The 72089-nt window shown below is 37.0% G+C and overlaps 2 protein-coding genes across 4 annotated transcripts; one reads left to right on the top strand and one right to left on the bottom strand.

The window, feature by feature from the left end:
• Window positions 1-5211: 5211 nt before the first annotated feature.
• LOC129254493 (triple functional domain protein-like) lies at window positions 5212-32745 on the top strand. 2 transcript variants are annotated; one of them, XM_054892957.2, is made up of 16 exons: window positions 5212-5371; window positions 7945-8083; window positions 10083-10208; window positions 11013-11222; window positions 17146-18054; window positions 20158-20346; window positions 21168-21341; window positions 22017-22103; window positions 22451-22594; window positions 23164-23241; window positions 24805-24840; window positions 25305-25439; window positions 26472-26652; window positions 27273-27377; window positions 27879-28426; window positions 28831-32745. In XM_054892957.2, exons 1-16 carry the CDS (start codon window positions 5307-5309, stop codon window positions 28834-28836), a joined length of 3132 nt encoding a protein of 1043 aa, XP_054748932.2. In that variant the 5' UTR covers window positions 5212-5306; the 3' UTR covers window positions 28837-32745. The 2 variants fall into 2 exon arrangements, with proteins under 2 accessions (XP_054748932.2, XP_063970453.1); XM_064114383.1 differs by lacking the exons at window positions 5212-5371; window positions 7945-8083; window positions 10083-10208; window positions 11013-11222 and adding an exon at window positions 14692-14796.
• Window positions 32746-35045: 2300 nt separating this feature from the next.
• LOC129254492 (zinc finger homeobox protein 3-like) lies at window positions 35046-49974 on the bottom strand. 2 transcript variants are annotated; one of them, XM_054892956.2, is made up of 2 exons: window positions 40264-49974; window positions 35046-39172 (listed from the first exon to the last, which is right to left on the bottom strand). In XM_054892956.2, the coding sequence occupies exons 1-2, from the start codon at window positions 49903-49905 to the stop codon at window positions 39155-39157; spliced, it is 9660 nt and encodes a 3219-aa protein (XP_054748931.2). In that variant the 5' UTR covers window positions 49906-49974; the 3' UTR covers window positions 35046-39154. The 2 variants fall into 2 exon arrangements, with proteins under 2 accessions (XP_054748931.2, XP_054748930.2); XM_054892955.2 differs by having other exon boundaries at window positions 35046-39200.
• Window positions 49975-72089: the final 22115 nt, after the last annotated feature.

The raw sequence follows: 72089 nt of genomic DNA on the forward strand, positions 1-72089 counted from the left end.
GGAAAGCTTTTTCCAGAAGTATCCTCGATCAAGAATCATCCTTTAATAAATCTTAGTGGAACGGGGTCATGATATATTTGTAAAGCATTTAAAGTTGTCATTTCCGATGTGTTAAAAAAGCACAATATTAATATGATTGTTTTCCAGTAAACGTTGCATGGAACTGACTAAGTGGCTTGGACTATGTACATAGACTAGTCCGAATCCAATCCTCGGATTCTTTCTATAGATACATCTCTTCTCTTATATTTGCTATGTCATTCTACTCTCTAATCCTTTCCTTAAATAATATACTGGTCTTTCTAAGCTACCCTTTTCAGCCATGTTTTGTCATGTGACCTTGCTGTTTCTCTATATCAAGAGGGATTACTAAAGATCTTTTAAAAAGTAACCAAGAGGAATGGGCTTAGGAGGGTTGAAATTTCAAAATAGGAGTAGTATAGTCCCCGGGAACACTTCGTTTCAAATAGAGAACTAAGAATTCATAGTAACATATAGGGCCTCTCCATAGTGCACATTTATCTTTTTAAAGTCACTTATTTCTTATGATTTTTTTTCACCTTTTCCCCCTTTTTTCAATTTTTCCCTTGTTTATGAACATTCTCCCAATGCCCATGTTTAGATTTTCGAAAAAAGCAAGTCTTGGTAGGGAGGAGAAAAGTTAATTGGTGGCATTGATGTTTTAGCCCAGTCTTCATGTACGAGATTTCCGAATCCACTTATTCCATGAAGTAGTATTTTCTGCAGTAGTATTCATCCATTTAATTGAGTTAGGCACTGATGTATTTTTGGTTAGTTAATGAATACCATGCTTGGTTTCGTGCATAGTGTCTTGCGATAATAGTACGAACAGGGTCCCGTAACACAAAGATTAGCGATTAATCGTACGCTTGATTTTTACGATTGATTGTACATTGTAGTCAATGCAATCAATCGTAGAAAAATGTTATACGATCATTGCTAAGCTTTGTGTTACGGGCCACAGGTCTACAAATCCTAAGCTTTCCTTCTGATATCTGGGTTTCGTTCTTCAAAAGGTGGTTTCAGACCGCCTCGAAGTTCGCCAGTTCCAGGTATTCTCTGATCGGGAAATTTACCCCGATCAGAAAATACCAGGTATTTTGGCGGTGTGAAAGCAAACTACGCGTAATATCCCCGAAAGAAAATACCCGATAAATAGTAGGAACTTGGCGAAATTACGAGAACTTTCGCAGGGATTTTTCCAAGGTCGTGGGTATTTTGGCGGTCTGAAAGCAAATTACGGGAACTTTTAGCCCAGCGTGTCGTTGGGTGCGGCGCAGTGCATGGGTTGCTGCTGGGCTAGTGATTTTGAATTTCGCGCCTTGCTGCTTATCAGACCATACTGCGCATGCTCGTAACTTCAGGAACTTATCCCGAAGGGTATGTTTTAGGGCGGTGTGAATGCAGGAATAATTAATGGGTATTTTTCAGCCTAAAAAAGTTCTCGTAATTTAACGGGGATTCTTGTGATCGAGGCGGTTTGAAACCACCTAAAGTCATTCTTCGAAGGTAGACTTGGCAAGGGGCACAAGCAACTGTTGTATGTCACCTGCCCAGGAAGGGGCAGTTGTTTTAGACAAATCTTGTCATTTATAGGGTCACAAGGAATCAGGATCTTGACTTAGCTCTTTGTTGCCTGTCAACTGTCATTGTCGGCTGCTACACATTTTGGAGTCTAGACCTGATTTCTTTGATATCATGTCCAGGTTTTAGTATTGGCACAGATTCACAGATGCAAGTCTTTTATTCTTGATCATAAATCTTCGAGGAAAAACCTACCTGGAGACAGGGTTAAATGAACGATTATTTTTCAAACTTTGAATTTAAGAGGAGATTGCATGTCAAAATCCTTTTTTGAAATATTGCAAACGATTTGTGGCCTGGTATTGCATTGGGATAAGCTCTTTTTGTGCATGCACATTTATAGGTCTATCTACATCTCTCTCTGCAGAATCATTTTCCTTATCAGAAATATTGATCTTCTCAAAGATTTGCAATCATTAGGCGTAAAGTTTTGATGAGATAAACCCTGCAGTGTGAACATGGTGGGTGTTACATTCCCATGGAGTACTTTGGTCGTATGAGGACAGCGTCTCGTCTCTCTCGCTCTTATGTAGAAAATGTCCTTTGTCATATTGACGTCATTTACGAGACATTAATAAATTGACTTGTTTCCTTGAATGGAGGAAGGTAAGATATTCTCCAATTAAATCAATCCGTTAGAAACCGACTGATTATACTATAACTTGCATTTTCTGTCACCCCTGCCCCCTTTAACTCTGTTTTTTTTTTTTTTTTTTCATATTGACTTTTTGTTGTATTTGATATTTTTGCCTGAAGTGATCTAAATTTTCACTACCAGTTTGTTTAGTAAGATTCATCAACTGGCATGTTCATCGTCTTCAATATCATCGGTCTTGGGATATTCCATAGGTTTGTCCTGGGTGTGGTACTTGATAAAACAATCAAGCTGTTGTATATGTGGATATTTATATAGGATCTGTGAATTTTTAAAAGAAAATTGATGTATACTGATGGAATTTCATAGTTAATATCAAGATTTTGAAACATTTTTAAGATCGGACTACTCTTTTCTTTGAAAGAATACCCTGGGCAAGTTGAAATTCAATCCACAGTGAGTGGTGACTAATTTCAGCTGCATGGCAACTTGTTCCAAGCTTTCATGAAGCATTCTGGATGTCAGGATTGGTTCAAATCACATGACTGGTTATCACACGCCTAATTGAAGATTACTTTGGAATTGAATCAGAATAACTCGTCATTATCAAGTGATATTGAGAAAGGATATAGGTATCTATTTGTGTATATCCCAGACAGTTAATCCAACCTCATCAGGTGTGTAGTTTGATCCACACTGACCAGGTATTAATAGGCAGGACATTGACAGTGGAAATATCTGTTGCACTTTTTCCACACATGACGAGCAGCATGTGACGGACAAACAATATTCACTACTTCAATTATCAATACATCATCATCATCACTTTTGGAGACGTTATATTAATTTGATGATAAAAGTATTTATTTGGCTTATTCTAATGTTTATCACATCAGAAAGATGTCTCTGAACACTTTAAAGATATATATTATTATCCCATTCATTAGCTTGTTGATGTCTACATTATGCTGTATGCACAACCTCCACTCCCTGTGGAGTATTCAAGCTATGAGTAGACAATGCTCTCTAATCGCTAAGCCAATGACATTGATGTTTGCATTCTAATGGGTACCAATATAACATTTCTCAAGCATTTATTGTCATCTTGGACTATTTTGACTTACCGGTATTTAACATACATGATGCATTTTGTAATGTATTAAAATAAATTATTGAACTTTGGATTTGCTTTTCTTTTCTTTGTGGTAAAACATCTATTCAAGCATATTTGTCCATTTGTAACTGGGGCTGATATCCGATTATGATTTAACCTTTTGAACTGAACTTGGCCATTTTCTGTCTTTATACATGTAGACTTTTATGTTCCTTACTGAAGTTGCTGCTGAGTGCTGATTTCAGTATTCATACTATTTCAGATAGATATGTACCCCGCACATGTTATGATTTCAAAGTACAATGGCTTACTTCGCTACATTCAGCTGTTATATTTGTATGCTGATTACACTCAATTAGAAATAATTCTATTCATGTTTTTATTGCTGCCTTTGTCATTTTGAAAACCAATTAGGAATAAGAACAGGGCTGCCATGCATATGTGGCCTTTGGGCATATTTGGTGCCACGACATGTAACCAAACATGTTTTGGTACAGACAGCATCGAACTATATCTTTTTAATCTTTTTTATTTCATGCTCAATTTGTTTTTGACAATAAGACTTATTTCTGTATTCTGATGGTATCATGAATTAGATTGTAAACAATCTTTGATCAGTAGAGGGCTAAGTAAGAATAAAGCTGAGAAAATTCCCCGACCACAATGATTTCACGCCCCGTTTATCGGTAACTTGTTATTACTACATATAAAACTTCATTCTCACGATATGTGTTGGGTATGTAGTCGATTCCAGATTAGTTTTAATCTGTTAAAACATGGGAACATTTTAGTTCTTGTGATGATGAAAAGTATTTTTTTTTCATTCTTCATTACTCATGACGGATGTGCAGGATTTTGAAGGAATGGTTTTCATCAAATCTCATTTGTTTGATATCCATTCAGAAACAGTATAAACAGACTGTGATTTTGATCAGGAAAACATAGCTTTACTCATTAGATTCAAAATCAATCTTTAAGAGATGTTACCTCAGAAAATTATGAGTTTTAATTGAGGATTGTAGAATAGAATGAGTGAATCATTCAAAGCTAATAGGAACATTTTGGGAATCATATGCTTAATTATTTTACAGTCTGGTATCTAATTGTGGTTGAAGTAAAAATAGGAAAACCAAACTTAGTTCCTGTGATACAATTATATTCTTTGTCACGCACACAGTTCTGATTTAACTTCTGCTTTTGTGTGACATTCAGCTGAACAAAAGCCTTTATGATGATTTGTTTTTTTTTCCAATTCATCGTGTGTTAAAAAGTTTGTTTGTTCTTTGGATTGGACAATATTTCATTTTAGTGTTTGACCTTGACGACAAGAAATCATAAATAAGACTTGTTCGTAATCACCAGGGAGAGAGAGAAAGGCCATTGGGCCTCTTCGTGACCAGCGAGCCGAAAGTAAAACAGAAAGAAATTTTTTGACCGAAATCTGTTTGCCTTGGGGGAGTAACGTGTACTCTCTACAGTATGGAGCGAAAAACATATTTTTCAAGTTTCATGAAGATAATCGTTGATTCTGTTCGTTGATGAATCGCTATCTTTGTTGGACGGTTTTTGTCCCCCTTTTTATTTGTAATAATACCCTCATCTGTGGTTTAGTACCGAGTTTAATGTTTTGCAATGATGCGTGACTTGTATGGTATTAGACTATTGTTTGTTTCCAAGGTGCCTCTCCTCACACATTATACCCAACCTGCTTACCCGTGTTTGCCAACTTTTTTTAGAAGAGGTAGTGAAAAGAGGTAGATTAGTATTTGCCGAGCTGGGGGATCCTTTCATTTTGTTGGTGCCTGCCTTTTAGATGTCACTCCGACCTTACTTTGAATAAAAGCCAAGTCGTGAGAAGAGTGTTTGCTGATATCGTCATAGGAATGTATATTACCACATTGATGTGCATGACTTTGAGGCAGTACGGGAGCTGTCTGTGAATCACGTTTGTTCAGTTTTATATCTCTCTCTCGCTCTCTGAGTGGCATTTTAATGGATCTATGTACAAATTTCCGCCAGTCTTTACTGGATTTATTTGCTAGTCCTCATGAGTATCGGTAAGTATGTTTAGAGTAAACCGTTTAGAAGAAATTGTTTTGATATGTTTAGTGACATGAAATTTATTTATCTTGCACATTGTGATCAGGAAAGAATTCAGTATTCACACTTCCTGTTTGGTTTATGAATGCTTTCTTTATGAATGACACACAATTTTTAGGAGGAAATATGATTTGATGTAAATATATCCTAATGTCATCTATTTGTCTGTAGAGGTCCATGATTGCCAAAGTGTGAAAGTGCAGTGAACTTATTCCATTAATGCTCTCATTGTAGTTATCCCTATTTGTGCCAGTTATGCAGTTCGATCTTGGCAGTCATAAATCCCTCGAGTTCTACTTGAAACCTACTTGCATAATTTGCTCATTGTCTGCTATTCAAAGTTATCTATTTATAATTCAAAGGCGAAGATTGAAGAAGTAACTTTCCAGTATGGCACTTAACTGCAGTAATGATTGCAGATCTATACAAAAACAGTTGTTATTTGTAAGATTGTATTGCAAATGCTGTACTTTCACCCTTGTAAAGTTGTTTTCAAAGAACTTACACCGGCTTAAATACGACCTGTCGCCTTTTGTTATCACATTACTGATTGGCCTCTTGAACTGTAATCAATAATTTGACTGTGTTTCTTTAAAGGGATTACAAGACAAGCCTAGTTATTAGTTCTTTCAAGATATCCTGTTGCATTTTGACTTTTCCTGGGAGCTATATTCCACCAATAATCATCTCATCTGGTGAGAGATATAGACCATCAATAAACCAAGATAGATATAGAAACATCAAGCCTTCTATTCACTTGACTTTGATGGACAGTGCTAATTTATCATGACATATTCGGGGTCTGTCTTTCTGCAGGTGTGCAGCCAGAAGACCAAAAATATGGAAACTTTGTTGACATTGTCATATTCCTCTAGTTTACTTACTGGACCCATGATTGTGTGTTCATAGGTAGAGGAAGCTTGTGGGTGCTCTGTGACCAGAAGAATGTGTGGAAAGGGCAGATTTATCTGTGATATACATTCTTGGGTGTAAAAAATGGCCCCCCCCAAAAAAAAAAAAAATGAATGAATAAATATGTAAAGAAAGAAAGAAAGAATAAAATAATTAAATAGATAAATGAATAGATAAAAATAATTAAAAATAAATAAAAATAAATTAAAAAATAAATGAAAAAATAAAAAAATTGAGATAAGAGGATTTAAAAAAGCATAGAGTGTAGGTTGTCTTTTGATCTCCATGTTAGTTTGAATCGTCAAGCGATTCCTTGATTAATCATAAATTTGAAAAAGGCATGTATGTTTAAAAAGAAATTGAGCAAAACTCTAGTATGAAGGGCATGCTTAATTTGCTTATTCATTTCCCCCATGTTTTAGTCTGGATTTTCTATTAATCTGCAATTCCTTTATTGAATGGAAATTTGACACATGATTAAGGGTAAAATTTACTCGAAGGAAAAGAATAGTGTGTTATTTTCAGGAATGAAACAGGAGTGGTTTTAAAAATCTTGTCATTTGTGTGAAATGTAAAGTTAATCACCCCCCCCCCCCAACCAAGAAAACTTTCTGCATCTAGACATTTCTAGCTTTGATTTGAGAGCTTTGTGTCATATTTGGTTATGAAATACCTTTCTGTATTATATATTTTAATTTTCACAGCAATTATATCCTATTGAATTATATTGTACAATTGAACTAACCATTCCCCCAGCTCATGTAGGCTACATAACAGATTCCTGCAACTATTTGTTTCCTGTTTTTTTACAGGATGAAGTCGACATTTGTTGTTCAGCCAGTCTGTTTAGTGTTAATTAGTATTATTGACAGACAGACTGCAACATGTATGTTGTTTGATTAAAGACATCCATGGGTTAAAAAAGGCTCTGTTTGGAGCCTAGTCAAGTAGATTGAAAATAAGAGCAAAGAAGAAAAGGAAATTATTTAGAAGAGAAGGTGCTATTTCTTCACTTCATCTTAAGACCCCATCTCTGAATTTAAAAGTTTACATTGTTTCTTTTCCATTTCTGGTTATATTTCAGAATGAATTTTATGTTTTGTATGTGGTCGATAAAAAAAAAAAAAGAAATGAAAATTATATCTCCATGTACATGCTGGTCTTATATGTAGGCCTATAAGCTCCTTTTGTGTTAATTGATCAATTGTAATTGAAGAGGGTGTGTATTTCTGTCCTAAAATTTGGTTGAGATGATGCGAAGATATCTTAGATGAGTAAAATGTTTACTTTAGATGTTATAGACTGTTGGAGCTCGGAGATAATATCAATGTGTCATTGAAAACATATTAATCCCAAACTATGAGCCCAAGTGTATATATCTCCCTACATGATAGGAGCAAGGAGCTTCCTTCAATTATCGAAGTAAAGGGCTCATTGCTAATATGTAGTTGAATCCATACAGGTAGGCTACTTGGTCTGGAATCATTTCGAAGCGTCTGTATGTGCTATATGACTGAAGAAGAACTTGCTGCTGATCATCAAAAGTAATAAATGAAGATTGGAACATTCATGTTGATCAATGATCTTTATTTTCTTTTGATGTTTGTATTTTGTGCAGAGATGCCATTACCTGTGTAACAACACTCTTTGAACAAGTGCGCCAGACATGCAGTCGACTCGATGAAATGACTGAAAGGAGACTAGCACACCTTCAGATGTCGCTGCATCAACAGATCCTTGAAGAGGAGTCTAGAAAGGTATGATATCTTTGTATATCTTGTTTCATGCTGTAGTCTGAAAGTTTGATTGACTTTATACTGGGGTCATTTAGCGCAAGCCATTTCTAGAGCATTCTAGTTCTAGTCATTTTATACTGTATTGTGAAAGTCCCATTGATCTCTTTTAGTGCTTGCTTATAATGGGTTAAAAGAACACTTTTATTGTCTTGAAGTCAGAAACTGTTGGACATTACAAGAATGAATCGGTTTCATTTCATTTGTATAGATCTTATAGTTCAAGTCTGAAGTCAGTTTGTTAATTGTTCTGTCATCATCTGGCAAGGAAAACCTTGTTGAAATTGATGGTTATAGAACTGTCAAAATACAAGGACCAACATCTTTATAGGCCTATACATAATTCACTTTCCACTGCTTTGACATTGTAAGACCCCTATTTATTAGGGACATTTTATCAATGTGTCAATTTCAGAGCTGTTGAAGTCAGACACTTATCGCTTTGAAATAGCCAGACTTTTCTCCTTTTACAACAAAGAGTTTTCTCATTAGGAGGGCCTCTATTCATGATACATTCACCGAGTTCAGTCGAATGTGGGCTAGACCTGTTGTTATGGAAAACAAGGACAAAAAACAGTATACTCTGCCAATTTTCTATGGTTTTACCCTCTTTTTTTGGAGAATGTGTAATGAATGGGTTGATAAGCAGGATATTGGTTGGAATTACTGTAATGAGGAGATGGAGAAAGAGAAAGGGGGTAGAGAGAGGCAGAGAAAGAGGGAGAGAAAAGGAGAGGGGGAGGGGTAAGTAGAGAGGAAAAAGGGGAGAGACCTAGGGGGGGGGCAGTCAAATATATTGCTGTACACATGCGTGACCAAAAAAAACATGTTTGAATGGGGGTGTTTTTTTAGTTTTGGACGCGGGCAGCGCATGCACTCGTTAAGGGTATAAAAAACACAGATTTTCACAAAAAGGGTGGTTTTGAAAGACTGGTCAATGGTCAATCGCAGGTTCAAAAATGTATTTAGGGTATGTTTTTTTTCCAAAGTTTTTTTTGGGGGTCATATTCTGGTGACGACTTGTTTAGGGGCCAAAAAATGTGTAAATGAAGCCTGCGAAAATCTTGTTTAGGGGTTATTTTGCACATGGAGAAAAACTCGTTTAGGGGGTGTTTGGAAATAATTTGGTCACGCATGTGTACAGCAACACATTGACTGCCCCCCCTCCCCCCGGGGGGAGACAGGGGGAAGATGAGAGAGAATAGGGAACAGGAGGATAAGGGAGAGAGGGATAGAAGCCAGACGAGATGTGATTGCATCACAACTGTTAGATGTTGAAAAGTATATATTTCATGGATTACATAATGATGATGCATTTCCTCCTGTTGTGCCAAGTTCTACCCTAATTGACGCACATTTGCATACCCTAATAACCCGCTGACATAAATGTTTAATCTCTTGCTGATATAAAGTTACTAGAAATACTGTTATATCAGAATGTTTCAGGGTTCTCAAGATTTATAATTTCCAAAATGTATTCAAAATATAGACTATATAATTATTTAACCTCAGTTGCTAATTTCTTTCTCATGCTATTATTAATTTTAGGTCAAACTCTTACAGAATGCTTTTCCCCCCAACTCATCCATGCAGTAGAGATTATCTGAATTACATAAATAAAATGAGAAGGAAAATATTTACTGTGGGTTTTAATTAGTTGCAGTTTGATTAATTTCATGACATTATTATTTTTAAATGTATTTCAAAAAGGTGAAACAAAGCATTCTATAGAAGTGAAAATTCTTCAGTCTGAACCTAAACTTGGGTGAACAAAATAACATCACACATTCCTATTATTGAGCTTTATAGATTTTACGCCCATCCATTAACACTGCATTCTCCTTGATATTTTCGGAACTATCATGTATGAATGTATTTCTGTTTTGTATTGATATCTAATTTGAATGAATATATCTTTGAATTGAATTGAGATTATGATTATTTACTCCCCTTTCCTTTGAAGGTGAGTGAATGGGTTAAGAATGATGGAAGCAGGAAACTCAAACAGCTTGATGACATGTCGCCAGACTCGCTGAGTTCGGTCATCAGCATCCAAAAAGACTTTGAAAAGTTCTACTTTAATGCTGTGGTAAGTCTATCTCATTGATTTAGAGTATCTTTATAGCAAATGCCTCTCAAAGCGACTTTGCCGAAATACTCCCCAGGGAGTGGAGAATGGGGGTATATTGTATGTAGTGAAGACCGATTGAATTGAAAATTCACAAACGTTTGACGGATTTGAAACATAACGTTGAAATTGTTCTACAACATTGTTGTAAACCCAATGAATGCTGTAATCAGTTCCTATTGGGCTTATGTTTTGAATGAAATCATTGAACATGCGACATATTTCTGGGATAAGTAATGATATATATGATTGTATGAGAGAGGAAGTCTCTTAATAATAGCGGTTATGAAATCAAAGCAGTGTCATGGATCATAATGAATGCTTCTTGTCAAATATTAGTTGAGAAAGGAAATGATGGGGTTGTGGTAAACCAAGGATAAAACCAAAACCACAGTTTGAATGGATGTTAACATATGTCTTGATGGATGGGAATATATCACATGGGTACTGAGGTATTTTCCTTATGTCAATTACAGAGTATTGGCTGTGTTAATGGGAACATTGTAGATCCCTAAAGAGTTACATGTCTATTTATTTTCATATTTCATTTTGTCAATAATACCAGTGCTTGATTTAAGTGTCAGTTGGATCAAGCATTTAACCATAAATATATAAGTGACATGAGTCTGTCTTACCCATATTCTTTTTTTTGTTGTTAAAAGACATAATTACATCTTTTTTACTGGAATCATATGAATTTTACCCTTTAAAAGTCAAATTTCAAAATTGATTTAATATATCCAATTTATCTCTCTCCTTTTTTAGAAACACATCGGCCGCGGTGAAGATGTCTTGGAAGAGATTCATACCCTCTCAGAACAAACAGGTGGTGGTGATGGGGGTAGCAATGCACCCCTCAAGACCCCCTCGGTCTCCTGCGCTCTTAAGGATCAGTTGCATACATTCAGTCAGAGTCTAGAGAATAAACGCAAGGAGATAGAAGAAGCAGTCTGGCTGTACACCATGCTAGATAAGGTTTGTAGTCTAAGAACCTACTACCCAATTAAATAATATTTGTTGGGGGGGGGCAACAATGCACCCCTCAAGACCCCCTCAGTCTCATGCACTCTTGAAGATCAGTTGCATACATTCAGTCAGAGTCTCGAGATTAAATGCAAGGAGATAGAAAAAGCAGTCTGGCTGTACACCATGCTAGAAATGGTTTGTAGTCTGAGAGCCTATTACCCGATCAGTCCATTTTTGTTGTGGGGGGGGGGGGTGCATCAATGCACCACTCAAGACCCCCCCCCCTTCGTTGTCATGCAGTCTATAAGATAGCTACCAGAGAGTAAAGCAAGGAGATCAAAAAAGCCAGTTTTTTTTTTATCACCAGGTAAAGGTCATATAAATAGGAATCGTTGCATGTATAAGAATATATTTACATGGGTTATTGACAAGAAAGTCAATACAAGTGATATACAGCATACAAGCATTCGATTATCATGTGGGATGTGCCCAATATCACTGAAAAGATGTGAAAATAAAAGTTGTCTGGCATGGTCATGGTCCATTTATCTGGCTATTTTTAAAACTCTTTCTTTGTTAGGAAATTCAAGTGTAGCTGTCCAAGATAACTATACACTATTACCCACTATGAATGGTTCAGGTTTATAGTCACAAAGGCTCACTTACTATGGCTTTTCATTTGTGAGACTGTTAGACCTATTCAGTAAGATTTTAATAAAACTTTATTCAAAGGAAGAATGGCTTGATCAAGCAATTCCTGACTATCATCCTATACAGAATGACTTCAATCACATGCCTCCCCTCCCCCACATTCATTCTTCATGTTTGATGACAATAGATTGAACTTGACCATTGACCAGTCTGGAGCCATTATATAGGTCTAATCCACTATTAATGGGTCATGATGGTGCCTCTATTGTTTGTTAAAGCCCTTTAGTAAGTTCCTTTGATGTGGTTGTGGGTATTAACTTGAAATCTTCATTACTCAGAGTCAACAGACAATTCACTGCTATAGCTCATAAAATTCTCTGATTCCCTTCATTGGAATGAAGAACTGGAAGTGACATCAGGGTCCCCGGTCTTACAAAGAGTTACGATTGATATGATCAATCACAACCATGGACGGCCAGCAACGTCAACATCTAAACTGCTAATTTGTTCAAAATAATTTCTAGATATGATGTATAGTCATACATTCATCATTCTCTTAAAAATTCAGTGTGATTCTCTTTGTTTACTAAGGAGATTGTGCAAATATCCTGTACAAAAAAGTATGGTATGGATGGATTTCCATACAGTTGAGATTGATTGGATCAATCGTAACTCTTTGTAAGACGGGGCCCAGTTGTACGTAACACAAAGTTAAGCAATTGATCGAAGAACAAATTTTTATGATTGATTGCATTGACCACATTACATAATTAAACATAAAAAATCAACCATACCATCAATCGCTTCGCTTCATGTTACAGGACCCTCTGGGCTCACTGGTTGATAAGATTACTGAACATCTCATGTTTTTCTAAAAGAGTGTAACATACAATGAATACGAAGGCAACATATCGGACCGAATGTTCATGTTTGAGGGCATGAAGAGAATCCTGTAATTCATTTTGAATTCAGATAATATACCATGATTGCCATCATCTACATGTTTGAATGGAAACTATGTTCAGAAATTGCTTGATTTTTCTGTTTATCAAAAGAACGAATAGTGATTATTCTCATTTTTGGTATCTGTAAATTGTTAAAAGATGAATTGCAATAGAATATTAGAGAGTTCAGCAGGTGATTCATCCAATGACATGCAATTACTACCAAAATTGAATGCCAAGAGATTATGATTTAAAATCCAACATGGATGCCAAGCAAGGGCACTCACTGTTCTCAGTGTAATGACTGGATAACTCTGTAGGCCAAGATAAAAAGAAATCAGTTCAATTGTGAAACAATGGATGTGCAATTTTATGGTCATTGGATGAGAAAAGATAGAAAGAGATCCAATTTAACACAGGATAAATGTGATGAATGTTAGGATTTGCAGATGATCAGGTAAAAACATTGAAACTTCAAACTAAGTTGGATTTTCCTTGGACCCCAAGGCTCATGGTATAGCACTCAATTACAACCATTTCCTGTATTTTATGTGTATTCTGACATTGAATCAGACACGGCCATATTTTGCTGAAGAGATTGTGTGTGGGATGAAATCAGATTTTTCCACGGACGATCTCCCATGCATGATGACTGTGATATGAAGAGAACAATGCAGGGATTGTTCCAATGGATGCCTTCATTTCATGGGCATGGGTGGGATGGTTAGGTGCATCTAAAGAGAACCAATCAACCAAGAGAAATTCACCAGCTAACTGTACCTACAGCCTCAAGTCTCCATCAATGGTCATAAACTCTGATTGATATTCATACGCATCCATGCAAAATATATGAAGCAAACAGGTATTAAAATCTAACTGTAAACAAGGGGGGGGGTAGCATATGATATAAAAAAAACCTACACGATATGTATTTGGATAGCAACCAGATTGGAGGTCATTAGTTGTTTATTATTATCTGATTTATTCTTTAGGAAAACTCTCCTGTTTATCAGATGCCAAATTTCTGTTTATTAACGTTTACTTTGTGAATTATTGAAATTCACTGTTTTACATCTGAACACCTGTTCAGATTTTGCTTGATAAATTTCTAAAGATCACTCTCATAGAAACACAACTTGAAAGGAATCAATAGAGGTTTGGATTTATGATGATATTCTCACCCCAAAGCTCTAGTAACCCATGACACACATCAAACAATGCTCTTTGATGACCAGTTTTAAAGATTGGTGTTAGAGATTAGGAGGGATTAGAGGGGTAATATACCAAGGTTACAGATGGTATACCGTGGTAGATTGGTCCTCATCAAACCATGTGAGCAATGCTTCCTTCTATGAAGATCTTATGTTTACTTCTGATTCCAAGGGGTTAGTCTTGCATGTTTAGAATCATTGGAAATTCTTTCACTTTAAAAAGATCATAACAAAAATCCACATTAATTTATGAAGGACTCTATTTCCCCCATGACATGAATTTCACTTTTAGTTAATGTGAGATTAATGTCACATAAGGTAATATGTACATGCAGACATTTATTGTAAACATACAAGTAGAAGTTACTTTTGTAAGAGACATAATTTCAGAGAGAAAATAGTAGCATGTGGATCAAACCTATAGCACTTGAATCATTTGGTTTTTATCCGAATTGTCCTTCGATGTATTTGATATTATATTATAAACTGCTTGAATCACATTTTTATTATATTTGCCTCACAGTATACTGTATCGGTTGAGTCACAACTCACAAAGCAAACAAATTTAAGCAAATTAAAGTCATGATTAAGGGTCTGTACTTGAAGACTATAAGAGAAGATGAAAGCATGTTATGTAATAATAGGGTTAATAGGAGCCCATTGCTTTGTTGTGTAGAGGAAAGGGCTTTAGTTGTTAGCCTGGACTTGGTGGAGAAAGGAACAAAGATGGAATCAAGAGTCAAGTTTTATCAGAACATGGAAGATATCTGGGATGATGTGAGTATAGTGCAAGAAATCATACTGATTTCTTTTCGCTGCTTGTTGAAGGGATCTGAATTATAAAAATGCTCTCTCTTCTCTCTTTGTGAAGAGTGTCTTTACCAACAATTCAATCGGTACCTCACAAAGGTTCCATCAATTCTTTACTGTGCCTAGCTATCAGCAGAAATCTCACTCAGTGTTTAGTCTCTTCAGGGATATATCCCTGGGGCGGTATTCTGAAAACGTTCTTATCTTAAGTTTGTTCTTATCTACGTCACGTTCTCAAATTGGTATTCTGAAAACGTTCTTATCTTTTTCTTATCTTTTGTTCTTATCTTTTTCTTATCTTGCTTTCCATCGATGCTGAGCGCGTAAATTTATAATTCGCGCATATGATACAAAAGCGCGCTAAAAGATAAGAACAAAATAAAGATAAGTGGTATTCTGAAAACGTTCTTATCTTTTTTCTTTCTTATCTCTTTTCGATATTTATGATAATATTTAAGATAGCTAGAGGGTTATCACATCTTACGCTGTCCGCCTTCTTTCTTGCTAAAAATCGATGGCCACTGGTAGTAACAATTATTCCTCCCAACCTTTCTTTCATTCACCCTTTATTTTGCCTGTCTCTTTTTTCTATCCCTTTTTTCTTTCTTTCTTTTTTTCTTTATTTCTTTCTTTCATCCTTCCTTTCGTTCTGTCTTTCTGTATTTCATTTAGGCCTATTTCTTTTCGCTTTTTCTTTTCTATCTGTTTGTCTTTTTTCATTTCTTTCATTCTTCATTTTGTTTTGTTCTTTTGAATCTTTTAACTTCTTCCTTATTTTTCTTTTGTGTTATTTTATTTATTCTTTCTTTTTCATTTTTTAAATTGAATTTATTTCCGTTAAAAACAAATAACAATACATATAAAATTATACATGTGAATTGATAAATGAAAAACGGGAGGATGGCCCTGCTCAGCAACATCAATCATGGTGCTGCTGGTCTACCGAGGGGTACTTCCTTTTTTATTTTCCCTTTCCGATTTTTTTCCTTTTTTTCTTTCACCTTTTCTCTCTTCCTTTCTGTTTTTTTTCCTTTCTTCCTTCACTTTATTTATTTTTGTAATCTTTTTATTTCTTCATTTTTTAGGGTAAATTATACTTCATTTTCTTCTTTATTCTTTCCATTAATCTTTCTTCGTTTTTTCATTCATTCTTCATTTTTCCTGCCTTTTTATTTTTCTTTTCTTTTTCCTTCCTTCTTTGAATTTACCTTTCTTTTTATCTTTATTTAGTTTTCAATTTTGCTTTACTTTTCCTTTCATCTTTTATCTTCCCTCTCTTATCTCTTTCTTTCTCTCCCTCTCTTTCTTCATTTCTTTTTTTCATTTTCCCTTTTTCTCTCTTCCTTCACTTTTTACATATTTTTATTCCTTCCTTTTTTACTTTCTTTCATTCGTTTTTTCTAACTTTTTTTGGTTCTTTATTCCTTAATTTTATCCCTTTTAATCTGTTTATTTTGTACTTTTTCGTTTTTTTCCCCCTTAAGTTTTTTTTCCTATTCCTTCTTTATTTTTCCTTCAATTTTATATTCCTCTTTTTATCATTGATTATCATTCTATTTATTCCTCCTTTTTCTTTCTTGTATTCTTTCCTTTTTTATTTCTTTTCATTTTTTAAATTTTCTTTAAAGTTTCTTTTGCTTGTTTTCTTTCTTTCATTGTTTTCTGCATTGATCCTTTTATTTTTTTAATTTCTGCTTCATTCTGACCCTTTTCTGTCTTCTTACTTACCTACTTACTTTACTTCTTTCTTCTTGTTTTATTCTTATTCGTAACTGCTTTCTTTACCTTTTTTCTTTACTTTCTTTCTTTCTTTATTTTGTGCACGTGTCTCGAAATAATAATCAGTCATTGCGTATAAAATGCCTATTTCGCGCAATGCGCAAGAAACAGTGCACGCGCAGCGCCCATGATATTCTCCTACATAAGGAACGCTTTTATTGGTTAAACTGCCAATATAAAGCGCATTTTGATTGGTAATATCTTAAAAATGGGCGTGTTGAAGATAAGAAGGAGGCAGTCCTTACAGAGATAAGAACGCGTTAAGAAGATTTTCAGAATACCGATTTGCAATGATTTTAGCGTCTTCTTATCTCATTGAGATAAGAACAAAGATAAGAACAAAGATAAGAACGTTTTCAGAATACCACCCCAGGTCTCTTGTTATCCTTATATTTCAGCAGAGATAAAAGCATTTGCTGATAAATCTTTTGTGTGGAAAGATGTCGAGACAATGGGCATGACTTTAGTAAGCTACTAAACAGCTATAGCATTTATTTATTCATATTTTTATTTTTGTCTATTTTTGTTTTGTTTCAGGCATATGAATGGTCATTAGGAGGAATGAAGTTTGTAGCCATGCTAGGGATCGAGGAGACGAGTAACCGGGAGAGATGTCGCGTCCATCTTTGTACCTTGGAGAAATACCTTCGTGAGAACCCTGTTATCAGTGACGATGACTTCAAAAAGATGCTTGAGCTTGCCCGGACACTTGACAAGGGAAAGTGCGTTCAGCAGGGAGAGTTTGCCCAGCGACGGTGTAAAGAGACACATGGAATGATCCAAAAGAGAATGGAACAACTCCGCAACATTTTACGCAACCCACGCTTTGCTCAGCGCAATTCTTATACCAATGGAGATACTCAGGTTTGCATTCGAAGGACACCCACTGATGTTATCAAGAGGAAATCAACAACGGACTCGCCAAACACGATTCCAGAGGAAGTCACCAAACCTGTGACAGCATCTAATGTTGCTCAGGAAATCCTACGTAAAGGACCTAAGACGACGCAAACCAAACACCAACGGGACTCTATGCATAGCAATGGATCGGTGGATTCGGGAATATCAGTGAATGAAAAAGCAACTGAACGATTAGCAGCTGCGGCTGCGGCAGGTGCTTCAGCGGGTGCTACGACGGGGGCGCAACAGAACAACACCACCGAAGATGGGGTTGTGACGTTACGTCATCCTAGAACATGTAAAACAATTGAACCTATTAGAGAACTTGAACCTATTCCGGCTGCTAAGAATGAGGTTATAAGGACTACTAGTCTTGGACGGTTGGATGAGGGATTTGAGGAAAGGGAAGAGGAGTGTGAGAGAGGTGAAGAAACAACGAGTGGAGATACACCCACGAGCCAGGAAACACAGAATACTGATGGTGCTCCTAAAGAAACAGAAACCAGAGAGAAAGAAGATTTCTTATCAGATGAAGATCTTGATCAGGTAAAACTCTTGCTCTACATTTGTATTATCCAAATTATTATATTTTAAAGACCCAGAATGGACCCAAAAGTGAAATCGTCAAATCGTATTCCAATCAAAAGCTTATAAAACACTAAAACACAGCAATGCAAGCTTTATGCGCTTTCACCACTTACATGTACCAGCTGAGTATTTTGCTTAAGATTTCTTCCAATTATTTGGCTTGAAAAATAGGCTTTCTTGTGCTTTTCACTGGCCTCAAGACCGTGCCGTCGTGGTGTGTTAGAAGCGTTGTGATCCCATACTTTTTTACACAGACAACGGGACGATTTTTCTACTTTTCAAATTATGCAGCTTATTTTCTTAATTTTTTATCACACAGAGATATCATAAATATATTTTCATGCAAGCTTAAAATGATGGAATCTGCAACTTTGGATAAGTTTTTGCTATATTTTATTTGCCTCTTATTTGGCACAGCTTACCAATTTTATCTGCTTTCACATTATGTGTATAAACTTTTCCGGACATAGCAATTTAGGCCCAATAAGAGCCAAACAATGAAATCACCTAGTGGAGAGTGGCAGGTTTCCATCCATTTGAGCATTGAATAATCATCAGCACCATTTTTCTCTGCAAAAAAAAAATTGAATTCATTTAGAAAAAAAAAAATCCATCCTTTCTACGTACAATCCATGAATCACAACACTCCTGACACAGTGTGACATTATGTAATTCAGGCCGTTAAGAAGCTCGATAGAGCATATTGTTGAAATTGTTTTCCTCAATCAAAATATCCATAAAATCTGACAATCTTGTATTATCTTATGTAGCTTGTATATTTTTCATTTGTCAATTTCACTTTTAGTTCAAGTCTGAGTCTTAAAAAAAAAAAATCCTGTTTTTGGTCATAAATTCTTGGCAAACTCATCTTTTGTAATGTGCATTGATAGGGATAGAACGGTTGTGATCATAACATATTAAGCCCATTCATACCTTGATTTGTTTTAAGATGGCAGAATTACCACTCTAGTGCTAATGATTTACTTACAATGTTTAAACAGATTTGCTCAACTTTATGTCCTGCTCACCAAATACAGCAGTTAGCACAGTATGAGACGGAGAAATAAGTGGGGGGGGGGGGGTGACTGTGGTATCTTTTGTTCAATCCTGTTGTGTACAGCTAGGATTAAAACCTTAGAACCATTTCTCTCCAGGGTCATTCTGTAATAGATCAGAGCCAATAATTGATCATTACTCTATTCATAGTGCCTCAATTAGAATAAAGGACTTTTATTAGAAAATGTACCCAATTAAGGAGTGGGTACGTCTTAACTCATGGATGATGTGGAAGGCTAGAATTCAATTATGGTTAGGAATTCTTTAAAGTAGTATTGGCTTGTATTGAATGAAAAATGCAAGAAACCGATTGTGATCATTCCCTTGGTAGATGGAGTGATATTGAAGATCTATTTATTAAGAAAAAGAGGGAGATGGTGTTATTCATGTGTAGTTATCCTCTCCAACAGGACTGTTGTACTGGGTTATTTATGATCATTAAAAATGACATGCAATAGAAGTATATATAAGAAGCAGGGATTTCTTTCAATATTGCACAAGGTACAATGATAATATTCAGTTTCCTTTGGAATATGTGAAGTTAGATATATAGTTCTTGTAGTATTATTATGTATGGCCATAGACCAAATACATCATAAGTTCTAAGTATATTTAGATCAAGCTTTCTTTCAAGTACCTAATTTTCAAAGACCCTGACAGGACCCAAACGTGCAATTGACAAATCATGAAGCAGGTAAAAAGTAGTCATCGTCATCACATTATAGACGTATGCTTTATTTACATTTTAGCTAGTCTCCAGAGATTCACAGTAATATTTTTAATTTCCAGATCCAATGTTATCATTCATAGTCATATACCAAAATACATCTCAAGTTCTAAGTATATTTAGATCAAGCTTTCTTTCATGGACATAATTATTAAATTGTTATTCTTTATTTTGTGTATAAAACATTAGATTTATGTTTCCCAGGCTTGATTTTTATTTGGAGCTAGTTTGCAGAGATTCACTATTTAAATATATATATATATATTCTTATTTTTCAGAGTCAATGGTCACCTTTAGATGCCAACCGTCACATCAGACGATCCATCTGTCTGGCAGACAATCCTCTCAAACTAGAAGCCGAGACTCTCGCCAAGCAGCATCCTTGTTACCGTCGGTTACTCCTCATCATTGATGAAGTCATTCAAACAGAACAGGATTATGTTCTTGCTCTCAAATATATTCTAGAGGTAAGGCCTATGTATAACTATATAACTGGAACTTTAGAAATGGATGAGCATGTCTCAAATTTTGGGAAGCAACAATCATTGGGGGAAATGGAACGAAGACCTTTGTACTCTTTCAAAAATATTCAGTACTTTCAAGAACTCCACATTTTTCAGTCATTATATCTTCTTAGTTTGGTTCATTTTTAGTGAAGTGTTTTTGTTTTGTTTTGTTTTGTTTTGTTGTTTTGGGGAGGGGTGTTTATTTTTGTTTTATTTCTTCTGGTGGAGCATTTCTTCAACTTGTGAAATCCTCTGACAAGCTGTCATATCCAACAATTACCCTTGGTTTGATTTGTTTGATGGCTACTACAGTACTGTTGTGATAGGTGAATTGATGTGTGGCTGTTACTATGGTAACTGTTAAATAATGACAACTTATCAGTGCTGACAAATTTCATGATATTATGGTCCCTAGTTGTCAACACACACAGAATATTAATGTGTGGAGAATGTCAGTTAGCTTCATGTGAGTTATTTTTACTGTCAAATTCGCTCTCAGCCAATTAGATAACAAGGATTTCAGTAGTTTCTACCAGTTTGTGAAAATTAACCTCTAAGAACCTTCATGTATTGCCATCCTGAGGCCTGTTTTCATAAAAATGTGTTACAATAACAAATTTGCAATAATAGTTTAAAGCTACTGAAATAATTCAATTTGATTGGCTGATAGTAAATTTGTTATAGAAATTGTGCATTGTCTTTATGAAATGAAACCCTGATTAGTGATTGGATACTTATTGTTATTGATATCATTCCTTTTTATAAATCTTATCATTTGACAGAATTATGTTGTTGAGATGGACCGAGAGGACATCCCCCAGGCATTGAGGGGTAAGCGGAGTATTGTCTTTGGTAACTTGGAGAAGATCTATCACTTTCATTCAAGAGTGTTCCTCAGGGAGCTGAAGGGGTGCATGACCACACCCCTTCAGGTTGGACAATGTTTCCTCAAACACGTGAGTACCAGCAATAATTTATATTTACATCTTCCATTCATTCCTTTTAGTAAGGAAATCCTTTATGGGGGAAATGAAATGCTTGTCACTTTTATTGTGTTCTTATTTCTATTCTATAACTGAATCAGAAAGTCATTAATTCATTTACATATTATCATAGATAGTTGTTAATTGATTTCCATCTATCTGCTTTCATGGCAAGCAAGTGTGAAACCAGTTTTGTTTATTCAGTAAGCTGAGTGACTGCATTTCAGTTCCTAATCACTTTTTTTCCTCCAAAGAAGATCAGTTTCTGCAGATGTTCTGTTTCCACTTCAGTTATCTCTCAGTTTTCACGTAGTGTTAGTTATTTTGAAACATGACTCTACCCACAACACCAACAGTTAGATGAACATTTGAATCACTTTACTGTGAACATTTGCACAGTTAGTCAGAGCTAGTGATTTGTTGATAAAGTTTCAGATTGTCTTGTGTATTCGGAATGTCGCCCTCTCTTGTTGAAATCACTTATAGTCGTGTCATATGATATTATTGAGACTGAATGTATACATGTATGGTGATCTGCATTGCTCTGCTATACCATGTGGTCTTATTTTCTGAATCAGACTTGACTGAAAGCTCATCTTGATATTACATGTATATTTTACATGTACCTTCATTTTCTTTTAAATACAGAGACAAGACTTTAGCATGTATGCTCTCTACAACATGAACAAACCAAAGTCAGATAGATTATTAGCCGAGTTCGGACATTTCTTTAGGGTAAGTGGATGTAGATGTGCAATAATTTATTTTCTGTCTGATTTACAATTGTATTTTGCCCATTTACTTTTCACATAGGGACTATAGAACATCAAAATATTTGAATTATACTCCAAATGTGACTTTATTTTGAAGATTTCATAATTAGCAATGTTTGTTTATATTTTCCCTTTTTAGCATGCATGAAGTAATTGAAATTGACATTTGCTTTGAATGAGTTTGTGGGGCATGATGTTGTTGAAGATGTCATGTAATTTTCTTTCAGTTGTAAACAAGTTAACTGAATTGATATGAGAATGCATATCTCCCGATATAATTAATATATACTATTGATTTGATATCAACAGAGCAAGCAGCGTAGGCTGAGGGATAGCATGGATCTAGCAAGTTACCTACTGAAGCCAGTTCAGAGATTAGGGAAATACGGTCTTCTTCTGCGAGATCTTATCAGACAATGCCGACCGGAAGATCAGGAACAAAATCATCTCAGAGTGAGTAATATGCTCTCAAAACATTATTGACCTTGTAGTATGATGATGATGATGATGGTGATGGTGATTATATGGAGATAGGTGATGATGATGTAGAATATCGATGATGATGATGATGATGATGATGAATGATGATAATGAAGATGAGATGATGATGAATGATGACGATGTTGATGATGATTATGAATGATGATGATGATGAATATCAATGATGATGATGATGACGATGATGATGAATGATGATGATGAAGATGAGATGATGATGAATGATGACAATGTTGATGATGAATGATGATTATGAATAATGATGATGAATGGTGATGATGATGATCATCATCATCATGATGGTGATGGTGATGATGATGATGAAGATGAAGCTGATGAAGATGATGTCAGTGGTTGTGGTGATAATGATGAAGATGCTTTTTACTTTTGAAGAGGAAACTTCTGCTGTAAAATTTGTAGACACAATCGGGAATAATACTCTCTATACTTCATATAATAGATGGATTAAACAAAACTATATATCGAGCGATTAATGAAATGCTGTTTTGTATGTTTGATTTCAGGCTGCTGAAGTAATGATTGAGTTTCAGATGAGGCATGGAAATGATCTTCTTGCTATGGATTCTCTTCAAGAATGTGATGTAAGTAATCAATGTCCCAAATGTTCTATCAAACAAATTATAAAACCACCTTCATTTTTTAAAGATATACCCCACCCCCCCCCCCCCAAAAAAAAAAAAAAAAAAAAAAACACAGAAATGACAGGGGGAAATCACATTATAAATTATATACTATTAAAATTTACTTTTTAATTTGTGCAATTTGTTTTAATTTCCCTTTTTGCTTAATCATCTCTCTTCTCTCTTCCATGCCTCTCAAATTTCAAGCAATCTTCAAAAAGTAACTGTTAATTGGTAATGATTGACTAAAAAAGAAATTATTTAAAAAACATTGGAGAAGATGTATTCTTGGAGGAAAAGTGCATTATTTGTAAGTAAAATGTCTATTACTCAAATACTGGAGGGGAGGGGATTTTGTGATCATAGTGTCATAAGGGTTCAGTATTTATGATTTTATTCATTTTCTTTCAGATTTGATTTCTTCTTGTTTTGAATCAATAGAAAAGGAGATTTTTTATAAACACCCCCTCTCAAAAGAAATCAATCTTTATATTTCTATAGTTAGGATATGGTGCACATGTCCATAAGTTTTGTTTTGATTGTAGGATTGAGATACCTTACAAGACTTAAATTGTGTAATGTTCTTAGTTTGCCTTCAGGAGAGTATTATTTTATCTTTCTTGTGTTCATCTTGTCAAATGTCATTATTCTTGAAAGAAAACAATGATCATTCAACCTGTACGCTAATACATCTTCATTATTTCACAGTAATGGGATATGAAATAGACTCGACATCCATTATAAGCAATAATTACCTTTTAAAGTTTATATAAGTGAACAATATTACAAGATTGCTTCAGGGGGATCAAAGTCTTTTAGGAATCTCTAAAGATGAAATGAAAGGCTGAAATATGAAATTCATAAATTCATTTCATGCAGAGTTTTATGTAGCAGGGAAGTGCACTCTATGTAGAGAGCCAATCAATCAAAAGAAATTGAGAATATGACCTTATTTGGACTAAAAACGTGATTTAAGATGAAATATGATTGGAAGGTCAACTTTTGTCATTTGTTGATTCTGTAATATCACTAGTCATGTGATTGGTCATGTGATCAATCAAGTACATTACAAAACACTTTTCCTCTTTACATCGTGACAGACTTTTTCTTACAAATCACCCAAATTATCAATCACCGTCCCCTGCCTTTATTGGCTAAATGTCAGCACTTACCTCCAGCGGCCACTTACCAATAAACCCAAGAATGTTTCAAGAGATTTCTTTTTTCTTCGTGCCTCCTCTCATGAAGATTCTAATGAATGTATGATAAGGTACATGCATGAATGTCGGGTCATGTAAAGCATTTGATCCGTTATACTCTACCTTAATGCATTGCTATTCAAGGTTGTATCTAATACACTGTGTGTAATACATGTATGAGTATTGGGCATATAGTAGGTATATTTTCTCTTCTTTGCAAGGGATCCAGGATGTGGCTAGTTAACTGTAGAAGAGATATGTTTGTCTTCTATAAGATAGGTTTGTTTCTAAATATGAATATGTTTTTATTTTTCAATTTGTCCAGGTCAATTTGAGAGAGCAAGGGGAACTTCTTAGACAGGTGCGTTGTTTGTATTATTCACAGTAGTCCTATATATCTTCTTATAATTCTTTCATGTATTTCGTTATTTTATTGTTATATTTTTAATCAGCTTAATGAACTGTATTATGACATTATGATATTGTCATAACTTATGGGGAAATACTAAATATGATATGAAACAGTTTTGTTATGAGATAAACAAAGAAAAAATAAACCCTTTCAATATGTATACTTGGTAATTACATATATAAGGAGAAATATCTAAGTACTCTTCATGTCTGTGCCTCTGCCAAATGCAGGTGGGCTCTGAAATCATTAGAACAACTTGATAGCAAATACGGAATCCATGAAAATTTCCTCTTTAATAGTCTTATAAAAATCAGCTGTTGTTGTTAATTGATATAACTTCAAGTTCAAACCCCTGTTTATCTCATTTTTCAATCGTGTTCTAATGAAATGTATGTCCCACCGATTGTTTTCAGGCTGAGTTTTTGGTGTATCGAGGAATCAGGAAGTGTGTCCGTCATGTGTTCCTTTTCGAAGATCTACTCCTGTTCAGTAAACCTAAGAAGACGAGTAAAGGACATGATGTATACCAGTACAAGTTTAGTCTTAAGGTAAATTATCAGCCAATTGCCCACCGGAACCGGGTGGTAACTGTGCAAAGCATACGGGAATACCAGAATTCAATAGTCAATATGTTAACCTGTTACCCACTATAACCTGGTGATCACTGTACAAAGCCTATGGGAATCACAGAATTCATTAGTCAACAGTTTAATTTATAATTGAACTCTATCATTCCAATAGGTTTTGTGCAATGATCATTTGATGCCCTTTTTTTTCGAGCAAAAGCCTGTATTAATGCCATTTACAACCTATTTTTAGGCTTTAACTTTTTGTGTGTAAAAATCTGCCCATTTGAGAAAAAAAATCAAAATAGCATCCGTGAAAATGGATTTATGAAGATTGTATAACTCTTCCATGTGTAACAAACTCCTATACATACTTGTAGCTAAAACATATAATTTTCCCCAATTAACCAACTCATCTTATGTGAATATAAACATAGTAGGCAAATCTGTCAATTGCCTTTTTCATTGACACCTGAGATTCTATTAAATTGTGCATGTAATATGAGTTGTCCACCTAGAGCTTATCAGTCATGGTCTAGTGGTCTGTGGACCATGAACCACAGGGTATAAGGTTCAAATCCCAGTGGTGCTCATGCTCGTAGGCAAGGCATCACTCAGTATTTAGCACTATCAACTTGAGTGAGGTAATTCTAGAATAAAATATTGATTGCTCTGATCAAACAAGGCTCATTGCTGGGTGCCAGGAACATTAGGCTATATCGGACAGATATGGACATTTTACAAAGGCCTGTTGCGTTGAAATGATGATTAATATGCCTTCTCTTGCATTGTTTTATTAACATGATGAGTAATCACATTCCTTGATAAGGATAAAATATTTCTTTTTATGTTAATTTTTTAAAGATTTATTTTGATTGTTTCATGTTACTTTTGTCAGATTTTATGACTGAAATAAATAGATATATTGAACTTCAAACTTTGATCAACTACTCAAACTTTGCTGCTTATATGAATGGTTTCTTTTTAACCTGCTCTCTTTATTTCTTCATCTAGATGTCTGACATTGGTCTGACGGAGAGCATTGGAGAGACCGGTACTAAGTTTGAGGTTTGGTTCCGAAGGCGTAAATCAACGGACAAGGCTTACACTCTCCAAGCGAGGTCTGCTCAAATCAAGAGGGTCTGGACAGCTGATATAAGTAGACTACTTTGGCATCAAGCACTAAGGAGTAAAGGTGAGGAGACATGAATATTATAATACACCATTTTATACCAAGTGGACTGAATGAGTAAGAATATACTAATATAAAGAAGCTACATTTTGTACATATCTGTTGTTGGTAATAGAATGCCTATTTTATGAATATTTAAATATAAAACTGTACTCGTGTTTTATCCATGGACGTAGATATGTGACATCACACTAGACATGTGATAAGATGGCACAATAGACTAATCTCCCCCCGCTCTCCCATAGGTTTGCTGCCTGTATCTACGGTACGCTAGTTATTTTTTCCTGATTTATTGGATGTAGTGTTAATGATCCCATTTTCATTTTAGAATATTTTATTACCTTGTTGTATAATTTGAATAGGATTATGAAGTGTTATCTTTCGTTCAGTAATTAAACATTTTTTTCATATTTTTGGAATCAACGTCTAATTGAATATATTGGGAGAATATATATTAGCTGTCTAGAATACGAAAGAATCTTTGTGAATATGATGAAAACATTGAAACTACCATGAATATGCATTGAGCAACATATTGGTTCTTTTGATATATATTTCTATTTTATTTGGCAGATGCATGTTGTTTATCACATATATATTATATATTTTTTTTTTCTTTGCAGAAACTCATCAACATGAGCTTTCATCACTTGGGTTCTCTAGTAGACAGACGTTTGATATCAAACCAAGTCAAGATAGGATCCACGATAGGGCTGTCAATCTCAAAGGTATGTTGTCTTTTCTTTCATCACAAACTTGTTAACCCATTGATTTCTGTAACTCACATAGGATTTGTATGGGGGTCAACTGGTCCAAACTGACATTTATTTATTTTACATGCATAACTGACAAAATAAATGTTACATACAAATCTAATTAGTAATTTTTTGTATCATATGAATAGTTTTTTTAAGGGATGCATTTATTGGCATAATATAATATTCTACAAAATTTCATAGGCAATCTGAAGTGAAGATGAAGATACATCTCTCTCCTCTCTCTCATTCTTTAGGGAGGTTCACATGATACAAATTATGCTTTTGAGTGAATCTCCCATTTCCACAGTATAATAATAATGACAATGATTTGTATTGTAAATGTTTGTTATTAATGTATGAAAATCATTTGTTATATACTTAATGTTCTGTTGGAAATAAAACTGAATTTGAAATTTACAATTGTAATAAAAGTGTCTTCATAATGATCTTATTGTTTTGTGTTTCATTCAGCTCCAAGGTCAAGAAACTCGATTGCCATCTCATCATTCAGTACAACCAGCAAGCTCTTTGATGCATCAACCTTTTCATCCATGACAAACCTGATGACAACTCATACATCATCCTCCTCATCCTTCCACTCATCTCCATCTCGTCGCTTCTCTCTTGCTGGTTCCATGTCTCTAGCAAACTACAACATCCCGGAGCTAGGCGAGAGTGGTATCGACTTCCCGCCCCCTCAGAGACCTACTGCAGCTATCAGTCCCACCAACACGCTCCAAGGTACGGACAGCAGCGGTGACAGCAGTGCGTTCAGCGGGGACAACGTAGGACCGGTATCGCCTACCGGTGTCACCATGAGGCACGGTGATCCTCGGGGCAGGAATCCCTTCGTCAGGAGCGTCCCCTCGCCGAGGAGCTCTCAGATTTATCAAGAGACTATGTTTACATCTGAAGTAAGGACGATGAGTGTCAGTTCACTTCATTCCGAGGCTGCTACCGTGGAAACCGTCTCAAGTCAGAGGAGATCACAGAGGAGGAGTAATCAGTTTGTCACGGCTGTAAGTCCTCTTGCTTTTGTATAATTCTCATTTTGGCAAATTTGTAATATTCAGCTTTACAGTATATACATCAAAATTCAATAAGAAATACAATTTGAAAATAACAAAAACTAAATAGTTCATATGTTGAAAACATTCTGCAAGGAACCTTTGCTTTAGTGGAATTTTTTATTAACCTTAAATCTATGTGAACAAAAAATAATCTTCATCAATAGAGTCTTATTGTATTTTCTTCCCTTGTTTAAAGGCCAATCCAGTTTGTTTTGTTAATTTTGAATTTCTTACTAGGGTCTACAAGAATTCCTAAGAAAGATACTGACATAAAATCTTCTAAGTTTAGAAGCCTCTTAGTTATGGCTCATATGAATAATTTTTTTTTTTGTCATTTCATTCTTCTATTTTAGGTATGAGAAAATGATGAGGAATCCCAAACTGCAATGCCGTTTCTGTTCTTCTAAAGCTGGTGGCCGTTCTATTCTGCATTACTGATAAAGAGGGAAAGCATGAGGCCGACAGGACGCCCTCTATGTTCAAGATGGTTTCTCTCAGCAGTATGGATCTGACATTAGTCTTGTTATTCCTCACCTAGTAGATCACTACATCTTCTGTGGTTTGATGAAAGTGGATTTTTATTATCTAATAATGCAGCATCTCTTGAAGGTGATTTTAAACTTGTAAACTACTTTCATAAAGGATCTTATCATTTCCTCGGAATATTTATTAAGACTTTTACTTGAGGTATGGTTTCCGAATGGCTTTTCTTGGCTTCTAATGCTGCTTTCGTAGCTTTCCATATGTCATGTGCTGCTGTCTCTAAGCAAAATTTTGAATATTTTTTTATGTTGCTGACTCCTAGTCTCCCGACTCCTTTGAGGAGTCAATGGGATTTTTATCTGATAATATATCCATTCAACTCATTAACGCTTGATATGTTTTAATCACTCTGTTTTAGAATGTAGTAGTTTATTTTATGTTTCCCAGTTGACTGGTTGATATAGCGTTTATAGTCTAGATGGAGGCTGGAGCTATTGTCTTTGCTGTTACACTAAATATAAGTGATCGGTCTGTGGCGAGACTACAAACAGTGACTGCGCTGCCACTGCGTTTACCCTTTTAGCTTGCTTTAATTGTTCTCTTATTATTGACTATAACTCAGTGGCAGTTTGTCGTATGAAAAATCTTCACCAAACAATAATTGATGTTATAAGAAACAATGATTAAAGCACGACGAGGCTCTGCAGTCACTGTTTGTAGTCTCATCGCATCAGACTCGATACAGCAAAGACAATATATGTATCTTACGCCTAGATTATGAACTAACCTTGAACTGTATCTTGGCAGAGGATTCCCTGACATATCGCTGGTACACCATGGGGCATGGTGATATCGTCAGCGTTTGAGAGTTGGTTATCTATGACATGATAAAGAAAAACCTATTTTTTGTTTGATACACCTTATTCCAACAATGTAGTTTTACCTCTCATGGCTCATAGAATTAAAGCTACCTCTTTTGTAAATTTATTTCAGTTTTAGTCAACCAATTACAGGTATTGATATTGAGATGGTGCTATTTCAGTAAGAGATTGTTAAAATCTAATCCGTTTAAGATTCTCTTATCGCTGTGTTTTCAAGAAGAAGATATTTTTGTAATGTTAGTTGGAGTGTAATCAGTGAATGTTAGATATAACGGCGGAAGTCATGTATGTGTTAAATGGCCCATTCTTGTTGCCCACCGTCTATTAGCAGCTTTCCCAACGCCGATCATGGCCTACACCTTTGTCAAGGTAACTGTATGAATAAAAGCCTCAATGTGTTTGGACTGCCAGGCTGGGACCAGCTCATGTCCATATTAAATTAAATACAGATACAATACTATGTACTTTATGTGGAGTAGTTCATGCGATCAGTTTATTATCAATTTGGATAGTTTCTGCTTTTGTTGAAATGGATAAGTTGAAGAGACTCCTGATACACATGCATCAGGTTTGAGGCTGCCTCCGACACTGGCTCTGTAGCTGCCTTCATGCCTGCCATTCAAGTGGTGATACACATATACCGTAAGTGGACTGAGGTCTCTTTGAGATCATTATCCCCGTGATACACATAAGCCATCTTCATGTCGCCTATTCATGTGACACGAGTCACCTGACTTTTCACGTCAACGTTTTCTATTGTTCGTTAGCAATAACTAGTGTACAATATTGTTCAATGGTCAATCCGGCCTGAGTTCACTTGAGGGTGATACACATACCAATGGCAGGACTGACTGACACCATCTTTACACCCAAGGTGAGAACTCAGTCCGAGTGGGTGTCATTTTGGCAATCAAAATGGGAGGTGATACACTTACATCGAGTCGCCACCGATGCCCGCTTCAGTCCACTTTTGATGTATGCGTATCCCCACCCTTAGAAATGAAGACCGGATAATCTATTATGTAGAAGAAACAAAAGTAAGACTTGCAAACATACATGCTGCAGTTTAATTGAGATATTATGGATTAAATGAGAAATATATAGATTATGAATATGCCCTTATCATTATCAATGGAAAGGTAATGATGTGGGGATTATCATTAGGTCATTTGGAAATCACGAAAATAATACACAGGTTGGAAATCGCCAATTAAAAAGCGCTGAAATGCCTCTCCGAAATATGCCTCGCATCGGTCTCTGAATTGACTCAAATTTGATGATTTGTATGTGTGTACGAGAGACGTGATTGGCTCTCCCACATCAAGCTCCCCTTGCGTGCAAAACCTGTTGCGAGGGTACGTTTTCTCCACACTGTCACTGAATACTTCAATCACGAAATGAAAGAACAGGTTTTGCATGCAAGTGGAGCTTGACGTGGGAGAGCCAATCACGTCTATCGTACACTCATACACGTCATCAAAAATTCCCTATTTCGCAGACGTAAGCATTCAGAGAGAGAACTCTAAAACTATCAATTAACTGAGTTTCATCGGTCTTTATGATAAATGAAGCACACCACCGTGTTCTTATTTTCTCCTTTAATTTGATATATAATACTCCATTTTTTGGATTTGCAATATACTTCTACTTTGAGGATGGCTGCTTAATTACGAGGGATAGGCTTAGGAGAATCTTGAGGACAGTTTAATGATGCGTGTATTGGCATTGAGATGTTATTGTATGTCTTCCTAATTAAGTTGTGCCTTGATAATAATAACACATTCATACCATACAAGAAATACCCTTGTAGCATTCTATCTACAATGTCATTAAGCATGAAACCTTACAATGTGTCATGTAACAGTATTCCATCTGAGGTCAATCTATGCAGTATATGAAGCAATCTTATTGGTTCGTATCTCGTCTCATATAATATGAAGCAGTCTTATTGGTTCATTTGTGATGTATTCATGATTATTGTGTGTCGACTCATATCAGATGTTTAGTAGAATGTGTATTTATTTGAGTATCATATGTAACCTGAAGACAAGTAGAACACCAGACAGACAGGGTCTTCAAATGAAGACTTTCCATGCTGCTCAGAACCAGTATGCATGGAAAAATATTGGACTGTAGAATTGCAATGAAGAATATTGGTTATTCTGGAATCAATTTTAGTTTGTAAGATGACTTTATAATCAATCAATCATTCATTCTAGATGGCAAACGACTTGGAAATCAAATTTGATTTTCATATATGTACTAACTATTAATCCTTCTAGAAATATGACCAATCTATTTAATGATTACTTATTTCCTGTAATATATGAAACACAGAACCATGTAAACCTATGTTTAACTTATGCTAGACATTTACAATATGTTTGACTATGTGATGGAAATAACTTTTGAATACTACTTTAGCGTGAAAGTAATTTTTTGCTTCCATGTTCTTCCTAAAACTAACCTTTGAAAGATTTGAATATGACTGAAAATTTGCCAAAATTACACAAATAGATAAAATATTACTTATTCCAGTTTTATCAAATATTCTTCCATTGTAGACTTTTGTTATGGTAATGTCTGTGATATAACGAGGTGTGCTAAGGAAAGTTATTTATTCCAATTAAATGGATAAAAGTTATTCAACATCATGTTTTAAACCTTTAAAGTAAGGCAGATGTAAACCTTTTGACTTGTTTCTTAGAGCAGTACTGTGAAGTATTCTCTTGACTAAATATCATTTCATTCTCGACTCTTGAGTAATATGACCTCGGCTTTGGTTTTTAGAATCTTGTCTGTATTTTTATGTTGCCTGTATATTAACTGTCCAATCGATATACATGTGTAAGTTATAAATTGGACATAAGAAATTCAGAATAAAAATAGGATCATGTAATGAGATATGTTCATTCTATTGTTATTCATTTGTATTGAATGATTGATGGTGAAATTTAAGGTCTTGGAATAAGGTGAAAGAAAGAGGGAGGAAAGGAGGGGAGAGAGAGCCGGGAGAGGGGGAGGGAGGAAGCTGGAGAGAAAGGGGAGGAGAGAATAAGAGTGAGAGAGAGATATTTAAAGAAAGAGAAGACAATTAAGTATAATTCTAACATGCAATGCATCAACTAATACATATAAATTCAAATAACTTTTGGAAGAAAATTTTGAGATAATGCACACATGATGCATATCAGGATTCCATAGTAGCTACGTAAGTCGTATGTGATTAATATAATTTGACATCTCTGGGCCCCGTCTTATAAAGAGTTCGATCAATCACAACTATGGACGGCCAGCAACGTCAACATCTAAAATGCAAATTTGTTTAAAATATTTTCTAGATATGATGCATATTCATACATTCATCATTCTCTCAAAGATTCAGTTTGATTCTCTTTGTTAAGGACATTGTGGACATTTCTTTGAGAAAAAAATTATGACGTTGACAGATTTCCATATACTTGAGGTTGATCGGGTCAATCGTAACTCTGTAAGACGGGGTCCAGATCAGGGAAGCGTTTCATGAAAGGACGTTTTATCAGACAAGTCCCACTTTATCTGACAGTTACCATAGGAACAGTGCCTCTCAGCCAATCAACATCAGGGAAAGATGTCAGATCTGACAACTTGTCAGATGAAAATGTTGATGAATGACCCCCCTGATGTTCAAATAAATGTATGTAGATGTCAAACCTCTAGTGCTTATTAAAATGAGTTCTTTTTTAATAAATAGATGACAACAAAACAATGGTGACAATAATACATGAATTGAACAAGGAAGAAGAAGTGATAGATGTTTGAAATGTGACATAGGTTCGGAAATATGACATCTCTTAATTGACCACCCATCTACCAACCGTCCCCCCATTTATATATACTGTAATTTGCAGGGCTTTGCGTTTTTTTCGTGGTAACCTTTTTCCTAAAAACAGTAATCAAAATGTAATTCAAATATGATATTGTCATATTTCACTCATCGTCTGGAGTAAAAAATAAAAAAAATCATATATTAGAAATGCTTATGAATTGGAGAAAATGGAGTTGTCCTTGTCCTATAACACAATGATATTACTTATCTGAACAATTTAAATTATCTTGAAAAATCACTTTCTTATTGTTAGGCCATTTATGTTAAAACATATCTATGTGCTTCTCCAAATCTCATTTCTTTTAAAACAACTTTTCATTTGGTTTCTATTTGCCTTTAAATGAGATGAACTTGCTGTGTTTAGTTCGACATTGAGCGAGACCTCGCTTGTTAAGATGCAGAGAATGAAGTCAAATACTAATTAGCAATGCATAGATTGGCACCTTAATCCTCCCCAAGAAATCAACCCACTATACATATTAATAGTTTAATTTCCATATATTCTAAGCTACCTTCGTCTGTAACTTATCCAAAAAAAAATTGATAATGGGGATTAGTTCAGGAAGGGTGAAACATCAACTACGCTGAAATATATTTTTCTTTTATCATTATTATCACGATGAAAATATAAGTTAAGATGGCTCGGCTTAAAATGCACATTTCATGGAAGTGTCCAGACAAACCCCACATGATTTATTTATAGCAACATCTTGTAAATGACATCACTATCGGTGTATCGATTTCCCCCGTAAAGACCTCGATGTTGGTAAAAGCTTGTCACCATCATCATGATCACCGCTCCACGATAATTATCTGGGCAATTCTATGAAGTATGTATTCCGACCTATGTATATGTATATCGGAATTTAGCAATATAAATTCAGAATAATTATTATGCGAGATCTTCCTGAAGTGATTTGTCCCCATTTTATAGTTCATATGAAATCACTTATAATGCTCTTGCATTATCATGGGTTGGCCAGTTCTGTATGGGTTGGTCAGTTCTGGAGAAACACAGGGTCTGATGTATTGAAAATTTGATTTTATGGAATTTTCATCATCACCCATCATCATTGCCACCACCAACACCATCATCATCACATCACCACCACCACAATTATCATCACCAGAACTATCATCAATACCCACCACCACCATCACAAGAACCATCATAACCATCATCATCATCATCATCAATATCATCACCACCACCACCACCATTATCACCACCAAAAGTATCATCACCATCATCAATATCATCATCATCATCATCAATATCAATATCATAAATAATCTTCACAACAATATAAAGAATGAATCTCATCACAACCGAACATCATTTTTTCATGTAAACACATGGCTGGCAGATTTTTTTTATTTAATTTTTTTCTTCGTTAGACATAATTCTTAGCAAGCGGTTATAATATCAATACAGAAACATGCAGTAAACCCCCATACAAAAAAAGATTTTGGGTACATGATGCAGCTTAATCAACATGGTCTCGATTTTTGTTCTAATATCACATGACAAATACAGTGCTAATAGGTACCTTTATATCCAGTCGTATTACATTTATTTACAAGCTTACTCATATAAGCTTCTCTCTCTCACTCGCTCTCACACACACCCCTTTCATAATCACAGTAATAGTCTACCTCCGAATGATCCTACTAAACACACAACTATTCTCCGCTGTTACACCTTTTTAATTTTCAAACGACATGACATGAGCTTACAAGATAATTAACATGGAAGGAATGGGAAGGGTGGAGGGGGGGGCTCTGCATTTTAAAAAGTTTTGGCAATTAGCTTGTGTTTTTGGATTCTTTCTATAATTCATATCTAATCTTGCAAAAATAAAGGCATTTAGTTGCCGATCCTCTGATCCTCTGTGAGTCGCGACTGAATATTTAGAAAGTAGGTTGGGTGAGAGACAGGTTTAAGGTGGTTGTCTGGGAGATCTGTCACCACCAAATCTTCAATAAATCTCTTATTCACTGCCTTTCTACAAATATCTTTCTGATGTCCAATTAGTAAGAGTACTTTAGGAATATTATGAGGTATCATTTAACTCTCCACAATGTAGTTTCCTTCTATAACATGAAAGCAAAACATAATATTAGGAACCAAAAATGAGATAGAGAGGGGGAAAGAAAAAGCCTCATTACTTGCTATCTACAAAAAAAAAAGAAAACATATGTACTATACAAAACTGCTTTGTAAGCATATTAGCTTGGGCATTAAATGCCTAGTGTTTCCTACAATACAAAAAAAAAATAGTCAGGAATACAAACATAATATCAGTTAGTAGTACGTATAAATGTGACAACAAAATGAAATATAATAAAGCATTTTTTAAAAAGGTGCTGCGTGAAACACAGTGGTGATAGTCAAAACTTGTGCATGCCTTTTCTAACATGTCTATATCTTATTTACTTTTACTTCTAGTTTGGCCCATTTTTGCATTTAACATGATAAGCAAGTCAATTAAAAAACACATTTAAGCACCGTTATACAAGGTAAATTCAAATGATGTAAATATATATATAATATGTAAATACACGCAGCAACTAGGGAAAAAAGTCTCTTCATACAATGGATGATAAATACAATGACTAACATACATGTAGTACAAAAATCTACAATTTACACACAAAAATAATCTGTGTAATACTTCATTTCATCTCCTATGCATTATATACCATGCGTTTTACACGGATCGACTAACATCTAAATAATCCTTGCATCAATATCTCAATATAATATCAACAACTTTTGTGACACAATTTTGTCCATTTCAGTTTTTAAATTGACTTATTTCTTCACTCGGAACCCAATGCTTCATTTGAGTTCTATAAAAAGCTCAGTCTTCACAGATTCACTGAAAAAAATATCAAGTCACATTTTGAAAAGATTAAAGAGTTCTTTCATGTGATTCCTATGTTCATGAAGCAAAATTGAAGCTTTCAGATCTTTAAAAAAAATTGCCAGCCTCTTTGGTGATTCACAAACCATGGTGATAAATGCCACGGTGGTCCGAAATCATAAAGTACCAACATCTTACTATCTCTTACCACTTCTGGCAACATAAATCAAATTCACATGTTAAAGGTGGCATCGTCCCTATGTCAAAGGTCAATTCTAACCGTTGAAGCTTTTCTAAATATGGGGGACACATAACAGACTGTAGACAAGGTCACTTGCTGACATCACATATAACACACACAGACTTTCTCAAAGGCTAGTCTTTCTATCCACAATAGGTTGGGTATTTTTTTAAATATTATTTCACGACCAGACCACGTTTAGAATATGCAGCAGCGGCACATGGACCTCCTAGAAGACTAGCATTAGCCTCAAACCAAGGTGAAAAAGCACACTACTATATAAAGTCATACATAAATGGTGCGTAGTAGATACTCCTGTATTTCATCTTGGTCTATCTTTATCTAAATCTTTACATTCAATATACTGCCTACGTAAGCAAGGTGTACAACATATATTCATGGTGCATATCATTTCATTTTTAGTCTTTTTATTTACAGGTTTTGCCTAAAATTAGGCAGCATTTTATACATTTTTTCTCAATATTCACAAGTATACAAGAGACAATCTTTCATCATGAGGTTTATTTTTTGCTTAAAACTTTGTTATAAATTTCTTTACACTAAACAGATTTTCCCACTCTAAGAGAAAATTTGGCAATGTTAATAAGACAATGTAGAAATTGAAATGAACAAATAATTAATAACAAAATGCCCATGGTGACATCGATCATTATTCCATTCATTCATTGTCCAAGATTAGAGCACTGAATACCATTATATATTATTCAAATTTGAATTAATTTATGAGGAACTTGCAACCCCCGAAACAAAACATGGACAAGCCCCCATACAATTGTTAATTTTCCTTTTTTTCAGAGTAAGTAAGGATAATTGTTGCATAAGCTCCCAATGAATTTGTTATAAAAGTAAATGAATGTTACATTATCTATAATACAATACTTGGTCACAGAGAGGTATTCAAATTAATAAGATCATAAACAGGTGTCCTTTAAGTAGAAGTATTTTAAACAGAAGAAAAATAAAACACTGACACATCGACTTAGGACAGAACACATTTCTCTTGAAAATATATGTATCTCTCAGCCTCAAGGAACAATGAAAAAAAAAAAAAAGATTTCATGGTGAATAATTTGGTCATTTCATAATCTCAACAATGAAAAAAAGTTCATTTGGAATACTGATATATATATAATTTCATCATCACTTTAAAAACACAAACTCTATAACGACTACCCGCAGTACTATCCAAATAAATTGGCTGGTTCCTACAAAAAAATGCACATTCATTCAGCCATTGTTCTTCAAGCTTTAGGGAATACCTCTTGAAACATAAGCAGTGATAAATCTTGGCATATTCTTTATTTTCTTTCTCTGAAAAGAGATTAAAATCATGAGATCTTCATTTGGCATTCTCTTTATCACAATCCGACATATAATTTTGGCATTAAAAAAAAAAACTCACTTTCCTAATGAGATACTAGAGGTAGATGCTCTACGTTACCAAGCCTTGGCAAGTCTCTTCTACTTCATTATGCTATTCCTTGCCTGCCTTCTCTGCACCAACACACTATGTATACAATACTTCTATAAACCTCATTTCAATTTGGCACACATTGTTTGACTACTTCTCATCTGTCCAATGTCTTCACATGTAGCACATACAGTCTTCAGCATTGAAGATAATATCGCGTTTCTAAAACAGCTAACCAAAGGCAAGCACCCTTCAATAATTGAAGAAAAACTTGCATGAACTCAAACAAAAAGGAAGATTATTGGTCATATTATCATATAAATTTTTCATACTTTGCTGAATAAATCTTTTCCTGAATGAAAAAAAACTTTGAAGAGTTTAACTCTTTGAATGTGAGTGGGAGTGAGCATTAAGATGTTTTTGATGACGCTTTTCTTTCTTTTCTAACTTTCTAGCGAGCTTGTGTTGATGCGTGGGGGTCTTAATATGCATCTTAACGTCTTCAGGAGTGAACAGCGCCTCCCGGGGACACAATTGGCACAAGAATCGGTTGGACGGCAGCTTCTCGACAGTTTCCTCTACATTGACCACTTTACCCATAAAGCACTTGGTGACCTGATGAGAGGTCACCAGGTCAACGTCTGTAAAAACACGTTCACATTTCTTACAAAGATAGCGATTTGTGGAGGAATTGGGCTGTAGAATGTAATCCTTTTCTTTATGTTTGTCACCGTGTTTTGACTTGTGGTGATGGTGATGGTGGTGGTGTGATGATGATGAGGAGGACGATGATGATGATGCCGTTGGCGTTTGCTTTGTTTGTTGCTGCTGTTTCTGAGGCTGCTGCTGTTGCTGCTCCTGATGTTGCTTTAGTAGTTGCTGTTGTTCTTCTGGAGTTTTTCCCATCAGGCCATGTAACTGTGCTGCAGCGAGGGGGTTGGAAGCATAGGCCTGTTACAGAAATAATAGACATGCAAACAAACAGTCCAAAAGTGACACAACAAAACACAACAAACTAAAAAAGGAACGAAAATGGGGCTACATATCAAAGGAATGTACTGGAGAGGATGTAAGTAAAGGCCATCAAACAATACAAATAAATGATTTGAGAAATACTAGATAACTATCAGATTTTATATTAGAATTGGTCAACACTTCACTGCAAGAGGGATACCAAAAAGAAATTGACCCAAAACAAATATCTTTAGGAATGGGTGGTACTAGTCTTAGAAAACAACATAAAACAATAAGACAAAAAAAAAACATTTGAGATGAAACTTAAGCGTGCATTTCTTTACAAAATCCATTTGTTTTAGGATAAGACACGCCAAATGACAAAGAACTCTAATTAGACATGCAAAGAAATAAAAAACACTCATGCATCATGCCAACAAGGACAGCCAAAACTCAAATGAATAAGATAATAAAGAGCATAATTTGGATATTTTTCTTGTTCCTTCGCATCTTCAAATGGTGGTATGTTTTCATATAAATTTCTATATCATGCAGTAATCCAATTAAAATCAAATAGTGACATCCTAAGATTATATAAGAATAAAAAAAGAAGTGCATTTTTTAATATGACTGGCTTGTCATCTTAACTTATGACTAGACCTGAAGAACAATGATGCTTTAATTATCCTAATTTTATTCTTAGGCAATCACGGACATTGGTTAACATTAAAGAGGTGTAATTCAGAAGAATCCTGATGTGTATTGCATTAGTAATGTTCACACAAGTCAATAAAAAACACCCAGGAAAAAATAAAAATGTGCAGGCAATCATAGGGATAATTGTTAAAAATAAAACTTGTAACAAAAAGAGTATATGAACTGAAATTGGGACGGTTTTTCTGGTCATTTTTACATTTTCACTAATTAAGCACTAAATATTGATTTCTTTAAAGGTGCAACTCACAAACACAGGTAGCAATAGCAAGTTACATCTCAAATTAATGTTAACCAATGTCTTTATATGACAATTGAGGCTGTGATTTGCCTGGTGTCAACTTACCTGTAATATATGAGGAGGGATGGCTGTTGATGAGGCAGCAGCAGCTGCAGCATGTTCCTGAGCATAGAGCATCTCCAGACCAACCGGGTAGACGGGATACATCATAGGTACCTGGGCATAGTAAGGAGGCAATCCACCATAGAGATATGACATCAAGGCAGCATCATTGGGATTGACACCCATCTGAGCAGCAGCTGCAGCAGCAGCCGCAGAGGTGGGTACAGCAGCCTGACTGGTGGAAGGTTGGGATTCTCCTGCTTCAGTCTTGATAGAGGACTTGACTGAAGAAGGTCTGGAGTCTTTGCCGTTCTTACTAGATGATCCCGGAGCAGCTGACTGTGAATGAGGTGGAGGTGGGGCACCAGCCGATGCTGCTACCTGCTGGAAATGAGATGCTGGTAGCTGGGGATTTAACATTTGAGCTTGCATGGCTTGGAGGGCTTGCATCTGAGCAGCTGCTACAGGATTCATGTTGAGAGAAGCAGCAACAGAAGCAGGGGAAGGACTACTCAATGGCTGGCTTGAAGAACTCGGTGCTGAATGACTACTCTTTCCTGGTTCAATTTTGGGCATGAAGAGATTGGATTCTTCAGTCTCATACTTCTCAAGTTCTTTACTAACATGAAGCTTTACATGTCTTACATGTGATTCAGTAAAGACGTGATCACGTACTGACATGGAGCTGGAATATTTCTTTTTGCAGATTTTACATTCATGGCCATCTCCAGTTGCTCCTATCATTCCAAAATGCTTGGTGACAGTACCTTTACCCTTCTTGTCTTTTGCTCGAGCGTTCTGGAACCAAACTTGGACCACTCGCCTTGGAAGCCCTATTTCTTGTCCTAGGAGTTCACACTCGTGGATGGTGGGAGTGCGGTAGTCATTATAACAATGCTTCAGGATTTTCAACTGAAGAACAGACATCTGAGTTCTGTATCTTTTCCTTTCCAGATCATCAGCATTGCTAAAAGAATCCTCGCTGCGATCCATTGAGCCAGCCTCTGAAATGGCATCTTCCCCTGTGATACTACTGGTGGGAGAGAGCAGATAGGAATCTTTCGGTAACTTGTCCAAGACTATGTCAGACTGTGCAAGAGTTCCATCACTCTCACTACCTTTATGGCTAGATATCCGTGACTGCATCTCGCTCTCATTCCGCTCCTCCCAATTCTTGTCATAAATTCTCTCATCATATTTCCTCTCCTCACTTCTGTCTCTTGAATCCCTTTGACCGTATTCGAAGGTACCCCTATCACCATCATCTGAATAAGTAAGCTGTCGACTCTCCTCACTGTACAGGTATGGATCACTGGACCTGCTATCAATGTGTCTATCATCACTGCCGACACTACTTCTACCAGCCTCCATCTCCAGCGCATGAAGCGTTTCTGGACTACATGCCTGAGCAATGATATGGTCTACCTGGGCACTGTTCTGGATCTTATCAAAATGACGCACCTTTATATGGGCCTCCAGAGCGGACTTTACCTTGAAGGCAGCTTTACAAAAGGGACATCTCATGGACGGTTGTAAGGCTGAGAGACGAAAGAGACCTTTACGTTCCCTGGCCCTGGTATTCTGGAACCAAACTTGAACAACTCTTTTCTTGAGACCAACCTCATCAGAGATCACATCCAGCATTTTACGAGTTGGATTGCTGTCTTCTTGGTATTTGGCATACAGGATGTCAAGTTGAGCTGGTGAGATGGTAGTCCGCAACCTTTTGTCTTTTTTGGGATCCGAGTCAGAACTACCCTGATCGGATGATTGTCCAGCCGCTTCATCACTTGTGTCTGAGTGCTTGGACTTTGTAGGTGAACCTGCTCCACTGGTGGTATTTAAGTAGTTGATATATTGCTCCGTCGTGAGGCCATTGAAATCATAGGGCATGTACATCATGTTGTAAGGGACCTGCTGAGGCATGTAGCTATTCATAATCTGCATCCCCATCAGATGGACTTGCTGGTGTTCTCGATATTGCTCCAATTGAGGAAAAGCCACCTTGCATTGTTCACACTTGTAATGATGTCCAGTTTTAGATGGCTTATCTCCATCTCCTTGACTTGTTTTTGATGAGGATGATGAAGAAGACGGGGACTTGTGTTCAGACTTACTCCTGGAAGGTGTTGGTGGGGTTGGCTCAGGGGTGTGCTTTGGGGTGGTTGGTTCTGGTGAAATCTTGGCAAATGGATCAGGACTCACAGAACTTAAATTAGGAGGGATTGTTGTTGGACTGTGCTGTGAGCTTCCACTGCTTGTTGTGCTTAGACTGCTGTATTTGTAGCAATGCTGTTTCTGATGCTTTATCAGTTCATAAAATCTCTGAAATACTAACATGCATTTGTTACATTGGTAGTTTAACCCAGGGGTACGTTTATATCTTCCACTCAAGCCATCTGGCTCAGGATTCCCTTCTGGAGCAGCTTGATTTTCAAACATCTTCCTTGCTTTTTGTCTGGCATTCTGGAACCATACTACAATAACTCTTGGACTGAGGTTCAGCATTCTAGACAGGTGATCCAGGTCATCATCTTTTGGGTAAGCATTGCTTTCAAAAAACTCCTGAAGGACTTTAATCTGGTAGTCAGTAAACCTTGTCCTCCCAGAACGGCGCATTGATTTTGAATCACAAGAGCCAGCAGAACTACCAGAATGATTGGTGGGGGAAATTACACAGCGTGGAGCCATTGGCGAGATTGGAGATGACAGAGGAGAAGTCATGTCTGATATACTAGAAGTTGGGGTATTAGGAGCTGAGGTGACAGTATGAGGTACAGCAGCATTTGGCATTGAGATTCTAAGGTGCTTATCAGAAAGAAAGTCCTCATTTTGCATCATCATCATATTCCTCTTAGAATCTTCGACCTCTTTGTTCATACTTTCCTCCTTTGAATCTTTGATTTCATCCATGACTGTGTCACGTTGGTATTCCTGATGCTCCTCTGGAGCTACATGTGGAATTTTACGTTCCTCTGCAGCAGTTTCCATCTCAGATGTTTCTTGTTTTGGCAGAGATGGTTCCGGCATGACTGAAATGATGGGGCTCATAGGCTTAGGTTCCTTCATAGCAGTGGCTGGAGGTAATGTGGCCAAAGCTTGTGCCGCAGCTGCGGCTGCAGCAGCTGCTGCAGCTGCACCAGGTGGCGGGGTCTGTGGAAGAGGAAGGGGAACTTCTTGCTTGTATGGTTTGACCATGGCCTGTTCAGCTAGAAATCTCATGCTGGGGCTAGTAGATGCTCTAAATGGATCTACTTCTATGTGTTCCTTTTCCATATCCCTAGCAGTTCTTTTCTCTGATGATCCACCAGCCAGAACTTCACTACTTTCCCGCTTCTTAGCTCTGTCAACATCCAACAGTGATGTCGTTGGAGGATTATTGAAGTTATATGGGGAGTCTTTATTCCTTTGCCTCTCTTTGAATAATGTGTTTCTGAACCAGTGCTTGATGACTTTGTGAGGCAGACCTGATTTTGCAGACATCTCAGCGATTGCTTCTTCTGATGGAGAATTGTTAATGTCGAAGTAAGCTCTGAGGATTTTCAGCTGATCATCAGTGATTCTTGTACGTGCTCGTTTTGGAGACTTCTGTTGAAGGTAGTTTGGATCTAGGTATGGTGGTAGTTGCTGCATACCTGCTGGACTGATACTTGGCTGCTGAGGAAGGTTGTGCATGTGTTGAACACCAGGTACAGCAGAAACCGGAAATGGTGGGGTCGCTGTGGGTGGTGTCACTGAGGCACCAGTTGAACTAGGAGACTGCATAGCTTGCATCATGGCTAGCTGATATGGGCTAACAGGAAAAACTTGAGGCGGCGGTGGTGGTGGTGGTGGGGGCATAACCTCAGAGGCTGACTGATCTTGATTCGTTGACATGTGTTCACCTGGGTTTGTAACATGTCCATTTACAAGAGCTTCTTTTATATCTTCTTTTTCTGCTTTGATAGGTTGATCTAGTTTGACAGGATTTGATTTTTCTTCTAGCTGCAGACCAGTTTCCTCATCTGTTCTTGATAAATCATCATCATCTTCATCTTCTTCATCCTTCAGTTCATCTTTGAACAACTGTGTGTACTTCTCAATCACTTCATTTGGTAACAACTTCTTGTGAATCTCTTCCATATGAGCCTTGTACACCCAGATGCTAGAGAACTCCTTCCTGCATCCTTCACAGAAAAACTTATCCTCATAAGCTATACTAGATGGCAGACCCATTGCAGACTCATTGAATTGCTGAACAAGATCAAAACCATAGCTTTCCAGTAACTTGCGTTGAATAGCTGATGTCCTTATCCTCCTAGCATTGGGTGCTTCTATAGGCTTTGAAACAACACTTGTTGTGACAGTGGTAGTAGCTGGGGTCACTGATGTACTCGCTGAGGAAAGCTTCTCTGACGTAGGTGTGGTTGCTGTACTGGTACTTGATGCTGGGGCTTTTGGACAGGTCTGCTGATGTTGAACTAGTGCTTCGTGACTTGGTAGCACTGAGCCACATAGAGCACATGAATACATACTGGGTGAGAGTGGAATCTGGGCAGGATACATCATGGCAGCCGAAGGAGAGAAGCTCTGCATCAACATCATTGATAAATCTTGTGAGAGCAATGCAGCAACATTTGGGTCAGTATTCTGACCAGCAACACCAGAAAGCTGAGCGGCAATCTGTTGTTGTAACTGTGCTTGATGAAGTTGCTGCAGTTGCAAGGCTTGTTGAAACTGAAACTGTTGGTAGTAGGCTTGTTGAGCCTGCAGATGAGCCTGTTGAGCTTGTAACAACTGCTGTTGATGTTGAGGAGGGACTTCAGTATTGGCTGCAGGAGACTTTGAAGGTTGTGGTTGGAGTGGTTTCTGCTGCTGATGTTTCTGTTTTTGCTGCTGTTGTTGCTGCTGGATAGGGTTTGGTGATGGTGTAGGGAGGATGGTTCCACCAACACCAATAACTAATTGTTCTCCTTCTTCCTTGTCTGTAGTACTACTAGAAGTGTCTTGTTTGGCAGCTCTGCTCTGATGTAAGACAGATCTCATGTGAGTGTCAAGTGTTGATTGTTGACTGTAAGCAACCTTGCATAGACCACATTTGAAGGGTTTGTTATCTCCATGATCATTAGGAACCTCTGGTTCAATAGGCTCATTCAAACTCAGTTTCAGCTTATGGAGGTGAGATACAGAGTTGTAGTGAACAAGAAGAATGCTCTTTTGGGTAAATGATTCTCGACAGACATCACATTTGTATGGCCGATTAGGGTCCATGTACTTATCCATAGAAAACGTCTGTGCAGCCCGATCTCCTTTGCGATGGAAAACGGTTTTGTTATGGCTACTCAGCTCACTCTGTTTGGAGAATCCAACTCGACATCTCTGACACTTGTACTTCTTGAAAGGATCCATGAAGCTACCTTCTTCTGGTTTAGGTCCATCCATCTCCATATCATCCATGTCTCCATCCCAGCTACCATCTGTGCCATTACAGCCAGCGAATGGATCCTCAAGCTTGAATAAATTTTGTTGGTCCATTTCCGGAGCTTGATCATTTGGTCCACTGTGGAGCAGTCCAGCAATATCACCATTTGGCATAGAGGTTAGCATCTGCAAGACATCTGCCTGATTCAGGTCTGGGTGGGTTAGTTCCAAGTGACTCTGTAGGTTTGACATTGAACGGAAGACTTTCTGACATACCACACACTTGAGGTTGACTTGCCCAGGGTTTGCTTCTGGAATGGACGCCTCAGGCTTGTTGCCTGGAAGCTGATGTCGTTTCACATGGATTTCCTTAAAATGGACTTGCAAACCAGATGCAGTCTTAAAATACTGATTACAGCCTTTCTTCCAACACAAGAAACCAGGGCCATTGGGTGTGTCCTGTTCTTTCAAAGGACAGAATTCACTTTGATGACTATAAAGTTGGTCGATGTTGGAGAAGTTCTTATGGCAATTTTGGCACCTGTAAAGGTCTACTCCATCAGCTTCACTGACTGTTGATGACGATTGCTGAGATAATGGACGAGGAGAGGCTCCAATTTCAGCTGCTTCGATCCCGTGAGTGGATGGTGGTCTTGATTCTGTTTTTGATGCAGCTTCACTTGGTTGAGTTGCAGTTGCAACAGCATTGGCAGGTGGAGCTCCATGGAATGTTGGCACGTTCTCTGATGTCTCCACTGACATGACCAAGCGTTGTATGCAGTCTCTTGATACACTGTGGGAGTCCATGAGATGAACTTCCAAGTTGATACGGTTGGTGCAGATCTCTTGGCAGAGTGGACAGCGAAGAACAGAGGCAGGTTTCAAACTATGCTGAGACATCACGTGGGCAGTGATTCGTTGTTGGTCCACACAGCTGTATTTACAATATGGACAGGAGAATATTTGTGTAGTAGTGTGACCCCTGATATCAGCTTTCCCACTTGCACTTGAAGGAGTTCCTGGTTTACTCAAGTTCTCTGGTTGCTCACTGCTATTAAGGATACTTGAAATGTTACCTTGTTCCTCAGGTATAGATTCTGCAGATGGTGGTCTTTCTTTCTTTGAGAGATCTAAAGCACCATCTCCTGCTGGCTGTGATCCTTCAGCTTCTGTGCTCTGACCGTCTTGTTTGACTTGTTTAGCTTCATTCTTCAGATGTTGTACTGATTGGATGTGCTGCATCAAGTTAAACTTGGTACGGGTATAAAAGCTGCATAGAGGACAGTGGAAGCGGCGTGTCTCAACGTTCATGGTGATGTTGATGCTCTGCATGTGTCTGAAAAGCTTGAGACTGGTCTCGTGTCGATAGTTGTTGGGGTGGGCATGAGCACGTAGTTTGTCCACACTGTGAGTGTAGAAGTCACAAGCATTGCATCTCACTTGGACTGGGTTACCAACATTCATGTACTTCAGTCGCCATTCATTATGCTTGCCACCTTCCCTGATGTGGTTGAAGAGCTGGAGTTTTTGCTGATGTTTATCGGTCTTTAAATGAAGCTGGAAGTTGGCCTTGACTTGGGTGGAATAGTTACACAGCATACACTGCTGCATGTCACCAATGATAGCTCTCCATAGAGCCATGTTGGGTTCACTGCGGTCTCTGTGCACGTGGATGTGGAGTTCCTCAATGTTCTCTGTGTTGAAATTGTTACAGATTGAGCACTGATAGAGTGTAAGAGGTTCATTCTTGGCTGGATCATCTGGAGTGTTTGGATGAGGAGCAGCAGCGGCAGCTTCCTGGACATTCATACCCATAGCCATGTTGTTCATCCACGAGCTGTAAGCTACAGGATCATACTGATACTGAGACATCATTGCTTGCATATCCATCATGCTCGGGTCTTGACCATGCATAACAGGCATCATAGAATTCTGTCCAAGCATCATATACATGGATTCCTCGGGAGGCATTCCACCAATGTTGTTATGCATCTCTCGTTGCATCTGCGATACATTCTGCTGGATGGCCATCATGTTGTGGATGTGCTTCTCACTGGTCATGTGGATACGGAGATTCCTTGCGACATTTGTCTCATAGTCGCATACGTCGCACCTCCATGTCTGTTTGTGCTTGGGTTTGGCAGCCTGGGCTAGATCATTCATCTTATGATGCATGAAGATGTGATCACTGCCATTCTGTAATTCCTGCATGTTGTTCAGATGCTTATCAGACTGCATGTGGATACTCAGGTTGCCCTTGGTTGTTGTGGAATAATTACATATTTCACAGCGATATGGTTTGTATCCACAGGTGTAAGATTCCCCTCTGGAAAGCCTTGGATGAGGTTGGTTAGACTCACAGTATATACACTTTGATTCAGTTTCTGGATGTTTCTCCTTCATGTGAGCCTCTAATGTCTGTTGGTATTTGTAGTGCCAATTACATTTGGGGCATTTCAGAGTCTTGCATGAATTTCTTGAGTGCATCATGGTCATGTGACCTCCAAGAGAACGTGATGAACCAAGTACCATATCACATTTAGGGCATTCCACACTACCAGTGACGGATGGATCATGATTGTGAGGGATATCATCTTCATCTTCCATGCTTGAAGAAGCGTGCTCACCTTCCATATACGCCTCCTTGATGTTATTGTTGTTGGATAGAGATCTTGATGCATCGTCCATGGGGTCAGCCTCTTTATTTTGGACATGGTTTGGTGATTTATTCTCTAGACCTCCATCACTGGGAGCAGACATTCTTCGGTGAAGCACTTGTTGCAGGTTTGCCTTGGCAGTATCTATTTCAGTTGATTGATATCTTTCATCTTGAGTGTCTGTGGTGCATGGACGATGGGACACCTGAGAGTCCTCTGCACTTTTGGATGTTTCACTGGTGTCCTGCCTTTCTTCTTTCACAGCAGTACTGTTGTGGAGCAATCCTGCTGCTGCATATTGCATATCAATGGGTAAAATGTTGGTGTCCAAGCGTGCGCAGGCATCCTCTGAGGTAGTTGAGATGGTAGTGGTGGTGGTGTTTGGTGTAGTACTGATGGCGACTGAGACAGGATACATGTAGCTTACATTGGAATTGGCACTTGAGTACACAGACTGCCCAAGACTTCCAGGGGGTTGTAATCTCAGGTTGGCTATACTGTGGGCTGCTTGTTGCTGTTGTTTGGCCTTGGGCTCCAAGAAGGATAAGAGTGGCTCTTTCTCTTTTCCTAAACCTTGAATGATGGCTGACTGATCTTTCTTTGCCATGATCTGTTTCTCTTTCTCATTCAATGTCATTTTGTGTTCATGAGTTGCATGCGTCATAAAAGATTTGGCAAAACCGAATGAGAGTTTACAAAGAAAACACATGAGAATTGGCTTTCCAACAGAAGCACCTCCAAAGCTTTGTTTGTTTTCTTTCTCACAATCTACATTGTCTTCACTTTCAGCCCTGTTTCTGACATCATAGACTTTGAAGCTGTGTACAATAGGTGTTCCATAAGGGCCCGACATCCCTGGCCCATAGCTGGATACACTGCCCATGGTCATATATCCTGGGATATGTAAAGCATTCACAATTCCTGGCAGTACACTCATATTACCATGCTCCTTTAACAGTTTAGTCATTTCATTCTCAGTACTCTCAACTGGAGCCAGGGAGTTCCCTTCCTTCTCTGATCGCTCATTGCCATCGATGAGATACGCTGAGCCATCGGGCTGGTAGACAATCTCCCCTTGAAAGTTTTCTGCATCACTGAGTTCACTTTCATTCCCACTCACAGACAAGAGTCTATCATCATCTTCAGCCAAACCCGCCTCACAGGTGGTCATGATGCAGCTATGTTCCATATATATTTGTAGATCAGTAAACTTATTCAAACACTTGCTACAGGTGACTTCACGGACAGTTCCTGGTGACTCCTCAGTATCTCCTACTTCACCATCCTCATTGCTCATATCATTATAACCAAGGGAATCCTCCGCTCCCATATCCATCGTCAGGTCCTCATCTTTGTTTTCATGAAGATTGTTTCCATGATGATAGTTCTTCACCTCACTTTCACTTGTGTCCTCAGCAATGCAGTTCTCTTGGACAATATCAGTCTGTGGCTCCTGGTCAAACCTACAATCTGCTTCGTCATCATCCGGTCCAGGATCTGATGTGAGTGGTCCAGGATCTGAATTGAGTGGTCCATCTATACCAGAGGACATAGTCTCTGTAGATGGGGTGGATTCAACTTCAGCCATGGTGATAGATGATTACTCATGGACAATGATATCATCAGTACCTTGAACAAAGAGCCCCATCAGAAATCTCCATCTAATGCACAAAACAAAGAAAAGAAAAGAAACGATCATAAGCATGGTAATATTGAGGCTTTAAAGGCTAAAGATTGGGAACCGAGTAGATATGAAGATAGAAATAATCAATAAAATCTGTGTTGCTTGTCCTTTGATATAGACATTCTCAAGATAAAACTGAAATGAAATCAATTCATTCATGTTTAGAACCTCTAGGCCTATATAATGTCTCATAATACAATATACAACTGCTAAAACAAATTTTACAGATTTTAAGTAAAAAGTTAATTACAACTCAAAGGCATTATTACAAAGCCAACAGAATAATGTTGGTATGGGCAAACAGTGAAGTGGATAATCTAGATATTGTAACATCAACCTCACATTGTTCATGTCAAAAATATAACAGTGATATAAAAAAACAAATCCAGGATTACATAGAGAAGTTAATATGTCACAGTGATTAAAATTCCTTCCACCATGATGCCCATTCCCTCACTCTCTCGCACAATCTCTCTCTTTTCATTTGATGCCATCTTTCTCACGGAAGGAGACTGTCATAAAACGCCCTGGTGGTGCTGAGCTATAAGCAAATTATGCACTTCACTCGATATGCCACATGTGGAATTCACGCTCATTAATGTAGCAGGCATTTGGAAAAGGCATTAAAATGCAAAGAGCAATTCAAGTGGTGAAGTTCAGTAGGTGCAAGATGATGATGGTGAAATGCAACGGAATGAAAAAACACAAAAGAAAAAAGAGTGGAAAGAGATCAAGAGAAATGGTAAATGCCTTGCCACTTCAAGCAAGACTTGTAATTTAGTCATTCAGCAGCAAATGGCCTTGACAATTCATAGAATATAGAAGAAAAGCACAAGACACTCAACGTCCACGAGCGTTAATGGAGAATTTGCACTCTTGCCTATTTTCTGGCTGCTATTTGAAGAGGTAATTTGGTTGTATTTGATTAAAACAGTAGAGAACACAACCAGTTGAATATAAAGAGAAGGGAAGGTGAGGGGAGCTTGGGAGATTCCTCATCAGGAGGGGACGAGAGAGAAGAAGAAGGAAAGATGAAGAGAGGCACAGAGAGAGGAGAGAGATAACAGCAAGAGCGAGAAAAGAAAGACAAAGAGAGAAGTGTGACGTAGGGGATCAGAGACATTTAGGAGGGAGCAAAAGCTGGAGGGGTAGGGAGGGTTACCAGGAGAACTCTGAGGAAAGTGGGAGAGAGCAAGCGATAAGGATGCATCAAGGGAACGGTTTCGGTTACATCAAGAGGCTGATAGACTTAAGAGGGCAGGCATTGAATTAGGTCACTCTTACATTTCACAAAGTACAGTGGCACCCTTTGCTTAAGAAATGATTAGGGCCTACCCAGCCTGCATGACGGAATCATTCCTAACGTGTACTTTCTCCGAAGCCTGTCTTCTTGCCCTTGTTCTGTGGCCAGCATTTCCCCTTCACGTTGTGGAGCATTATGAGTCAAGCACAGAGCACGGAGTACAACCCCCTGAGACCGACAACACTCTATAAACATCCCACATTCTTAAAATCAACACCGACAATCAAACTGAATAATACAAAATCTTTATTTCTTTCACCTATCTTTTTACCAATACTCATCTTTTAACAGGGGGATGGGTGGAGTTCTTAACCATAGGATTAAAGAGGAAGAAACACTTCCCTTGCAAATCCCCAAGCATCCCACAAATATATAGGTTCAACCCGTTCAGTTTTTACAAGCAAGTTGCAATATTAGTTTAAAAGATCTTTGCAGGTATCAAAGACATAGCCTTTGTTTTGGTAAAAATATAATCTCAAACAATTAAAAAGTCTCGTGACTTTTATGTATGACATAAAATATTCAAGATTACACAGAAAGACTTGTTCTTGAAAGATAATGCAATAACTCTGCAGTTCATCTAGAATAAACTTCCTGTCGGTATGACTTTGTGTCTGTCAAATAAAACCCTCTCTGAAACAATCTCCTGAGGAAGTATTGTAGGGATACATTGCAAGTCATGACACAGATGCTGCATTGACTATCGGACTTAGAGGGCTTTCTCATTTCCCTACTCACAGAAACCCCGACATTTACCCGCAACTCTATCTACATATCCACTTTCAATTAACCCTCTCTCTCTACGGCAAGAGATCCAAGTCAGTTCCACAAATAGTCTCTGCTACTTTGACATGCACTGTGAGCTATATAAAGTTTGAAACAGTTGAATTTTTCCATTCATGGAGACAAGCTTTCAAAGAATGACTCCCATTCACAAATCCAAATCAAGGATTTGATGGCATGAAATGAAACTACCAGCTCAGATGACATGGCACAAAGAAGCCAATAGAGGGCAGTGCATGACTGACCTATGAAAGATAATTTAGTGACACACTTCTGCAAGAGAGACCAGGAAACCCAAAGTTGTTGGGATTGTTGATGAATAGGAAAGGAGAACTGGAGCAAGCCAAGGTCCTACACCTGTCAGAGAACACCACTATGCAATCTTTGTCAAATAAACATTGCTAATGTTTCTCACTTCTACAAAGTGTAATCAACCAAGTAATGCTTATTTGTTCTGTCATTGAACTTGTGTATAAAAATGTACTCTGATCATCACAGACGATTGGCCCAAACTATATTACTGATAGAGAACTATACATTACAATGTAAACCACCACTAATTTCATTATTTTAATTATGAGCATATTACCATCAATGAGAATATAAAAAATTATGAAATACACAGCTTAACAGCTGCAACAAAAGCAAAAAACAACTAATTTTTTTGATAATTAAAATTTGCATTAATTAATATAAAATTGTGATTAGTAATTCTAAATCTTTTCGGATATAAAGAAATGTTTTCGTTGAGTGCACAAGATAGAAATTCCAATTCAGTAACTTGAAATGAATCATACTATCTATATGTTTGGCTTTTGGAATTGTGTTGATAAAAGATAAAACTTGTCCAAGGAGAGTTTAACGAAGGGAGCAGATTTGTATAGTATATACTCATTGCCTTAAAGCATTGGTGATAGGTTAACAGTATTAAAGTCCACCAGGACAGGACTCAGGCATACAAGATCATTAATAGTTTATTGCGATAACAAGAAGATAGAGCAGGATCGTCTGACGATCTCCATAGCATTACCAAGGTGGGGGAAGTGGGAATTATGGAACGGCCAAAGCCAAGAAAATAGCATCCTTGTCAGACAGAGTGAGAGTATTAATCATTCATTTTCCATGGGGAGTGAGTTTGATGGATGGAAGCGAAGGAGGCATACGTCTTCCAGGGCTTCTGAAAATTGCAAGGGTTTGTTCATGTATATTAAATATGCTTTTAATTGGGGAGCGGAGCTGTGAGAACAAGACTCTCTCTCATTAGTGTACCTATGTGATTTGCCTTTTTAAGGTAGTCATCTGGGAGTCAAGGGAATTCAAAGGTGTTACAGTAATGGAGAATACAGACTGTCTTTGCGCGCATCCAAGGATTACTTTTCCTACCACAGTTCGGAAACCATTACTTAGTCTTCGACTTCATAGAAAGAGACGCTGCATTCTGATTTGCATTGCCTGATGCACTTCACTAAATACACCATTCAGCAACACAACATAATTTTGTAAAGAATTATATCAAAAAGAGATGATTAAGACAAAAATTGTTTCATTTAAAGATGGATCATGATTCTTCTTTCTAAACTGAGAAATAAAGAATGTGATTTCAACCTTGGATGGAATCTATCTAAAACAAAGCGACAAAATTATAGTACCAGTATATCGACCGGAAAGATATAAATGTCAATAGATGTTAAACAGAATCACAAAGATGAGTTTATTACATTTATCTCTGAGCAACTGTACAGCAATCATAGGACAAATGCCTTCTCGATCTTCACAACGTACACCATCTTAAGCAGTAACCGGGACAATACATTTCAAAAATCTCATATTCATGACAAATGTTAGAATTTTCAATTGAACTTGGAAAAATAAGTTAGATTGCACCTTTCAATAGAATCTGTATTTCCTCATTAACAACATCATCTAAAGAGAAACAGGAAGTGAAAAGGGAGATTTGAAACTGACACTTAATGATCTGTTACAAACCCTGTGTCTAAACAAAAAAAAGGGTGCAACACAAAAAACGAGACAGACAAGCAAACCGGAGACCGGAAAAAAGGGCATTTGAACATTTCCACATGTTCAGTAATTTACGTCAAGTATGATATAAATTGTGTAAAATAAAGGAAATTGGTAGAAAAAAATGAAGAGATGGAAAATAGAAGGGAAGAATAGATTGCTTGGATTGATTAATTTTGACCCAACACTGAAGTTCTCAAGTTTCCTGGATCCTAGGTTGTGGGTACTTTCGACAGGAAGACTGAGCTATCCCACGAGACACTCCCCTGTGTTTGTTCGCTTTCTTTTCTCTCCCTTTTTATCATTTCTCAGACGCAAAAAAAAAATATGAGAAGATGACGGTATGGTATACTGGCTTGGAGTAAGAGAATACTGCTTTGCACCAGTTTTTAATTACAGCATGGGAACAGAATAAAGGTATGTGAACTCGCAAGGGGACCAAATGCTATTTATTTACATTTTCTCATCTATCTCTCGCTTTACTCTCGCTCTCACAAATCTCTCATATCTTTTAGCATTTTTTTTCCCTCTTCCATCTTCTTTCTCTTTCTCTCTCTTTCAGGCCCCTAAATCACCAAGCTCTCTTGCTTATCATTGCAAGCCATTGTATAAAACAACGAAGCCTTACATTCTTGGACTTGACCTATATGACCTGAAAATGAGTCAGTCGGGCTGGAATATTCATCAAGTCTGTGCACCGATTTTCTGCACTCCCAATCCCAAGCCTATCACCAGTCCACTAGTTTTGGCTACTAATGGATGTAATTCATGTCTCCTTTTGACTCTCTCTTTTATCTCTCCTCCTTGCTCTCTCTCTCTCCGGATTGTGTCAATCTGTTCCTGTTACTCCTAATCAGCCTCCCAATCACATCACAAAACTTTGTCGAGTGGCAGACAAAAAGGTGCAAACATATTCTATGTAAATATTTCTTAACAAATTCCAAGGATTCGCCGGGAATTCAAACACATTAATCGCCAGTAATACCGATACCGATCCCTACATTGCCTCCCCCTCCCATTCTAATTTACATCCAACTCCTTCCTAGGCAATCATACCATCAAGATCATTTTTATTCCATGAGTTCTGCAAATCTTGTCTCGACTCTCTTCCACTCCTTCTTTCTTTCTCTGTCTCTCTCGGATCTCTGTCTAGCTACCGGTGTACTTTGTATTTGTCGCAATCAATAGTTCCGCGGCTTGTTTTGCTGACGTGAGAATATTTGGGGATGAGTTAGATGCGGAGGTATGTGGATGAGAGAAAGAGCGGGTAGATAGGACTAGGGGGGATGATGTGACGTTAATTAGCTGCAGCACCGGTGATGAGTGATAGAGGGAGGGGCGAGCTATATGGAATAAGTTAACTCTCAACAGCTGGTGAGCTTGGATGAAGGAGAATAAAAAGGAAAGACAGCAACACCTTGCTCAGATTTTTTGAAAACTGACATGGTTTGCTAATCAATCCCATTTTCCAATATATCAAACACAATCACTCAAGACCCAAAAAAAAATATTAAAGAGTGAACATAAAACAGATCACCAAATAGAGTCTTCAATGAGTAAAGAAATGTAACACACAAAATTTAGCTAAATTCAAGTGAATCTCAATAGTCAACACAGACCTTCGTTCAATAAAGCCATGAGCAATCAATCCTCGTTATGATCACACACAACCCTATGGTTTCTGAGACTTTTTAGAGAAAACAATTAGGTCTCACGTTCATAACCACTCCTTCCCAGGCTATATCTTTTTGTTCGTACCAAAAAAATACTGTATAGAAGAATACTACAACAAACAACAACAGAAGGTAAAGAACCTCACACAAAAAATTTCTTAATAAACCTTATTTTGAGAATATCTTAATCATGATAATGCTAAATCAAAATTTAGAAACAAAAATGCTTAAAAGGAAGAATCACATCATGGCTTATGATCCACTGATGCTTAGGTGACTAATATACAGCAGTAGTCAAACCATTAAATTAATTAAAACTATGATCTCATCTTATAAGATGGAATTAGTACGATCTTGAACAAGAAAAACACTGGTGACTAACCTTTTAATTATGAGAAGACATATTCCAGTGCAATTCAGTGATTTGTTTGATAGATACAACACACACCTCTGCCTACAGAGAACAAGACCACATCTGCCCTATACATTATTAACACACATAGCACTGCCATACACCCAATCATAATAATTCCCCGATATAATTAATAAATCAACCCCCGCATGAACCTCTCCTATTCATACGTCTTAATCTTATTAAACTCTGCACACAAGCAAAATAGGGAGAAAAAAAAGAGAGCTTTCTCTCCTTTCTTTTATTTCCTCTCTTTAAAGCATGACACAGTAGGATAGTTTTCATTCTCTCTTCTCGTCTCTTTTCTTCTGTATTATGATTTAAGCAATTGTCGGGTTGTGATTTGGCGACCCAACACCTTTTATCCCGTGCATACTTGGTTTTTTCGTCCGAGTGCTCCCGCACAATGTCGGATACAACCTGCTCATTTCAATTCCCATTTCACCACCGCCTCCACTGACCTTTGTTCTACGGTTTTCGGGCAGAGCGAATTAAGCAGTCCGCTGCCACGAGGTGGCGGCCCATCAACTACCCTTGTTCTCTTTGATTCTGTCGAGATTGTGAGGGTTAAAGTGTGATGACTGCAGAGTATCCCGCTGGGTAGGTTTGCTAGATATCACTCTAGTCATAGTTGCATTCATGTTATATGATCAATATTAGAATGAACCATGGAACAGCAAGAAGTCATCCGTTCCAACTTTCTCACTTTTCATTTCATCTATTCATTTTGTGTCCTGATTCACTCCTACTCGTGGGTTCAGTGATGCCTTCCCTTATGTTCGTTTCTCTTCGAACTAATAAAGTTTTCCATCAAAGATCACTGGCATATATTTCACTGTATGTCGCATGTCTTCAATGCATTGTTCAGAAACAACGCTAGCAAATTCCCCCCTCCCCCTTCTTGCTCTTTATCAGGAATCAGAGACTTACATTTGCACTATATCCATACTGAAAAATAGAACCACAGTTTTAAAGAACATGAACACTTAGAGTATCATTAATGACACATGCACTTTGGCATGCACATTGGAAATAAAGACATACCGATGCATTGTCTGTCACCGTAATACACAACTCTTGTTTTTTAACATCAGAATCTGGATGGCTTTCCTGTATTTAAGTCTGAAAGAAAGAGACGATTGTTAAGCTTTAGCTCCGTGATTAATGTCCGCCACTGTAATTGGTATAATCATTCTCTGACAACTTATTCTCTATTGACCTTGCCGAGCTGATTGGTGAGACAGCACGAGAGAAAGAGAGAGAGCAACAGACAGATAAACAATACAATAAGACAAAACGAGACCAGAAATAGAGAGAATGAGAAATAGGGAGATAGAAAGAGAGAGAGAGAATAAGAGAGAATGAGGGTGATGGAATGAGGGATTATCTCTAGCTTCTTTGTCAGAGCCCACATTCCGACAATCGTTGCTTTCAGAGTTTCAGTCCATTTGATTTCATTCCCTCAAAATAATCACTGGTAATTATGAGCTTTAGAGAACACAATTCAGACAGAGCACCTCACTAACATACAATATTCCATGAGCGCTATGTTAGAATTGGAGTACAGATAACCATTATCGAAAACATGAGATATAGGCCTAATTATGATACTGCAGATAGCTCAATCCTAAGTTATTTCTGATTTCTTAAATTTACAAAAGGTGAGCAAATATCTCTCACTACTTATGATAAAAACTAAGCTACACTTCCTCGTCTTTGTATTCACTCGTATATCGAAGTGTGTCATCACAATTATGGTTCAAAGTCTATCTTGTTCCTTTCTTAGCTTTCTCTCTCGAAGAGACATTTTCGCCATCTAAATTTTTTGTTTGGACCAATATTTGCATTCTATAATTAAGTGCTAGATGGAGATGCTGATGACTATTGTTTGCTGTTTGGTCTACTAGATTTGATTCAGGGAAGGTTAAATCCAACCGTCGCTCCAAACACGTGTCGTCCTAATTAAAACAATCATAATCCCCAACAGTTCCTTTTCCTTTCCAAATGTCAATCACAACTGAAATCACAAATCAAAGAATATCATCATTTACATATCTTCAGATAGTCTTAGAAAATGGCCCCTTTTTTTAAAAGAATATATCTCACAAAATTGTAACTTTACAGAGTACAGAGGGAGAATCATTTGGCTTCAATAAACATAAATGTTTTAGCGACTCAATCTGAACGGCAAGCGATCTCACTGCATAGCAATCATTGTCTTTATCAGCCGAGAATTATTCTTATATCCTCCTCGTCTACGAGGAAGGGCATTGACATTGGGTTTAAGCATTCTAACATACCTGGATCTATAATGGAAAGAAAATGAAGTGTTGTCTTCAATTTGATTCCTAGCTGTCTTCGACAGGATAGGCAGACCATGAATGGCCCTAATCAAAGCGTCATAATAACGGGTAACATCATACCCAGCGTGGCAATCGCTTGGTTTAATGATAAAACAAATGGCTTAATACAGAGGGAGAGGTATATGGTGGTAAAGCTATCCCATGATGCCTTGGGTGATCACCAGCCAGAGAAGATGAAATGTGTTAAAGAATGGATGTTGCTATTTTATCTTTCATTGGTATTCCTGTCAATTCGATAATCTTTGGTTGTGACAAGGTGAGAGTTGACCTTGGCCTTGAGCTACTATACCTCTACGGAAGTGAACAATTAGAGATCAGATTTGTTCTGCTTCCATTTTCGATTCTCTTTTCAACAATCAAAGCTGGAAAGCTCAGCTGAAATTTAATTCTTCAACAGCAAACACAAAGCAGCGTGTATTAGCTTTTCATTTTTTTAAACATAATCTTTAATGGTTTTGAAAGATAATTCACACCTGACTCTCATCTTGAAGAGAAAAGCAGTCATGTGATGGGCCATGTGACCGGTCAAACCAAGCAGGAGCATAAAAACAGAATTAAGAACACAATCAGAGTAATAATTGGCTTTGGTAATAAGAGGTCTGTCATGGGAAATTGCGCAGAACTCCAAATGCCAACTTAAGGAATAATTGAAAATGACTCATAATTCAGCTCTAGTTATTAACCGTAATCTCAATGATTGCGCACTGCTTTTATTCCACTAACTGGGAAGAAAAAGGGATTCATTTTTGGTATTCACTATCATATCTTTGCTTAATTACATTTCTGAATTGATGGATAATGAACGTACATAGGCCCCACAGAGTTATGCCGTTATTCAACTGCACTTCTTCATGATATTATACGACAGAAGTTGATTATAAACCACGCTTCTTCAGACAACGGTTTTGTGTGGAAGGAGGAAATGACGATACTAATCAGTGGCTGGGGCAATGTGCATTGGCCAATTAAAGCGATACCAATATGAATAGAAATCTGTCTTAATTTTCAGCCAAGATTGCCTTTCATATCCTCTGCTTCCCCGGCAACAAAAGAAGTTGAATTCATATCAGAGGATAGCAGAAGAAAAGGGGAGTTTGGAAGTGAGATGGTGGTAGTGGTGGTCGTCGGTGGGGGTTAGTGCTAATTGCGCTGTACCTTGAGTAGCAGACTCCCGCATAATTACTCCATTACCGAGACTATGGCCTCCTTCCTTTCTTCCTTCTTCTTGTTACTACTGCTCCTCAACCCAAGTCAAGATTGTATGCTCTGGACTAATGGATTTCTATTCAGACCATTCAAACGACAGGCCGTTCCAGCCAACTCATTTTCATTAATGAGTTTTCTGACACAAGAAAAGAGAGCTAACAAGAGGAGAGGTAACAAGATATCAACAACATGACCAGAACAAAGACTGGAGCACTCTCCATCCCCCCATCACCAAACAACTCTCCCAGCCAACCCACATTCATACACAAAAAAAAAAAGAGAAGATAATTACCATTTCTTTAGAATATATCTTTTCATGTTTTACTCTTTTTTATGACAGACTCCTCCTCCTCCCCCTTCTCTACATTCTACTCTTTCTCTCTGTGCTCCCCTCGTCTCATCATATCGCTTGTTTTCCTTATTTTTTCCCTTCTTTATCCAGGTCTTCATAACTCTTATTGTCCAACTCCATCCAAATTAACAAGAAAATCCCAGCTGGGGTTTGGCCTCTCCTGTGCGTCAGTGAATATCTTTAAAAAAGAAAAATATGAATGAAATCCAGACAGGCCTCGCTTCGCTATTACTACTACCACTACTACCATATCAAACACTAAACAAATCTTTTTATGAGAAATCAAACTAGCCATTCATCCTACGATGCTTGAGGGTAAATATAACACTATACAACATGATTTCAAGGTACATCATCTCATCCCATTTCTTCTACAGTCCCATATATAGCTTTTGCTATCAGTCATTAGTATGAACAGTGGACGGTGATTAGCGCACTTCTCCAAATCAAAGTTTGATATAAAACAATAACAAGGCAGTCTAATTAAGCCATGCATCAATCACCTGTGTCTCATCATTAACCAACTAATCAAGGACTTTACCAGGGAGAGACACAGAGCAGTTAAACCAACCAACCTGAGACATACAGGTCTGTAATCAACCTCTGCGCTTCACTACCAGGGTGACCAGATTTCACAAAATGAAATACAGGACAAAGCAAGATGTATGAGCTGATCGACCAAACCGGATCGATCGAGCCAGGTCTTATTAAAAAAAAAAAAAAAAAAGGCTACACAATGTTAGCATATATGTACCAACTATTCGTTTGCAATATTGGGTAGCAAGAAAATCACCACGGAACTTGCAAAAGTTTACAGTAATTGATTTTTTATTGTTGTCTCTGCTTCGTCATCTGTTGGTTTTGATGAAAATTCTTCACTTTTCTATGTATTAATTACATCTTGTTCAATATTCTGAAATATGGGACAAATAGGCGTCTCAGGAAGGGTTTGTTGGAACGCCGGGACAAAAATACAGGACGATCCCGGGAAATACAGGACGTCTGGTCACCCAGTTCACTACGTTGCATTGATTCCTATTCTCTGTTTTCCTAAATTTAAAATAGAAATTCCCGTAACCAAAAAATAGAGAAAACTTCACTTGCACAGACTGCTCAAAATATCATGGCAAATATCAATATTACAAGTAGACACAAGTTATCAATTTTTTGTGTAAAGAATGTAATGTAAACAAATGTTTTAGCGACCACTTGTCAGAAAAACTGACTGCCCATTAATAATAATTGAAAAATAGTAAATATACTTGTCAAAACATATCATATATACATTAAATAAATGATTTCAAACTTATGAAAGCAAAGAAATACATCATGAAAATAGTAATGCAAGATGAACAGATGTTGTCGAAGGCAATGGATAAGATTAAACAGAATATTCAAACAAGGCTCCACACTAACCTTTTTTTCTTGGTGGCCCGATCGGTCCACCAAAATCATAAATTTCATATATTTTTGGTGGCCCGAAAAGCAAATTTGGCGGCCCTAAAACAATAGAAAGCATTGCAATTTATCAATACTTTGGTAGCCTGACCGGGCCACCAATTGCAGGCTTTTACAAAAATTTGGTGGCCCCGACTCTCATTTTTGGTTGCCCCGGGCCACTGCTATGTCGAGCCCTGATTAAAGTATATGATAACTTCAAATAAGTCACCCAAGAAGGAGATTAACATTCACAGAGAAAGGATAGCCACAAAATATATGAGTCACCATAACAATAGAATCAAAGGTTTGCTAAATGAATCTCACCAATCTATTTGAGAAGCTTCTGAGAGAAGGAATCTTTCTTGAAGATTTGAACACACAAAATATTGAAAGAATCATAGTCTGATCTCTGTACAATCCTCAAAGGAACGGCTTTACAAGAAATGTTTACATACCAAGAAGAGCTGCAGACCCGATGGTCAGCCTCAAAACGAATTGAGCAAGATGCGAGTAAACAGAGAAATACCCTCTACGCATGCAAGAAATTAATTATTTCTAATTATGAAATCGAGTGTAGGAGAGGGAGAAAGAAAGCGCCGCGTGGACTGAAATGCTACGGAACCTACTGAGCCTTGCGTTGTAAGAAAGTGAAGTCCCACAGGCAAATTGCAAAGCTTTTTTAATTATGTGATCTGCAGTTTTATACTGTTCTCTCGCTAATTGCAGAGAGTGAAGGAGAGAGATGGAGAGTCGGGAAGAGAGACAGAGAGCATATGTGTTTGTGCATATGGTGGTGAATATGTGAGTTTTGAAGTGTCGTGTGTAGAGAAGTAATTAAAATTTGCCTGTACACCGTTTGGAAAGTAATTGATTTAGGGCATGTGGCTTGGTTGGCAAGTAGATATATTTATACAACTATAATCAATCATTGTGAACGCCAAGTGCACAAAAACAGAAATGCATGTTAATTAAATATTCAAGGGAGAAGTAAAGGTAGGCATTGATTGGGGATTTAGAAAAGCCAATAACACCCCGCAGTCATATGAGCCAAGGAAACGCATCAACCTATGTTTCAACTACGTGCAGAATGTAGGCTTTGTTTCCGGAAAGGCAGCCGTCATTAACTAGGTTTTTTAATTACCTTGTGTAACTAATCAACAGAGTACAATACAGTAGCCTAGTAGTCACACACACTGGTTAATGTGTGTGATATCATATATGAGCTTCCATCAGTGCTTCACCATCAAGTATGATCAAGGGTTGGTTTAGGTAAGGGGTTTCGGGTTTTTAACATACATGTATGTCATTTCATCAGAAGACATTGATTGCCAGAATATACGTTTTATTTTTCATTTCGTTTTATTTCAGTACATGAACATACTTCAGCCAACGGCTGTTCTGCACTCGAATTCCAAAATATTATCTATTCAAGTTTAGATAAATTATATTCATTTTGTTTAATTTGGAACAAAATAACATCAAAGAGGAAATGGGGGATAGACCAAGTAATCCCCCTGAAAATTATAAAGTAGACATAACAAGCAAAAGAAATGAGTTTTCATTTCATATTCACAGAGTTCTATTAGGATTGTGTAAAGAGAAACACAAAAATTTAAGTAAGGCTAACTAGTCAGATCACAACAAATATTACTCATACCATGGTCTGAAAATAAAGACTATCAGCTGACTGGACACAGTAGGGTTGTCAAGAATGACCTCATTAAAAGCCATATCTTTGACCTACTTTTTTTTACAATGATCTGACTGCCTCTATCATTTTTTCCCCCAGCAGAATAGGGAAACAGCACTATATAAAACTAAATCAAAATATTTGATTTCCATCTTTCACAGCTAAATCTGACACAGAAATAAAACAAAAGATTGTTGAAGACTCCTCTCTTAACTCTACCAAGTTTGTTATTTTTAAATGATTTATTAACAATGTCCAATTATATTTTGCCTCAAAAATAATACACCGATTCTCATTTCAATTCAAACTCAAGCAAACTTAAATAACCCTTATTTATGGTAAATATCCAAAGATAGATTCTAATAGAATATAACAATATGACCACCGCATATTTTTAATTCATTCACACACTTGTTTTTATTCATCCTTGTAGAATGACAGATGTTCTTTTAGTCAAAATTCTTTCCAGTTTTCATGTTATTTGAACATTACTCGATTAATGCATGGGAAACCATACTTTGAACAATGCTATCAGAATTCTACATGATAGGAAGTGTCTATAGTATCCAACGTTCTCTTTGGTTGTATACTAAGGTGTATTACATGGGCGACTGCCCCAATTAATGGCCGTACATCTTGTAATTACATTAACATCAACCATTAACTCACCATCAAGGACAAGATAATGAGAAGATAGAAGAAACCTGCCCAGATCTCAATTGAGCACACTCCCAAACCTACCTGCACGTTTCTTGTTATCATATATAGGGCCTATATGTTTCACTTCATTTTGGTGTAGTTAAAGATTACGTGTTATGCAGAGGATGCTATACAGCTGGAAAATCATCTAGATAAAGAGGAAATCAATTACCCATGCAAAATGTGTTTTTGTCAAATCTTTATTATCATCACTTTAATCATAATCATAATTATCATTATTAAAAAAAAAACATTACTTTATCATTATTATCAGAAGCATAATTACTATTATCAATGATCAGTGGTCAATTTGTATTCTATAAAAAAAAATATGAGTTTTATTATGTAGGAGTAGCTTACATACATTTTAAGTTAAAGGGGGTGATTTCTTGAGCCTTAGAAAATAATCCAGGAATGACCCAATAACATCATAATGAAGTAAAATGACACAGAAACAAGAATCAAAATCATAATAACAATTTCACAAAAGATGCTTTGAATATCTTTCTGAAATAATTAAAATTCAAAAGTGGCTGTTTAAAATTTGGTTAGACCATGAAGTGAGCTGTCAATGATCTAACATTGTGCTCTGAATAAGAGCGCTGATAATTCAGCTTTGTTAGCTACTTCCTTCGGCAAACTTCTTGCCTTATTTTTATTTGAACTCCACCATAGAGACCACGATGACCTCATCGGGACAAGAGAGAACCATTATAACCTGGGCAAAGAGACAGGTAGCAGCATACCGCATAAAAAGCAAATAAAAGACATCTGACATGCTAGTCACATACAGGAACTTGAGTAGGTGGGACTAACGCTATGCAAATACTGTCAAATTGACCATGGCACAAACACGTTGCAGAGCGTCAATCCAGTCACTTATACTGCTTCCATCGTTTAGCCTGTCAACACGCGCTGCACACTAATGGAAAACGATTCCTGAAACAAGAGGGCTGAGAAAACCAAGTAAATTAGGATTCTAACTCGATGGGCATAAGCTAGGCAGCCAGCCACCTGAGTGATTTGAATAAATTTGCATTAGTTTCGTCCCACTTTCCCTCCAAATTCATTTTCTCCATCAAGAACGGATTCATAATTTGACTGCTGGAGCACATCTGGGCATATATCTTCAAGACCCTATCATAAATCACCAATTCTTTAATAACAAAATATCTAAGTTAATTGACACTTTTTCAGAGTCTGGAAGAAGAATACTATTTGCATACTTATTGTGAGTTGAGCTTTTACCCTCTTACTTCTAAAAACCAAGAAACATGACATAGCAGTAATTATCTATCATAATCTCCCCCTAAATTGCCTTTTGCCAGACAATCTAAATTTAAAATACAACAAACCATGGAGGGCAGGCACAGTGGAGTCTTTCCTGTATTACATGTATCAACAGTTATCTTTTCAAATGTCAAATCCATGGTCATTTGTGTCTTCAACCTAAATAGGCAGATAACCTCTTTCTTGTATTCATATCAGAATGAAACTTATCACAATTAGGAAACACATACTATTTGGGAAAAGTTTGTGGAGGAAAGAGCACTAAGAAAATGGTTTAAAGTATTAACATTGTTATAAAGGCTATATGTTGGGAAATTATAAAAATATTAGTGAGTAAAATGGTTTGAATTACCCTGGGAAATACCTAATCATGCTGATTTGATGTCATGCATGAACTTGATGAAGATGAGCATCTTGTTATCTTTCATGAGAAAGGGGTGCAAGGCTAGACCTGTCTGCCAAGATGCAACCTAAGGCCAGGAACAATGCAAGACAGGAAACAGCACCAGCTTTGAACTCCCTAGGTGGGTCTAAGCCCTCATCATCATTATCCTTCTCATCGTCACTGTCACCATCATCCTATGGCTGTCTGTCTGGTAATCTAGCCAAGATGGAATCATGTTACCCCTTGTATCCCATCACAGGCCCCCTTCTAACTTCCCTTACCCCTGCAATGAGAATCAACCCCTATTTCCTGGCCTCAAGGATCTAACCCCCTTCGTCTTCTTCACCAGAGAGTAAACTCGACTCTGGAAACACAAAGCTAATCATAAGGAATTGTCTTCGGTTTAAACAAACATCGAATCATCCCAGACCCGTGAATTTCCGCCACCGCGAAATTTTGCTGATTCTCGTTTCATCGCAAGCCGTTTTGCCGACGTCATTTGTCCTTCCATATCTCCTAGAAATATGTCATCTCATAAAGGGAAAGAAGAGAGTGGCCCTAAAGAGGATTCGCTTCGGAGTTAGTCAATGTCTGTGATCTATTGATCAAGTTTGTTGTGAAATGAAGAGGAATGAGTGTACCATTTGGGCAGGAAAGAAGGCAACAAATCAAATAATGAAATCAAAAACTCATCTTAATGAAAAGAAATGTGAAGCAGGTGTGTAGTTAATCCCCTTCCTCTTGTCTGTCAGGGCTACTTTACAATTATCATCTAACGAGAGACCGTCTATTCTCGCTCTGACCATAGAGGGAGTGTCCAAATATCACCTTTTTTGTCTCCTCCTCAAAACCTCTTCTCTTTCATTCTGTATTGATATGATTTGTATCACCAACGTCTTTTTATCTGCTTACAAGGGGTTTTACCAACAGGTTAGTTCCCCCATCAAAAGTCAAAGAATATTGTCCAATAATTCTGTATCCTTGGTTTCATGCGATTTATTACCAAGAATTCCCAGTCTACGTCTGACAGATTATGTCTTTGAAGAGAATATTGATAACTTTGAAAAAGAAAAAGGTTAAGCTCCCTTTCATGAATTTGAGAACCATCATCACATGAAAACTATAAATAAACATTAATAAAGTTAATGAAGTGATATGCCACCTCAATGAAACTTGTTTGTGAAATTGAATTATTGAATTCAGCATAGGCTTTTCATTAGAAATGGTTCATTAGAAATACAGAGATACACTAAAAAGGAATTTGTTGACAAGGTTTGTGAGCTTGCATGTTTGCAGTTTGTGAGGCAAAAAGATGGGTGAAAAGTGAATAATCTTATTAGTACAAGACACCACGACACAAACGGAAGAAGCAAGACTCCACTTTGCTATGGAATAATCAAGAAAATTCACTTAGCATAATCATGAAATCATACGCATTTTGCACCCAATGTTTTTTTCCCTTCCCATTGTTAAGCCATCTTTTTTATTTCCCTTGCTATCTCGTCATCTTTTCCATCATCCTGAGTGTTCCACTGATGAGATTTGAAACGAGGGGAAAGAGGGAGAAAGAGTGGAGGCTACTTCTCAACCTGAGCAATTATTCAATTAACAGAGGAGGGGCTGAGCGTATAAGATGAATACGAGTCGCAGCGATTCGTTACTTGCTTGATTAAATCGCCTATGGGTATGCATCGCACTCATCTTCATTTCCTAGCCCGGTTCCCCCTGGGCTTTACGTCTAATTATAATGCATAACATACTTCATGTTGTTCTTCTAGACTTAAGTTTCAAAAAAAAGAAATTCAACTTCGTTAGTAGATAATTGGAAAACTCTACTTGGGATGTTTTTTTTCTCCTATCCCCTGCTTACGACAATCCTCCACACAAAGTTATTATATGATGAGATAATGATTTTCATAATAACTTAGCTTTTATCTCCCTAAGTATCAGCATTGTCTCCATTCCGCGTATGATGACTTTTTAATCAAGACGAATAATGACAGGCTTAATGTTTTATTCCTTTACTAGAACTTGACCTTAAACTAAAGTTCCATTATCACTCATTACCATCCCCACCATAACAACAGGCTTGACAAATGACGAATGACATAAAGGAATAATCTACTATTAGCAGGAATAGCAATGCCCTAGTAAATCACCCAGGCGAGGATTAGCATTTCTGATGTATTTAATAATGCATGTTTTCAATAAATGTGCATCTTCATTACACTACCGCTGAACCGCTTTAATGTGTCCCGTACGTTGAACCCCGCCAAAGGTAGTACAGGCATCTTCATAATTCAGATATATTTTCAAATTCTGAGCTTTTTTGGGATTAAAGAAAATGCTTTCCGCCGTATTTCCAGGACAATTATTCATGTTATGGAAGAGAAAGTCATTACTGATCTGCTCGGGTGAAATCCAACACTTCATGGTGAAAAGTAGTTAAACATATATGTTGTTGTTATAGTTGAAAATAATAACTTTTCTAGGAAGCCTTATCCACATGAAATTTATCAAATGATCTGCACTGTAATTTCTTTGTTTTTCAACATTTCAAATCATTAAACATGGCTCTTAAATTCATTTATAGGCACTGGATTCCTTTTCACACCAGAAGTTTACAAACTTATATTTTATTTTCATTTTGTTGATTAGATACAGGAAACTAGCAATCAGAGATTCCCGGAGATCCCCGGACAAAATAATCTTAGAAATATGTAATTCGTATGTATTCCTTTGAGTTTTAAACTTGATACTTGGCATGACGTAGATGAGAAGAGGATGTGAACTCAATAACTAGGTGTTATATAAAAGTCATACGAGGACAGTGCATCTCCAATGGCTATTACTTTGCCCCAATCAATAATTCAACAATTTCATTACCTGTCCTATCCCCCATGCCCATCTTACTTCTAAACCTCTTGATTAGGCAACGCAAACAAATCCTTCAAATTACCTCATCACAAACTTAACGACAAGACGCCCCGTTCCCTCTGGGATTTCAAAACAATCATAGCACCAAATATCACCTATGGAAGAAAAAAAATATTGCAGAAATTACAATTACAAGTCCTGGTAGAGTGGTGCATCGCAACTAATTCTAATTAGATAACACCTTCTAAATGAGAGGAAGAGAGATGCCTTGATGTAATGCTAATACTGCAATGTTCAGACAAGAATCCCCTGATGTATACAGGTACTGGGATTATAAACGACAAACACAAAATTATACAGCAAACTGGCAACACATCCATCTTCCAAACTGTATTAAGGATGATGATTTTTTTTCATTTCTACTTTTTGTTTGATTAAAAATTATTGTAATATCCAGTATCACATGTGGGATTCTGATGGTACTATTTTCCCTAGTAATTTTGATAAAGTTTAACAGAGGAAGGGTTATTTCCTACAACACCTGCTGAGGGGCCTGTTGCATAAAACTTTTTACCTGAGAAAACTCTGGTAAAAACTGAAAACTAAGGTTAGTCTGATTTCTGCCATTGACTTTAACACAGGGCAAAAACTCTGGTAAAAACAACCTGAGATTTCTCAGGTAAAAAGTTTTATGCAACGGGCCCCAGCAGATATACTTAACAAGTTCTTATAATTAATTGGGTGGACTGCAAATTTTCATTAACAATGTTTGTTTCTACAACAAAATAGTAAAATCGTTAATATAAATTTTCCTTTGATTAGAGAGGAACAATGGATTTGCTTGTACTGCTGGATTTGAACCGATACAAGTCTTGTCTCAAACTCTGCCCCCTTCCCCTCCAACTCCCTGCTTCTCTGTCCTGGTTTGACTGGGTGACTGGGAAAGGCCTGTTAAAGTTTTTAAACAATCCTCTGAAATTCCTATAAAATCCAATATAAACTGTGATTAGGGCTAGTTGGGCAAAAGATTAGTCCCAGAAAAAAAACATACACTGCTGGCTGGGAAATCACAGCAGGTAGTGGTCAATGTCTTTGACCTTACCCTCATTTTGACATCATACCCCCTTCCCCCCAGCCTACCTTCTCCCCCTACCTCAGACCTCTAAAAAAACATGAGTGCATGCAGCGATTAATTTCACGCTTGTCACTTGCGCATCGTCCTAACACCACTTTAGTTGATTAACTGCCTCATATAAACACAGCGTCATCATCTGCATAATTAACTTACGAATTTGAACTAGGCGACGGGTGCTTCATCAGCAGTCTTATGAGAAGGCAAAATAGTTCTCTGCATAGATTTGCATTCCGAGCTCAATTGTGTATGAATGCATGTCAGTAGTGTCTGCGTGCAGTTAACAATATTAATCACCAATTCTCTATCAAATGCATTTTCGTAACAATATGTTATGACTTTTTACATCATGTGAAATGGTGTGATAAATAGATAAAATATATATTTATCTAAAATGATTAGTATAACAGGCTATCCACTTGGTAAACATAAAATATTTCTTACATATTAATTGATACTCATATTATAAATATTGATAATTACCAGTATCATAAATAAATCTTATAAAGAAAATCAATCTATATGGGAGTGTACTCCAATGTACGGCGATAATACAAACTGAGAGTGTTGTTAGTGTTGTTTTTTTAATTTCCAAACTTATTAATTATCATGATTACATTAAAACAAAACATATTATTTTGCTGCCAACTATCCACATAATTGCTGAACCTAAGTGAACAAAAAAAGATCTGAATACTTTCCATGTAATATGAACATTCTTGAAATGGTGAGAACGGGATCGAAACTTTTCCCAGGCATTAAAGATTCCAATAAGATTAAATAGGGTAGCAAGCCATCCACCCTCGAATGGGAAGTGAACATAATATCAATATGGCGTACAACATGGAGCATTAATTCTAATCACATTAGACACTTTAATTCTTCCAACTTAACATACAATGTGTGTTCCATTCATCTCTGCATTAGGAATATAAACCAGGGGCTAAATAATTGTCTTGGAGATTAGCAGCTGCTACTGTCTGCTAACGAGTTCCGTCTAATTAACGCTGATGACGACTTGAATGTTGCCCTAATGTTTATTACATTTTGGTGAGAAGAAAGGGAGAGAGGTAATTGCTAAACATAATGAGGCACAAATGTTTCAATGATTGCCACGCATGCTGAATGTAATTGGAATTTTAATAATGAATGCTTCGTTATTTAGTGAACTACATTAGCAGGGAACCTGCTATGTGTAAAAAAGGAAAAAGGAATTAAAATTAGATTATATTCCCACAGATTACACCCTAATGACTTTACTCATTAAAACTAGCTCAGCCTGTACACATCATTCAAATCTTTTTATCGCATAAACCAATTAAAGTGCTCTATTTTGGCCCTACCTGAATCATATTCAAAGCTCTCTGTCCCATCCAAACCTCATAATCCTGGTTGAATTGATAAAACATTATATTCATTGATGTTGTTAAATTATCAATTATCATTATTATCATTATTATTATCATTACCATCATCATCATCATCATCATTATCATCTTCATTATTGTTGTCATCACCATCATCATCTTCACAGTAATTATCATTATTATTCACACAGGTCATGAAGACTATGAGTTCAAAAAAAAAATTATAAACTATAATCCTGGTGAAAAGATCCGGTTTTAATTCCAAGACACATACAAAAAAGCAGAATTTCAATGGCTACCCAAAAACCCTTGCCAGTACTAAGATGATACAAAGAGGATGTTTTCAATCATATACACATAAAAAGGTTTCAGCTCACAACGTTGACTAAGATACATTGAACCTATGGATTTTCTCTCTGAATTATGAATAAAGGAGTGCGCAGAGATCAATAAATTAATCTGAGCGGGTCCTAAGTTCATGTTACAAGCAGCACACATTTTGCGGCAGGGCAGCTGCAAGACCAGATACAAAATCTTGGGGAGATTTTGATGGATTTGATGGATAATAGAGAGCACAACAGATCCTTCACGAAACGATATACATGGGACTACAAATTTCATGTAGAATGCTCTTCTTATTGATTTTCTACCAAGAATGAAGCAAAAACAGCCCCGATCTCAGGTAAGGTATATTTCTAAGAAAAAGAGAGAAAGGTTGATTCTAAAGGCTACCAAGATAAGAATCAAATCAAAGAGATCGCATTATATTCTCATTTTCTTTGTTGTCACATCTATGAAGCTACCTTCATTTGAAATGGATGGTATTGAGAGAAAGAGTAAGAGACAGAGAATTAAAGAAATTCATCTCTCTTTAATTTCTTGAATTCTCAAAAGAATATCCACTCCTGTATTCCACTCTGTAATAAGTTAGGTGTTTTTCTCAATCTAATCAAGCTCAATGATTTCATCTCAGGATTAATAAATGCTTATGAAATATTTCATTCAACCACAACCTTTGACCATCCCCCAAATGAACATTGTCTACAAGCAGGTCGTGTTACTTTATACCTAGCACAAAAAACACAATTTGCGTTGGA

Source organism: Lytechinus pictus, chromosome 2, assembly GCF_037042905.1.
Source record: "Lytechinus pictus isolate F3 Inbred chromosome 2, Lp3.0, whole genome shotgun sequence".
NCBI classification, from domain to species: domain Eukaryota; kingdom Metazoa; phylum Echinodermata; class Echinoidea; order Temnopleuroida; family Toxopneustidae; genus Lytechinus; species Lytechinus pictus.

Coding starts and splice junctions, on each gene's coding strand:
- LOC129254493 (XM_054892957.2), top strand. CDS start 5,307: ATGGATCTATGTACAAATTTCCGCCAGTCTTTACTGGATTTATTTGCT. Junction 11,223..17,145: donor TGTACACCATGCTAGATAAG/GTTTGTAGTCTA, acceptor GTTTTGTTTCAG/GCATATGAATGGTCATTAGG. Junction 21,342..22,016: donor GACAATGTTTCCTCAAACAC/GTGAGTACCAGC, acceptor TTTTAAATACAG/AGACAAGACTTTAGCATGTA.
- LOC129254492 (XM_054892955.2), bottom strand. CDS start 49,905: ATGGCTGAAGTTGAATCCACCCCATCTACAGAGACTATGTCCTCTGGT. Junction 39,201..40,263: donor TCCCTCCTCATATATTACAG/GTAAGTTGACAC, acceptor TTTCTGTAACAG/GCCTATGCTTCCAACCCCCT.